A 72,089-nucleotide genomic window follows, 5' to 3' on the forward strand; every position below is an offset into this window, starting at 1 on the left:
TTTTCGAAAATTTCTCGGGGGAAAAAACCCCGGACCCCCTGAAATTATGGATGTTCTACATCCGACTTAAAGGGACACTCTCCTGTTATCCTTACCACTACACGGTGAATAAGAAAAACAATAAGAAATTAAAATAACAACGTCCAAACAGTGGAATCATTAAAAATCGAGACCAAAAGTCTTCCATGTTAACATTTTTATGCGTTTGTTGTGTCTATATATACTACTAGCAAAAATACCCGGCGTTGCCTGGGTTAGCAATAATTATGAGAAACAATCCTTACTTGCATTTGTTTTCTGTTTTAAGTGAAAGAACTTAAAACACACCATTTTGACGTGATTTAAAATCTAGCTTCTTCCTTACTCATAAAACTAAAGTATCAGTAAATAAAAAGAGCAAAATAGTATTCATTTAGAAACGAAAACACGAAATTTAAGCGTATACAAATTTAAAGAATTTCCGAAATATGAAATTAAACTTCACATGTTTAAAAAGATTTATCCATTAATACTTTTTTTTTTTTACATGGAGTCTTACCTTCTCTGTATGTATATTGAAGAACGAACTGTTTAAAAAAATATATATCCGCGTGCCTGTGATCCCCTTAAACTTCCTTTAGATATTTTGGAAAATTTCAGTTATTGTGGAAATCGTTTTGGGATACCTTGGATAATGCTCCCCCTCCTTACTTTGTAAAACGGTATGTTACTAATTTTTCCTAAAGAGATATTGTCGCCATATGCTAAGATACTTTTGGTCACCATAAAATGGCGCTAAACAATTTTATCCGAAATGTTTCCAAAAAAAGTAGTAAAATTTGGTGATGGTTTGAATTTGCGCACAAAGTCACATTAATAGAAGTTTTTGTGCTGTTTATGGATTTGCCTAATTTAGTTGCTGGATTATTTTAGAGTAAAAACAGTTTTTAAAGATTCTTTGACGATATTTTGTTTACATGGTGAAAGCTGACAAACATTATTACGTAGTCTTTGACTTCAAAAATCGCGACAGTTGAAAAGACTGCCAAATGCATCTGCTGTTGAAATCTTTCTGCATAAATTTTGGCGAGGTTTCTGCTGTTAGATTGGATAATGATTAAAAAATTCAATCAGCACAAATAATAAAAAAAATAATTAATTACACTAAAGTTCCGGTTAAATGGAAAATAATCAACCAAATCTAGTTATTATTAGCAAATCTTGGGGAAAAAACGTTACTTTAAGATTTGACTTGAGAAAAGCCTCAAACAGTCAGACGAAACACAAAAACATTCAACAATTCTAACTATGAACTGGGAGTTGAGATGATGCACTAAATAATGAATTGGGTTGTGGAAAGCCTTCGAACATGGAACAAAAAAAGCTCTTGACTCGTTTTTCATACAATTTAGAACTTTCTAACAGATGCCATCTTCAGCAGAAAATTAAGCGCTTTGGATGGACACATAATTTTAATATGTGAACGTATTTATTCAACGTCATATTGGGGCATTTATGCGAAAATTTGGACAAATTAGAATAAAAAAGGAACTATCAATCGGATTTTTTCAAACTGGTCTACAAACCTCCCCAGTACCAAAAAGGCCAAACGGTGAAAGTTTCAGCCAAATCTGCCGGGTAGTTTCTGAGATCTTAGGGAACAAATTTACCAAACTCCATTTTTATATATATAGATATGTGTGTGTGTGTTAGGGCAATGTGCTAATCCGGGCCCCTCCCGAAAAAAATTTCTGGATACGGCCTTGCTTCTGAGCAGTGGCGTCCATGTCCTTTGGTCTTCTAGAGGCCTAAATTATGCCCCTCCTCCTGGGTGGTGGCGTGTGTATAGGCACATGAGTTTGTGTGTTGGCATGTGCTCGTGTGTAGGCGCATGCGTGTGTGTAGATGCGCTACATGCGTGTGTGTAGAATTACGTGTGTTAGTGTGCGTAGACGCGCGTGCGATTTTTGAGTGTAGGCTTGTGTAGGCATGGGCGTGCACAGCGAGGAGAAGGGACGCTTGTTGGCCCGGGCCCAAGCCTGAAAGGGGCCCAAAAATTTTAAAATGAGGAGTGAAATATATGTAGGGACGTAGCGGTGAATACTACGGAGGGGGGTCCGTAAAAGTCATTTTTGACGGGCCCCAAAATTTCTGTGCACAACCCTGTGTGTAAGCCATAGACGACACCGCCCAGGAGGAGCAGATTTCGGGGGACAGTGCCACCCGTGGAGGCCCAAGACCAGAGGAGCAGCACTTGCAGGGGCTGGTGCACGGTGGTGCCGTGATGCTCACAGAGGCCGGGCTCCAAAAATCATAGGAACATCAACTTTAGTCAAGTGAGAGCAATAAGCAATTCGTCGATTGCTTTAAAATAAGTCAATTGAATCGTGCGAAGAATAAGATAAGAAAAAAGAAATCTTTCAAAAGGTAGGAAAATATTGATGAGAATTTTCAGATTAAGTTTCTACCATGAAAAAAAAATAAATAAATAAATAAAAAAAATGTAGCAAAACAAATTTAGAAATGCAAGCAATAAGGAATATTCAGAGATTGCTGTTTTGCTCTCATTTTGGACTCATCAGTCTGAAATGACCCATACTTGCGATGCAGGCAATCACATATAAGTGCATCTTCACACTGATAACTAAAAACAGTTTTGTACACAAGCGAGAGGTTTGTACCAATATGAAGATATGCTCAACGCTTTTTAAAGTTATTTGCTGCAGCTTGATTATAGCTATTCAAAGTCTGATGAACCCAAAAATAAGGGTCTCTTTAAGCTGTAACCGGGCTGTTCGGTATTGCTTATAAGTCTGCCCTAGCTGCAGCCATTGAGCAGCGGTAAATGTTAAGTTGTAACTTCAAAAACAGTAGCTCTCTTGGTGCTGTTCATATTCAGTATTGAGAAGCATAAAAACAGAAAAATCTGTTTTCGATGGGACATTAACACCTTTACTCACCTGTGCCGCAAGGATGAAGAATGACTGCCGCTTTGTCCAAGATACACCAGGAAGGAGGCCACTATCCCTTGAATAGAACATATGAGAGGAGAGTGCCTATAAATATCGTTAATTAGTTGATGATGAGAAAAATCAACGTGTTGTTGTTCCATTGATGAAGTTTAGTTGGATATTCTTACCTAACCTAAAAACAGAGTTTCCCAAACTTTTTATTTTTGACCATGGTCTGCATATGTCGGTATCCCCCTGACGATGTATTATACACTCACGTCACTCAAAGCATAAATGCTTTTTGATTGACTTAACTCTTAAGGGGATTCGGTTTAAGAGGCATTATTATAAAAACAAGCCATAAAGAAGCAACTTTGGCAGTTATATTTATTTATTTATTTTTTGATATGAGAAAGTAGGTAATGAGAAGTGAATATTCTGACATTTTCAGCCTTCCAAAAATGTTTGTTCGTTCAATATAAATTTCCGAAATTTGAGGCTTTGCAACGCTTTTTTGGAAAAAGGACAGCAAAGAGCATTTCAGTGCACTGATGTCCTTTACAGCAATCCACTTCACTGTTATGTTTATATTTATTAATTGTATTGTTTTCGGTGATGATTACTTCATAGTTGTTTTGGTTGGAGATTGTTGCTTTCTTTCGTTACGTGGCCGCAAAGTATAGTTTTCAATCGTGCGGTTTTAACCTTGATTATTTCCGCCAAAAAGCAACACCCCAAAATAAATTTAGCGTATACTGAAAATTTATACCCTGAAGATAATATGTGGCATACAATTTTCATCGGATTTACTTGCTTTTAAGAGAAAAAAGGCCTGATATTTTTCAAATTTTCAAAATTCATTGTTTTTAATTGCATTTTACTCAGAACGGTATCACACGAGAATTTTTTTTTATTATTATTAACCTGCAGATGAGTAAAGTAACGTTAAAAAACATGTAGCTTGGAGGATTCTTTCAGTTTTCAAGAAAAGAATATTTTGGAGCTTTTTTTAATAGAGGAAAAGGTGTAAAAATGGGTATAAGTGTAAATATAGGCTCACTTCCGTAGTGACTATGGGAGGTACTGAAGACTTGGCGAGACGGAGACTGCAGATGGTGGACTTGACAAATTTAAGACAAGTTGGAAACATTCTATCAAGAAGTGTGGATGAAACGTGAGTTATTGTGCAATATGGTGTTTTTTTGGACTGCCAACGTTTAAGAGGAATGTGTTCTTAAGAGGAAATAGCTTTTTTTTAATGTTAAATTAAAAATCTATTTCGGAGTGATATCCTTAAAGTGGAGATCTTAAGCTACTTTTTAAAGCACATGTTTTGTCACTCACGCTTTTACGTCACATGTAATAGTGTCCAACTTTCTTGGGTCTCGTTGGTGTAAATATGGGTCCCCACTTAAAGAGTGCCCATAACTATACCACATATTTTTTTAAACAACAAAAACTATTTCTCAAGTGATGCAACTTTTATCTTTCGTAATGAAAAGTTATATGAAGGAACTGGGTGGTCATTCCAAGCTCGTCAGCTTGCGAGATCGAGATTCTCGCTCACGTGATTGGTTTTGATGTAGAAATACCACAAACTAGTATTCTAATCTACTTGAACTTAGCTTGCGGCTAGGTTCGAGTAGATTAGAATACTACTTTGCGACATTTCTATGTCACAACCGATCACGTGAGCGAGAATCTCGATCTCGCAAGCTGACTTTAAGTAACTTTAATTCAAAAACAAAAGAGGGGTGCCCAAATTTACACATTTTCTTCTGCGTTTTCTCGTATGTAAAATGTGTCCTGTATGTAGATAATACCAGCTGACACTTACAGAATAACATAAACTTGCGACTATTTATTGAGCTGCATTCTGAAGAGCAAATATGGAAGTAGTAGAAACATTTTTTTTCGTGCCTCCGTTTATCCTGATCAAATTTGTAGAATTGAAAAAAAAAAAAAATATGTATTTACTTAAATAATAATTTTAAATTATGACAGCAAGAACAGTGTTCGCTTTTCTATTTGATTAAATGCACATAGTATTTCCTCCAGACAAAAAAAATGGACAGGGTGCTTTCAGAGACCAGGGCTCTGTAATTCAATTAAAGATGCACTTTTTGATAGAAGTTTCGTAATAGAAAAGGTTCTTTTTTTACTTTTTGGTATACTATATGAGGCAGTGAGAAACAAAGGGATGCAAGTGACAAAATTAAAATTTTGAAGATGACCAGTACACATGGTAGGTGAACCTCTCCTATGTCTTGGGGGTAAGAGATGGTACTAGTAGCCCTGCTAGTTGCTGCTATACAGCATGATTTAGAAAAAAAAATCAATGAAAGCCTACCTAGGACGTCATCTTTAAACGTGTTTTACTCAAAACTTGAAAATGTCCACTTACATTTCTTTGCTTCTCACTGCCTTGTACATTTTTTTTTATAATCATTAATTTTTTTTTAAATGAAAAGCTTTTTAACTTTAAGTTTTTAAAAATTATGTTAAAAACACTCAGGTTCATATTCTAATCAGATTCTAGTGGATAAATGAAACGAGAGAGTTACGTTTCGAGAACAGACTATAGAGTCAATCTTTACCTCTCGGAAAACGTTTACTTTTGTGATGAGGTTTTATTAAAACTTCTCAGGGCAAGGAGGGCTCATCGAACGTTAGCTTAAAAGCGGCAGGGGCGCAGCGCCCTCCTAAAAAGGCCTCGAAAAAAACTGTAGTTTAACTGTGTAGATCGTACAATAAATTATACTATAAACATTATGGCGTACTTGGAGCGTCACTCCGACCAAGCCGCCTCGAACTTATATTTTTGGGAGGATGGAAATTCTCACTTTGCCAAATGGAACCCTAAATTTTGTCGAATGGAACTCCAAGTTTTGCCGAATGATGACAATTTTCCGATTAGAACACTAAATTTTGTCGAACAATAATAATTTTTCCGAATTGTCAGAGAAAGTTTGTAGAATAAGGAATTTTTTGGATGGTCACAGTGACCTCCCATCAGGACGTCCCTGACTCAGACTCCACTGCAGCTAACTATAAATGATTAAGTGTTTGTCCGAAACGATCAAGTAATTTTAATGCAACACAATGTTTTTTGCTGCAATGAAAGATGTCTGCTTATTTAAGAATTTCTTTTGTTTACTACCCGCATTTCCCAGAATTTCGGATTGACTTCGGTCCCAGTTAGTGCGGATAAACGTGGTCCTGCTGTATTAAAAATGACCCGCGTCGATAGTAAAGAATTTTTAGGACGCTGGTATTTAAAGGGTAGGAATTACTAACTAGGGTTAGTTATTACCGATATTTGTCTGAAGCAGGATTGATTTCACGTGACTTGGTAAGGAATTTCTAATTAATCGCAACCACAGGTATAGCTTGTATCTACTAATTGTTTCTGAGTATTTGAGCCGTTATTCAGCTGTTGTAGATGGCTTGGCCATTTCTCATCTGTATTCATCCACATTAACTAAATAGTACTTACAAACTAGGCTGCGCTTCAGTGACGACCTCCGTTTTTTTAACCCCCGACACACAAAGGAAGGGGGTTGTAAGTTTGACGTGTCTGTGTATCTGTGTGTCTGTATGCGGCACTCTTGCGCCTAAATGGATGGACCGATTTTGAAAAAAAAAAAAAAAAACGTTCGAAAGGAGAGTTGGTCGAGAGTGTTCTTAGCTAGGTTGCATCTTTGGATGACATTAACTAACGAAGATATTAATTAAAAACTTCTAAAAAGTTTTTCACGATTTTTGCAGTGAACACAGTTAAAATTTTTAAAATTTACTACCAAAATAAAGAGAATTTTTTTCGCTTCTGATAGAATGTGTTTGGAACTTCCATGTTTCAAAGAATTCGAATTATAACGTTTTTTAAAGCATATTTTAATAACGCTTAAGCCTTTATTCACGCGATTTATAAACAAATTCATTGTTGGCCGACAAGGAAATGATAAGCAATGATTTAAAATTTTTATCTTTTGCCTGTTTCTATTTAATAGCAAATAAAATACTTGACATTGAAAAAAATCAGTAATGTCGTTTCTAATAAATTCCTTTCTATCAATATAGAAAAGAAAATATTCATTTTGAAACTGGGAGGGATATCATACTTTTTCATTTGTTAAAAATAATGTTTTTCATACTTTTTTGTTTTTCATGTTTTTCAACAGAAGGACTACAGTCCTTCAGTCTAGAATACAGTCCTTCAGTCTTCTTTTTTAAACTGCTTTGGCGATCGTTTTGGTTCTGAAGGGTTTTGACAAGGTTATAAAATTTTGGAAACATTAATTCAATATGGCAACTATCCCGAGAGGTTACATTTAATAAAAACTCTAGTATTCGTGTCATGTTTGATAAGCTCATTGCATTTTCTGTAGGACGGTTTTCCCGTAGTTGTAAAGTATGCTGGGTGAAACGATATTTCTTTGTTGATGCGAAACAGGGAACCATACGACAATGTAAGAATAAAATAAATCTAATAGAAGTAGAAATCAAAAGTAGTAGTAATTTAGTAAAACATGTTTTTCGACGTATAAGCTATTTGCCCTCATGTCCCCGTTATCAAATATAAAATTTTAAAAATCTGCCGAAATTTTAAGAATTTGCCAAATTTACCAAATTTTGATCGGTAATGGAAGATATCCTTCACTCGTTCGGCAGAAAGTTGTTCTACCACATGGCGACGGCGAGCAAGCGTGGTATCTTCAATTTTTCGCTAAATCTTTAAATTTGGCATTTTTTTTTAATTTTTGGCCGTCTATAAAACCTTATACTTTATTGACGAGGGACGAGGGCAAATAGTTTTTTCACCAACAATGTCTCAAACGCTCTTTCGATTGCTACCCATTAAACATTTTTTCATAGTTTCAGTATTTGTGTGGTTCCCTGGTAAGGATAGAGTAAGTAAGTCGCCAAACGTCGAAAACCTTCAGATCCAAAAGTATCAAACAAGGTAGAGTTTGATTAAATGTACTTGCCTTGTAGCTAATATCAAAGGATCCCAGATCTGCAATCACTTGATTCAGTATCTCAGTGGCATTGACCTGGAAAAGCACGAACAGTTTATCACATGATTCAATGCACAAATCATTCGTTCTAAATAAAGTCCATAGTTTCACCTAGAAATTGGTTTTCTACTAAATTTAGCTGCTACAACCTTATTGTTGATCTGTTTAACCAATTTTAGGGGGCTTTTACAATTGCCATTAGGAAGGGTTGCGCTAGTTTCACAGTGAAAGGTTGAACCACGTTTTAGGAATTTTTCAAAAAATCGTTTAAGAAAAAAAACATCTACGAATGCGACTTCTCTACACGCGAGCTTTCTATTTTAGCCACTATACTACATTTGTTGAAAATATAAGCATCTATTTATCTTACTGATGTCTTTTTTGTAATTTCATACCTGTAGCTTTAAGCTGGGTTCCACCTTATTAATTTATGTTACTTAAACAAAAATATGTTTTTTTTTTCTTTTTCTCTATACTTGATTTTATTTAAACATTTTCCAGATATTTGAGGGTGCTATGCTATCAATCAACAGCATTTATTTACACTAACCAAGTGCAAGACATTTATTGTAAGAAAAACCTCTGAAACGTCACATATTAGTTGCGCGCAACGTTCCGGGATTTTAAAGGTTTTCATCATATCCTGTGAAAATCAAATATTTTTGACAAAAAGTTTCCCGAGATGTTACATGGACTTCTCATTGTTGTAAAACATATTTTTAACTACCACTTTAAAGATTAACAGAGCGTATTATTGAAAACATTAGCTTCAAACTCGTGTTATTGAATTGGGACCTTCCGATTGCTAAGAATAACAGGTAAAGTGGGCTTAACCCTGGGACCTGCGTAAAATCATTTCCAGTTCAATTACGATTCGTCCAGATTGACTAAGCTCCCGATGAGAGCGAAATGTATCTCTGGATTCTGTAGAAACGCACCAATGTTTTCTCTGAAGGTTCAATAAATATGACTAGATTTAAACGGGATATTCCTAAATTCTTCAGGAAGGTTATCGGTTTTTAGCGAAAAACATTCTTGTTTTTTTTATTTTTATTTTTTTATTTTTGAGAGAGAGATGTTACACTGTAAAAAATAATTCGGAATCGCTCCTGGAAAATAATGGATAGCTAATGTGCGCAATTTTTGCCAGTAACATGTTTTGCAAAAAAACAGGAACGTTCTCTGCTAAAACTCAGTAACCAACCCATCAAATTACCCTGGAATCATCCTGAAGAATTCAGAAATCGTCTTAGTAAAATCCTGTAACAAATCGAGAACTCTTAGGTTAAGGCTCCTATATAATCCTTTTCAAGGGGCTCTATCTTATGTAGGTTTAAAACAATGATTTGACAACTTTCTCACTTCTTGACTTACAAGGAAAGTTCCTAAAGCTTTGATGCAATCATGGCCAAAGCAAAAACAGAATTGCAAGTAAGTTCCAAGCATTTCATTTGCCTGCAAAGCTGCGGAACCCAGAGAATTATTTGCACTTATTGAGAGCTTAATCTTAATCCAGGTGAGCTATAATTATTGAAAAGTCGATACACTTAATAAATGCATTCAGTTAATACTTAAACTGGGAGTTAAATTTTTCTTTCATAACAGTGAGAAGTCTATTTGTAATAATTCAGAAAACTTTTTGACAGAGATACTTAATTTTCATTGGAAATATGTAAAAATCTGTGAAACCCTGAAACGTTCCATGGAAATAATGAGTGACGTTTCGGAATTGTTTTACGGTGTTGCTCTATCAAAAATTGGCATATTAGCCGCCCATTATTTTCCAGGAATGTTTCTGAATTGTTTTTACCGTGTTCCCTTCTTAAATTAATTTAATGATGAAGTATAGTATTTTCACAAAAATATTATGTTTTGGCACAGTAATCTAGAACGGAGGTTTCTTTCCCGCGCAAGCTGTGAGTATACAAAATGAATATATTAGAACCGCGTTTATCCGTTCCCTGTTAATTCGAATTTTCGGTTCATCCGGAACAAATTTGCAGAGTTAAAAAATATACATTTACTTAAATAATAATTTTATTGTTATGATAGCAAGATTGGAACTATAAGTCCGCCAAATAATCGGTTTTTGTCTTGATTAAGCGTACAAGTCCTGGATAGAGCGAGCAATAAAGTATTGTACTACAGGGTGTCCTGAAAAAGACTGAATGTTTTCAAAAATTTATAACAAGAAAACGGTAAATGATAAAAAATAAATCTTGCAGAAAATTCATGTAGTGGGCCGCAAATTTTTCCCCCACAGAGTTCCAAATTTTAGTTCAAAATGTTTCAATAGATAGCCCTGCAGATAGTAAACCCGTGAGTCAAAAACGAAGAATTGAAATTCACCGATTTTTCCTTCGATTGCGACATGTGATTGCATCGACACAGCAGGTCAACATTTTGAAAATGTGTTACGTATATTTGTTCATTAAAAACATTTTTCGAAAAATTATGATGTAGTGTTCATCTTCTTTTGATTCACGGTCTTCTGAAGCGCCACCTATTGGAAAAGTGTTGAGCTAAAATTCGCTACTTTGGAGGGAAAACATTTACGGTCCGCCACATGAATTTTCTGCAAGAATTATAGTTTTATCATTAACCGTTTTCCTGTAATAAATTTTTCAAAACATTCAGTCTTTTTCAGGACACCCTGTAATTGAACTAAATTACAATACATGACGTATACTTGGAGCGTCAGTCGACACCACTGTAGCTGAGTAGCTGAACTATAAATGATCAAGTATTTGCGAGAAACGGTGCCATGTACTTTTGTTTCAAAGCATTTTTTTTTCTGTAATAAAAGATAATTTTTCTTACAACCCGTAGTATCCGGAACTTCATTTATCCGGATCGCCTTTGGTTCCAGTTAGTTCGGATAAACGAGGTTGTACGACTGTACGTTGGGAAGAAAAACAAATCTGTCCCTGGATCTCGTTTCCTTGTACTTTTCTGTGTGATTTTTTCAAAACAATAAAATAAAACTTTTTTTTCCTTGCAGCAAACTATTTCTACACCTTTATATATATATATATATATATATATATATATATATATATATATATATATATATATATATATATATATATATATATATATATATATAAAAATGTTCCAAAGAGCAATTATTGGGAGATCAACGATAAATTTCAATATTTATTAACAGATTTTTTTATTTAATCGTTTCTAGAACCAGCAAAAACAGTAGCAGTTTCAAAAAGAAAAAATAATAAAGTGAAATTTTTTTAACTATTATTATTAGTTACATGGTCTTGGGCTTTTTGCTGAGATTTTGGACATTTTATGAGGCCTATGTTGACAACTCAATTCAATTCAACTAAATGGGGCAACAGCCCATTGGGACCAAGGCCAAAAGTGCTCATCTCAGTTTACGAGACCGAGAGTTCTGAGGTGCAAGATCAAATGCTTCGGTTATGTAGTCAACCGAACGCAAAACCCCCAGAGTTTAGTTCCAAAGCACGCTTGGTAATCATTGGTAGGCCCAATCTTGTGTTTTGCAAAAAATCCATATGGCAACCCAGGTCAGCTGTCGCGGGTAAAGTATCATTATATGATAAAACAGATAAGCTTTTTTTTTAGAATTACAGATTTTAGAATATTTAAACCATATCTACAATCGTCTCTATCTTACCTCCGTGATTACGTCATTCAGGAGTAAAAGTTGATTACGTAAGCACGACACAAAATACTCATATTTGCGAAGTAATATTTGTGGCCAAAATTCTTCCTCTATTTTATTGCCGTCAGCATCATAAAATATTCCTGAAAATAAAGATAATTTTATAATTTAAGTATTTAAAAAAAAAAAACAATTTCATCCCGTCTTGTCTTTTTTCTGAATAAAAGTTTACTATTTATTCATTGTAGTAAAAAATATTTTTAAAACCGCTAATTCAATGATGAAAAATAACACTGTAGCCATGCGAATAATATAATTTTACCAAGTGCTCGTTTAATTGAAGTTAAAATGTTGCACATTATTGAATTCTCCTATTTTTGAATGATGTTCTTTTTTGGTTTATAAAATCTTTAAACCTCCCCTTGCTTCTGGGATAATTAACCTTAAATCTAAAGTCAATTAAGATTACTAACTGCTATTTTTTTTAGTAATTCATTGGGGTTTATATAGTACGTAAAGCAGGGCCGGACTGGGTGGTCGACAGGGCGCGGGAACGCAGGAGTTGAAGGGCGCCGACTGAGCCTCCATAATATTTAAGAAATTAAGATTTAGTGCGGACTTTTTAAAAGGATAAAAAATCATTGAGAAGCAAATAAAGCCCTTTTTTGTTGCAGAAAATGTCCAAACGAAAACTCATATTTTTTGCAAGTTCAAAAATAGTAGGAGAGACCTGCCCCCTCCCCCAAAGAGTGTTGGCACATCCCCTTAAATGTTACTGATTACCCCCTAGAAAGGGACCCTCCCTAAAAAAAAAGGGAAAGACCACCAAAATACCCCCTGAAAATTTGAATAAGGCCGGGGGGAGGTTGCGGTGAAATAATTTCTAGTTTCGAAGAATGAGAAGTTTTACTAAATGTTTCTCAGTAGACACTTCTTCCAAAAATTCATTGCTTGTTCGTCTTCCTTCTGAAATGCATCATTCACTAGTTCAATAGCATTAGGTAACACTTCTTGCAGTGATACTTTTTTTTTTCACTGGTATCTGCTGTTGTTTTAAAACATGATGATGTCATTTTGTTACATGAACTTGTCGATTCCTTATGCTGAGGAGATTTTCTCCGTGCGATCGATATTCATGTCCAGGTTTTTTTTTTTTTTTTTTTTCTTTTTCTTTTTCGTTTTGTCCCTGCATATGCTAGTTTGTCATTTTCGACAAAGTGCTTCTGCAATTTAAAATTAAAAAGAGATATACATGACGTTTCAAATTATTATCCGTTTTCGAAGACTGTTTTAAAATATTTTTATTTTGCTAAAGTTGAAAACTCAATACAGAAATACAAAAAAGGAATTCAGTCATGAAGGGAAAACATGATTTTACAAATTGGGTAAATCAAGAAATATTATAATTTATCAAAAATGAAAATTAATAAAGAGTAATTAAGATGAAGAATTTAGTGTAGATATAACATGAGACATGACACTAGTGATTAATTAATTTCAGTCCTCAAAATCAAAAGATTATTTGAATTATGTTTACTCATTTGTTCTGTACTTGATAGTAGCTATACTATTGTTTTTTTTCCTCCATCTCAAACGTCAAATTTGAAATGAATTATGCATTTGTAATGAAATCGGCTTATGTATGCTATAACTCAAATTTCTCTCTCTCTCTCTCAAGGCAAAAACAAAAATGCTTAAATTCTTTTCTTAATGTTGCAATACATACTTTTATAAAGAAAACATAAGTAATATCTAGAGTCCTTAAAGTCTATTTTTTAAATCTATTTTTTTTTCAAATCCTATATTTATTTATTTATTTATTAGTAACATGATCATGTCATAGCAAATATCTTGGGGGGGAAGTTACAAGAAAATACAACCAATCGAACTCTAACGCATCCAGTGCACCTGATTGCCTCTTTGCAGTGCGTAATAAATAATATCATTTTGATAACACTGAAACTATTGGGTAAAGATCAAAATTAAATTATTTGAGAAATCATTTCTTATGTATGGATATTCATTTAAAATTACTATTATTGTTTGCGACCATTATAAGGAATAAATTAATTAGTTTTCTTCTTTAATTAATTAATAAAACTTTTGCAATGAAACTCAAATATTTCAGTTTAAAAGAAGAACAAATAAGTTTCTTGATCATGTCCAATTTTCCCCTTGCCTCCTTTTTTCATTTAAGAATTCCTTAATTTTTTCGAAGTAAAATTAAAATTACAAGTTTTTTGCTCTGCAGTGTAAGAAAACCAGGAGGGTTTTTCGTGATGGTATTTTTTCCTCTACATTCTTAGATCAGGATCTTATTTCTGAAAATTCGTTTCAGAAATTCTCGCTGTCCAAAGTGTTATATTTTTAAAGTATATATAAATAGCAAACGAACATTTTAAACGTTTCGATTCATTCTTATGGCATTATCGTCTTAAAGTTTCGAAAACTTTTTGAGAGTAAAATTTTATTTTTGAAAACTGACGCGACCTAGAAAGAGACGTCATAAATGAACCAATCATATTTTAAAGAGGGGGAGAATGTGAAAAAAGCTAATGGACAGGCTTGATCTTAATCTTTTTTTACTTTTTAAAATAATAGTTTTCAATCGATAACACAAGACACTTAAATTTTATCTTTCAATTTATCTAAGTACGTTGTTTTTTAACTATATGTATTGTCGGATATTTTGCAATATCATTTATTTGTCGTTTCGCAGCTCATAGATCATATTACAGTTAATTATGAATCATAGATCGTAATTCTATAATTTAAGATTATACATGAATGAAAACATTTTCGCAATAAAAAGAAAATGAAAACTGAAACGAGTAACCTACTGTTGAGAAGATCCTTGAATGTATCCAATTTTGCTGCCGCTTCATATTTATTTGTTCACTAATGCTAAAATCTAATCCAAATGACTCTTCGATTCATGTAAGTAACAGCAATTGAACCTCTGTCTCTGTCATCTAACTGGATAAAATTTATGATAGTTGTCCTCTTTTGTCCAATAGAAATCCGTTGCTACGAATCCCCAAGCATCGCAGATCCTTATCCGTAAAAAGCATCTTAAAAGGCATCATTTAAAGCCATAAAGTATGCTCCCTTTTTTCTGCTTACCATAAGATAGTCAAAAGCTCTTGTACAATACAAGAATGCTTCGAAAGACCCTCATAAAATGCTTTAATGGTTAGAATCTTTAGCTTTTATTCTGTGAAAAAAAAAAGGTGATCTTTATTTTTTAGGCTTTTTTATACTGTCCTGATATGTGAAAAACTAACTACAGATAGAAAACGAATAAGGTTACTTCGATATTTCTCACATTACATTTCTAATATAGTCTTTCTCTTATTAATATTTGTAATACCAGTGGCGCACCTAGCATGGGTGACACTCGGAGCGGTAATTAGTAATGTGTCACCCCCCCCCTCTCCCTCTAAAAAGCAAAAAATAAATAAATAAATAAATAAATTCTATGTTAACATGAAAATCATACAATTTTCAGAAACAACTGTATTTGTGAAAAACAAAATTTTATGTGGGATAATATACAAAAGGCAAACAAAAACTATGAGCGCTTTTTATGTAACTTACCCTTGACGCATGTGTGCGTCGAGAGATCAAAAAAGTAAGGGGGTCTGTGAAATTGTTGGTCCCGTAATTACTTTAAACGTATCTCACACACAAAGAAAGATAATGGATTTTCAGTTTTTTTGTTATAAGAGGACACTACTAGGTCTAAGTATTGACAATATGAATCTAATTCTGAGTATAGTAGTATGTATTGATTCGATGGTGTGGGGTGGGAAATATTGGGGTCCGAGCGGTCCCACCCCCTGTAAAATGTTCAAATTAAAAGTCTTAAAAATGCATTTCAGCTTCATTTCTTTTTTCAAAATCTTGCATTCCACTTTGGGTGTCACCCCCTCCCCAGACAGTTAAACCCTAGGCGGATAACTCCCTCTCCGTTCGCGACGTCACTAGTAATAACTTTGCCATTTACTTATTAACAACATTGTTATACATTCCTTCTTCAAACTCAAACTTCGTTTCGCTCATAATGAATTATATTGTTTTATCGATGCAAAATTTATTTATAATAACCTTCACAAGTCAGCAGGATAGCGAGGGGGGGGGGTGTATCGATCTTCTTCTGAGGGAAAACACAGATTAAAAAACTTCCCAAAATGATATAAAGGCAGCATAAAAAGGAATAATATAATGAATTTATGCAGGAATTCAGATATTAATGCTTTTAAGTTAGTATTGTAGCTTACACAACGGAGACAACTCCCGACCGCCAGGGCAACGACGAACTCCCTCCAAATGCTACGCAGCGCACCCTCCCACCCCCTCCCGAGAACGTGACCCCCAAAATGAGATTTAAAAAATCTCTCAAGTTAAACCCTAACAGTTTCAATGCCGAAGGTTATGCCATGACCCCCATCCTTTGTGCACATCTCTGGCTAAAAAGACAGCCAAGGAATTAAACCCCGTTAAAAAAACTGGAATATGTTTTGAACACAAAGCTTGCCAACGGCAAAGATCTTGAACTTTTGTTATGATTTTAATTGACAAAACTTAGTTTAAAATCGAAAAATGTTTTATCTTTAAAACTGTTCGGCATCTTTATTGTTTAGTCCAGTAATTTACCAAATGTACCCCGGGGAGCCCTGCAGTACTCCTAGGACCACTTCGGAAATTAACTTATTTTTTCTCAACCAATTTAGACTTATTATTTGTGAAACTTTTTTCTATTTTTTACAGAGCCTCTGCAGGATAAATAAGTGCTATTCAATGCAGATACACGACTCGTATTTATTTTTAACTGTCAGTTACAAGTCATTCTTTTATTTTGGGAAGGGCGCCATGCGAAAATCTTAGTCCCAAAAAGGGCACCTTGACTCAAAAAATCTAGTAATCACAGTACAGTCCTGTCCTAATAGTTTTTTTGTGAAGCGACAAAAAAATGCGACATCTGTCATCGTGTTCCTCCATCCACTAAAATATTGCTAATATGCGGCTTATTTCGACACATAACACTATTTTTAATGCGCAGATTTCAAAAATTAACATTATTTGTTTTCTTATTACTTGCTTCTATTGCACTCATGATCATTAACAGAACAGGGAGTCATGCTATCTGCTCTTTTACAGCAACTTAATACAGTCCATAAATCAAACCATTCTCGTACTTTTTTATTGGGGAAACACCATGGGTTCGCTTTTGTCCTCAGAACTGAAACTTGGAGCAAAAGATAAGCCACAAACGATGCCCTGGGAGTAGACCGTTTACGAAACGAGAGGGGACTAATTGCCTTTATTGGGGTAATAAAAGGGAACGTTTATATAAATAAGAAGAACATTGCTTTTGCATGTGAAAATATTCACATGCAAAATCACTTCTTGGTTCCACATAATTTATTTCCATTTTGCTAAAACATTGTTTTGGAAAATAAGAAAAGAACAGAAGGGCGCCTTTCGAGAGGGCGCACCGGGAAAAGTCCCGGTCAAGTCTATGGCCAGTCCGGGCCTGACGTAAAGGATGGGATGCCCAGCCAAATAAATCGATGTAAAATCCTCCAGTAGCTTACAAGGTATTCCAAAAATGACTGATACATTTGAAAATTCAATAAAAACTATAAAGGCATCGCTAGACCGTTTGTTGCATTATGCTTGGAACAACAGTAAATATTCGTACAGACAAAGTTTCAAAATTAGTTACAATGTTCCTCAACGGATGGCTCTGCGGGTATTTTAAAAAGTATAAAAGAAAACGCAGCCTGTAAGATCGCTAAAATGACCGGTATATTTGAAAAATCAATAAAAACTAAACGGGCAGCATTTATTTTTTAAATATACCGGTAGTTTTCGCGATCTTACCGACTGCGTTTTCTTTTATACATTTTAAAATACCCGTAGCGCCATCTGTTGAGGAACACTAACTAATTTTGAAAGTTTGACTGTCTGAAAATTTACTGTTGTCCCAAGCATAATGCAACAAACGGTATATTTCTATCGCTGACCGTTTAATTTTTATTGATTTTTCAAATGTATCAGTCATTTTTGGAACACACTGTAAAATATCTATGTATTTTTATGAACGCGCTCGACATTTAGGGAGAATGTTGGAACTAGTTGTCTAAGAGTTGATGCTTTGTGTTGTGGCCAGAAACAGTGATCTGAGCTGCTAACATTTGCAGGAAATATACAAAACAACAATTTCAAGGACAGTTGTTTTATTGAGAACTATAATGACCAATTCTATAAAAAATCTCAGTATGAAATGCAGAGAAGTGTGTATTAACTTACTTGAAAGTGAAGCGGGGAAAATAATAGAGCCAACTAACTTGAAATACAGTATTTAATAGACCAATAGATTTAAAATCCCAGAATAACTTCACAGTCGACGTTATAAAGATTGCATAAAAACACTTTATCAGAATTATTTTTCTTTATGCATCAAGTATTTTTAACTAAATAAATTTTGATTCATCTCAGAAATTTTATCATGAGTATAAGTAAACAGTGCTTAGTTAGCTGTCGGTGTTATAAAATGCAAACTTCATTACTTATTTAAATTATTTCCACGACTTATATAAAAAATCCCCATTGGCATTAAATATAATTTAGGGTGATATTACGTTAGTTCCTCCAATTTTACAAATTTATGAACAAAATGGGAAAATCCTTTAACTTGATTTTTTTAATCCGTCATAAGGAAACACTTAATTACTAAGATTTAAAAAATAACCTTGAGCACAAGAAAAGATTTCTAATGGCTACATGAGCAAAAGAATTCACTTTATCTTTTGAATGCAACAAAAACGCAATCTGAGGTAGCACACGTGTGGTAAAAGTAATGGCTTAACGTTTTAAATGGTTGTCGCTACGTTAGCAACCATTGTGAAACGTTTTTGAAACGAATTGTTTCCACCTGGAATCGTTGAAAGATTTCGACGTTTAGTGTAATAAGAATAACCTGTTGTATCAAAAGCATGACTCATCTCTCTTGCTATGATGGAGCTTGGCCCATATTTCAAGTACCTAAAAGGAAATAAATAACATATAAAATGAATGAAAACATTTTGAAATCAAAAAGAAGCAATACTTTTATAAAAGTAAAAACAATAGGAGAGAGAGAGAAAGAGAAAGAGTGTTTAATCACACTTTCGTTCATCAGTATTTTTATCGCCTTTTTCGCTTTACTGTACGCTTTAATGTATCATGTGAGCATAAATATTTGGGCACTAATCCCAGATTATTACCACCTTGTTTTCCTTGAACTCTATTCTTTTTAACACCATAGTTATTTAATCAGATACCTTAAAAATCACACTGCGTTAAAAAGAAAGAAAGAAAAAAAGAAAAAAAAAACTCTAAACCTCTCACGATGCTCCTTGCACCATTCTTGCTGATTCTTATGTAAAATGACTTTCTAAATCCAAATATCACCACAGCTTTTTCTCGTCATCCACCACGTTTTGAAGATAGCTCAGGTTTTGAGTTGCATAACTGTTGTTTTTATTTTGACCGTCAACATTCTTTTTTTTTTTTATGGGGGTGGGGGAGGGGGCTAGAGAGGTGTAAATTTGAAAAGCATGAACATTGTTAGCAAGGAGGAAGGTTACTCGTGGAGGTGTTTAATTCTAAAATATTTTTAAAATCATCGAAAGCAATCTTTTTTTTTTCTGTATTTTGAGAGTTTTTTCTTTTTTATCGGGTAATGTTTTTATAAGACTCTTGAAAAAACTCTCCATCATACCGACAAATGGGGTGGTTTCCTTCAGTCAAAAGTACTACTTAGACATTGAAATGGTTAGAATAAGCAAAAAAAAAAAAAAAAAAAAACATGGACCCAGAAAATACTTTTATTTTTCCAACAGTTTTCTTAATTATTTTTTTTAAATGTCCGATTTTTCAAACAAGGCGTGGTCTTCATGACGTCACAAATGATGCATTTTGCCGCATCTTTCTACCGCGATTCCACGTTATGATAATAAAGCAGCGAATTAAAATTGCGCTCTACGCTTGCTATCAACGATATCGTTGCCAATACACGTGAGTTAAGATGCGAATTAAATATTTTGCACTGTGAGTAGCAACATTGAATGGCATTTCATCATTTGTGATGTCATCGGCAAGAAATGTAAATAATGAAAGATCACCGATTTAAGTAATTTTTTAAAAATATTAAACTAAAACAAATAATTTAAAAAATGGTCAGATCCTATGTTTTTAAGTATGCTCTTTCAGAAAAAAAGACTTTTAAAATTTTGGAAACGACCCCATTGGAATGTTTTTCTGCACTAGCAAATAAAGAGCAGACAGATCCTTACGGCATCCGAAGGCTGCAGTTTTACTCTTGTTAGGGATTATCTTTCAATAATAGTTGCAAAAAAAAAAAAAAAAATGGTGGAAGGTAGTTCAATTCAGGAGATCAACTTAACAGTGATAGCTAAATTTGAATTTCTGCACATTACCGCAAACATAGTGTGGCCCAACTTCGTCAACCATTCGTCGTTGTTAAATCACGTGACTTGGAGTCTTTGCCTGAGCTTTTGCTAAGCCAATGATTGGACTTGTTCCCACCATTTACTAATTCCTGCTCTTAGGTCCGATCGTTCAATTAGAGTTACATTGCTTTTCAATGTGACGAACTAGTCGTAACTCGTTCTAGAACCGCTTCAGAGAGCGGACCCACCAATCTCCTCCATTTTGTTTTCATGAACGCTTTGGATCCACACTTGTTTCAAGTATTAGGTGTAAAAATAGCTAATGAAAAATAGAGCGAAACGCGCTTTTATCAGATCTAGCAAGGTAACTAATTTCTTATAATGAATAACATCTCCTCGGGAAATATTTCCCGTCAAGAATTGAAATTTAATACTTAACTTGTTTAAAATTAGAATGAATGAAATCTTCTTCTATTCGTAACTGAAACAGTCAAACATCAATCAAACGACGCGTCTGAAGCTTAAATACCAGCTTTCTTCAATGTAGTTTTCGTACACATATGGCCGAACAGCGCGATCTGACTGATGATTGCAGTGGCTCAATTGGCAGAGCACTAAGCTTCGAACCCATGGGACCCCAGATCGAATCCCGGCCAAGAAGTTTTAGGAATATTTACAACAAAATTGTAGATTTAAATGAAGAAAATTGATTATAAACAACGAGAACTCGAAAACAAGACTCGAAATGCGTCGATCATACATACGAGTTTTGTTTCAACGAATGCTCTGTTGATAACCAACTACTGTACTCAGAGATCACCAACGTGCACGCAACGATGCCGCGCAGTGCACGCAACCACGGACAACGAGAAAGAAAGAAAGCGAGAAGAGCGCATGCGTGACTTTTCGTCACATAAACAACTACGCCACTTCCGTCACACAAAAAAGGAGCGAATCAGAACTTCAAAGTCGTCGCACAAAAAGTTTCTCTTCAAAAACAAAATATAAAAGTTGATAAAAAAAAAAGATCCTTTACTTACTTTGGGTATTTCGTTTTGGCTAGGAGCACTGGAGGCAGCAGTAATCCGAGATCAATATCTAGCAAAAGAGAAGATATGGTTTCCGTTAAACAAAAAGCATATTTCCTCTCCAGGTTTATTTTTATTTTTTAGTTTTTTTTTTGTTTGTAGAAGTCTTACCCATTAAACAGGGTGTTTTTTAGTTTCGAAATTCTCAACTCAAGGAGTAATTGCACATAAGTACGTAGTATTCAAAGTTAAGACTTAAAACAAAGACGAACAATGAACAATCGATAGGAAAAAAATTGACAAAGAGGAAAAAATAAATAAAAATTATTTGGAGAAATATTTTTCATTATGACGGTATTTAAGCATTTAAAACGATATAATTAAATAATACAACTCACAAATCTATTATCAGAAAAATACTCTATTATCAGAATTTGATCTTCAATGTTTATCCTGAAACTAAGACTTTGTCACAACAATTACACCTGAATGCGCAAGAAGGCAATAGGTTTTGCTAACAACGCTGAGCATCGTCCACATGAATTTCTTAATTCTCTTAACGCCTCTGGTTTTCGTTTCATGCTTTTAAAATTAAAGGCGATATCCCAACAATTTTATTTCGCAACTTTAATATGCCAAATCTATGCAATGAAATATGACCCCAATTAAAATCACTAAGGAATAATATAATTTAGAGTATTGTTCTTACAGCATCAGCATTAGATCAGTTGGCTCATATTTCTTGCATAACCATGGTCCCTGCATATTTGCTTTTCCAATTTAAGTGATTACAATTTCGAATGAAAATTTCTTATACCAGCACCATCCATCAAATAAATCTGAAGTTCAAATGTACAACTTTACGATGCGTAGTAAAATGGTGCATACGGGAAGGTCGTATTGTTCAGAGGGAATTACATGTTGGTCTCTCTTGATCAGGAAATGAGGCGAAATCAATTTGTTACAAATCTCATAAATACGAAACAAATAACGTTGATTACTATTAATCTTTAAATAAAAAAGTTGCAGTATAATATTTTTTAAGATAGTTTTCTTTTGCGCGAACAAGGTCGGGACGGGCCTCGTGTGCTTTATATTTTAGGCCATTTTAGCTTACATTTCTTTATATACTACTTCATCAACATGTCTGCTTTACATACCGCTACAAAAACGTTTAAGAAATAATTTTATTGAGAGTGATTAAGGATTGCTTATTTCTTTGCAGAATCTTAGTAATAATGTACAGAAGTTCAAAATCGCTTTTAATGCAGTTTTTAGAATTCTGAACTTTTTATTTTAACTATAACACTGAGTTGTCAAAGCACACCACATTTGATAAGCTTTGGTTAGTGGTTACGTTGGTTTTAACTCTAACGCAAAAAAAAAAAAAAAAAAAAAAATGAATTTGAATTTTGACATCTTGAATTCAAATTATGTTTTTCGCAATCACGAGTGTGTGTATGTAGGCGTGTGTGCTTGTGTGTGGGGGGTATGTGTGTTTGTGTGTAGGGGGTATGTGTATGTGTGTGTAGGCATGTGTGTTTGTGTCTGTGTGCTGGCATAAGTGTGTGGGTAGTTGTGTGTATGAATGTGTGTGTGAGGGGGGTATGTGTATGTGTGTGTAGGCGTATGTGTTTGTGTCTGTGTGCAGGCATGAATGTGTGGGTAGTTGTGTGTATGTGTGTGTAGGGGTCTGTATGCATGCGTGTGTGTATGTGTATGTAGGTGTATGTGTGTGTATGTGTGTGCGTGTGTGTGTAGTTGTGTATGTATGCGCTTGTGTGTAATACATGGATGCAACCTGAAGACGGCTTTTGCTAGAGGGGCAGCATCGTGAGGAGCCGGTCGACGGTGATGGTGCGGAGGGTGGCGGTGGGAAAATAAAATGATAGGACAAAAAAAAAAACAGTCAAATAAAAGCAATAAGCAATCGTGATTGCCAAAAAAAAGGCAAAAAAAAAAAAACTAAATCTGTTCCTGTTTTTCATAAAAACGTATTACTTTTCGAAGTGATATCATCACCTGAAGCCTAAAATCACAAACTTAAGTTCAAAAACATCTTCCGATGCCTGAACAAACGATGTTAAATCCAAAGATATCTTTAAATGTTGAAAGCCTGGAATTTCAAATCGAGATCCAGACTTTGAAAATAGTTTGCGAACTAGTTGAAAACGCACTTTTCAAAAACAACTATAATACAAACGGGAATTTACATATCAAATTAAAAAGTAATATTATTTCACAATATTATCTAAACATTTTCTCGAACTATATTAATATTAGATGTTGTGTACAAAAAGTAAAATCAATACGATGTTACACAAACAAATCACGTAATTGAGATTCAGGTTCAGACTTTTTACACTTACTAACTGTATTGGTGATATAATCGTAACTGGCTTCAACTCCCAATGGGTTTCGGCTGAGAGAAATTTCACTAAAAGAAAAATAACATGTTATTCATATAAATTAAACCTAACTTCAATGTACAAGGTTGAAAACTATGTACCGTTATTTGGGGTAAAAGGAAACATATTTTCAGTACTTTAACTTTAGATCCATCCATTTCCTTTGGATGAACTGGGACATAAAATTTTGTGACTGAAAGCTATAAGATCAGTTGAAGTAAAAAAAAAACATAATTTCAGTAATGCAACTTTAGATCCTTCCCTTTCTTTTGGATGAATTGGGACAAAAAGTTTTGTGACTGAAAACTGTACAGAGTCAGTTGGGGTAAAAGAGAACCTAGTTTCAGTATTTTAACTTTAGATCCTTCCATTTCTTTTGGATGAACTGAGACATAAAATTCTATGTCTGAAAACTATAGGATTAGCTGGGACAGAAGGAAACATAATTTCAGTATTTCTATTTCTATTCAAGAGTCACTACTGACTTCAACTGTATTTATGTCGAGGTCTGCATACTAGTGCCTTGCCTCCATTATTTTATATACCGATAGATGGCAGCACCATCACCGGAATAATTTCAGTATTTCAACTTTAAATCCTTCTACTTCTTTTTAACAAACTCAGACATAAAACTTTGTACATTGTGTTCAAAAGCCAAGACTACTCTCTGAGAATAACTTGGTATGAAAAGTCTGACTGATAGTTTGTTAGAGAATGAAACATTTCCTTTTACTCCAGCATGTTTTTTTTACCCCATAGACTATAGGGTAAGTGGAAACACCCCATTTATTTCCCCATGAGGTTGATGTAGGTAAATAATCGCACAAACTATCGGTTTAGAAGCTAATTGGTTCAATCCCAACAATACTAAATCCGTGGCCCATGGGTCGGATGTGACCTGTTGAATTCTCCAAATGTTATGTGACATCATTTAACAAGAAAAATTGTGCAAAAAGTTAAATTATTCCCTGAATTTATTCAAAATACAAAAAAAAAAAAAATCCCCTAACTGACAACAAAATTTAATCTAAAAAATTTGTAAGAGTGAAAAACTTAGTTGTTTCCATTTACCCCAGAGTATAGTACTTACGGGGGAAATGGAATCTCCTAAATTGCCCACCAAAAATAGCTGTGAAGGTTAAATTCACAACTGAATGTTTTTAGCAACGTTTCACTAGACAAGTAAAACTGATTGAAACCAATCACTTCGCATTTGTAGATTTATCGGACAGGAAAATGATAATTACTATACAGTACAGCCCCGAAAATCCGAGGTAATTGGGGCTTACGCTACCTCGAATTACTGGAAGCTCGGATTATCCCAGCAATTCATAGCGATTAAAATTTTACACTACTTGGAAGACCTAAGAACGTACCCCTTTTACGATACTTGCACAATGGAAGGGATGAATTGTATTAAAGACTGAGATTTATCGCTCAGATTTTAACATCATTTCCATTTTAATTACTACCAAACAAGTTTTGAACAATTTTTTTTCATTATTTCGTGTGTACTGCCGTGTGCAGGTAAAGGGCAGCAACTGCAAATTTTTAATTTTTCACATTTTTGCATTTTTGGAATCTATTGTACGTTATCTTTAGTGTACGAGCTCTCTTGTTTGGTTTCCGGTGAAGAAAAGGCACGAAAAAGACGTCTTATTCCAACATTTCCCTATTGTTAGAATTGAATCCAAAACTCATTCTTCAGATACTGCTGGTTACCTGCACACGGCAGTGTAAATGTAAACTTGTGGGCAACCGAAAATAGCCTTTACACTCTCCACAATGGAGTCGTTTCCAAAATTTTAAAAGTATTTTTTTTATGAAAGAACATGCTTAAAAACATAGGATCTGACCATTTTTTGATAAATTTGTTTACGTTTAATATTTTTAAAAAATACCAAACTCGTCCTAACTTTCATTGTTTACGGCTTCTGCCGGTGACATCACAAATGATGAAATGTCATTAAGTGTTGCCATTCACAGAGCAAAATATTTAATTCGCATCTTTACTCACGTGTATTGGCAACGATATGGTTGATAGCAAGCGTAGAGCGCAATTTTAATTCGCTACTTGATTATCATAACGTGGAAACGTAGTAGGAAGATGCGGCAAAGTGCATCATTTGTGACGTCATCAAGACCACGCCTTGTTTGAAAAATTGGACATTTAAAAAAAATAATTAAAAAAAAAGTATTGGGAAAATCAAAATATTTTCTGGGTCCATGTTATTTTTTTTTACTTATTCTATCCATTTAAATGACTAAAAGTAGTACTTTTGACTGAAGGAAACCACTCCATTGCAAGTTTAGTCACAACATTTATATGAATGCGTGTGCATTTGTATGTAAGTTCCTCACATAAAACAAAAACTGTTAGTCACAGAAGGTAATAATTCTGTATATACTGCCGTGAGAAGGTAAAGCGCAGTACCTGCAGAAATTAGTTTTTGAGATATTTGAAGAAATGCGTTTTGGATTCCATACTAATAAGAGGGAAATGTTGGAATTTGACTTTTTTTTGTTCTTTATTTCAAGCGGAAACCAAATAAGCAAGCTTGTACAATAAAACTAAAGTACAATAGGTGACAAAAACGCAGAAAAAAAAAGAAAAAAAAAAGAAAAAGTTGCAGTTACTGCTATATTGCAGACACGTCTTTCGGCGTTACAAAGAACGTCTTTTTCAATGCAAAAGAAATGATCTAAAGACATCCAACAAAAGCGATTGTCGGATGTCTTTTCATCCACAAACTCATTTATTTTGCATTTGTAAAATTAGTTCCTTCTAACGTCGAAACACGTGTCTGCAGTAATCTGCAATTTGTGCTATTTGACGTTGTTATTTTTTATTTTACTTTTTATGCGGAATTTATTTAACGTACTGATCTTAACCTTCGTGCCAGGGGAGCATTTAAATGTTTCAGTACTTTTATGTTTAACTGCACATTTAGCAGACTGCAAGATTACTGTTCAATTGATCCATCAGGCTAAACTATGAAAAGTGCACATTATTTGAAAGGTATAGCATAAGTCACCTCGTTTTTAGTTTGGCAGAGGAAAGGAAAGAAAAAAATACGTTTTTCGCTTACTTGATTTCAGTTTCAATTAGAATCATACACTGAAAGAAAATTCGGAAACGTCAGATTAGTTTCAAGCAACGTTTCTGGATTTCACAGATTTTGATTAATTTCCTGTGAATATTAAATATCTTTGTCAACAAGTTTCCTGACTTGCTACAAGTTGCACGAATGCAGACTGTTGTGAAAAATATTTTAATCTAACAGTTTAAACGTTAATTGAGCTTATATAAATTAAGATCGCTTCGGTCCATTAACGGTGTTTACAGTTTGACTAAAATTTCCAATGGGTGTGAAATGTCATGAATTCCGTAGATTTGTAAAAGTTGCAGGAAAGATGCTTGGTACTTGCTAATGAGTCGGTCACAATTTTGGCTATGATTGCAATGAGACTTAAGAAATTTTCCTGGTTTAGCAGAAAAGTGCTACTAAAGTTTTCCCTGGAGATTCCAGGCTAATATTAGGCAGGTTACTGATTTTTACAAGATACGCTACTGGCAGAAATTGGGCACATTAGCTATTTATTATTTTCCAGGAACGTTTCTGAATTGTTTTCACAGTGTAGCACTAACAGCAATAATATGGGATTTTATGAACCGCAAAATTATGGGTGCAATTTAGTTTTCTGAAATGTTGGAACACGTTGAAGAAGCGAAAACGCAAATATGAGAAATAACGACAGTTATGGTTATATTTAAAGTGGCACGTCTCGTATAACTGCGCTCTTGCTGACAGAAATAATGATTGGGTGATAGAAAGCTCACAGTTATTTTGCAAGCAACATCGCAGACTTAACTTTTCGCTTTGGGGAGAAAATGGATAATTATCAGTTTTGGAATTGATATACTGGTAAAAAAAAGGACGTAGAGATAATCTCTCATGAGCTTACATGTAAGTTTAATTCAAGGGTGAGTTTACGTATTTCTATTTGTGTCATTTAGACTTGACTCTACGTGGCAATAGAAAAGTTTCCTTGATTAAGGCAAAGAATATAACCGCTTTTTTTTTGGAAATGTGTTTGCTGTTTGTGCTCTACCATGTCCTCTTCACTGAGTTTTTTTATTAACAAAGTTTGAGTTAATAAATGTTTTATCCATATACTGTTTCATAAATTTTGAACATACAGGGTGTTCGAAGAGTCCTTGAGATATTTTAAAAACTCATAGAAAAGCAACAGATTGTTGAATGATGCGGTTTGCTCCATAATATTTCACAGGTTCAAGAATGTTTTATGACATCGTAACAAAAGAAAGAAAAAAGTAATTATATGTAATCGCTATAGCGTCAAAGTAAGAAAAACGAAAGTCATGTGAGGTGTTTAATCATTTTATTTAATAGAAAGCAATACCTTTCATTACCAGAGTTTAGTGTGTGCACCGTTTGATGAACTTGAGTATCGTTTAGATGTGGTTCTAACCATGGGTGCCCCTGCGCAAAATTTTAAGGGGGGATGGCTCAGGTATTTTCCTCATGGTTTAGCTGCAGATTTCCCCCATAGAAACCGATTTCAGTACAGATTAGAGTTATTACAATTTAACATTTTCAATAACTTATTCATATGGCTGGAGAAGAAATGATTTTACATATTTGCAAAGAAAAAAGTACTAAAAGCAAGGAAGTTTTAATTTCTGAGGAGAGTGGAGGGGGGAGCCTATACGGGCACTCATGGTTCGAACAGCATACGGTGCACACATCGAGCTCTGGTAATGTGAGGTATAGTTTTCTGTTTAATAAAATGATTAACTACCTCACATTACGTTTGTTTTTTCGTCACAGAAGTTATTTCAAATTGCATTTTTTCGCTCTTTTTACTTTCTTTTATATCTAATAAATAGAAGAAAGTATTGGATTCGTGCAAATTTTCGAATTTCGAATTTTGAAGGATTCGAACGTTTTGAGGTGTGCTGAGTCCATTTCGACTATTTTTGGAAAATGTCTGTCTGTCTGTGTGTGTGTGTGTGTGTGTATGTGTGTATGTGTGTGTATGTGTGTATGTGTGTGTGTATGTGTGTCACGTCTGTGTGTGACCAGTTTTTTGTGGCCGCTCTACAGCAAAAACTACCTCATGAAATTGAACGAAATTTGGTACACATATGTGCCCCTATGTGAACTTGTGCCCATTGGTTTTTGGCGTGAATTCCTATAAGGGGGGTGGAGCAATGGGACGTTTTTTGAGTTACGCGTGCTTGCTATTCCTCAGGAAGTAACTGGCGGAATCAAACAAAATTTGGTCCATATGTTGCCCCTAACAGGAGCAGGTGCTGATTCAATTTTGGTGTCAATAGCTCAAACAGGGGTTGAGTTATAGAACGTTTTTTGTCGTCAATTGTGACTGCTGTATCTCAAGAAATAACGAACGGAATCAAACAAAAATTTTTTGACAAGTAACCCTTAGTGGGTATAAGAGCTGATTTTATTTTGGTGTCAACAGCTAAAAAGGGGGTAGCGCATTGCCCGTTCTTTTTTTCCATTGTGAGTGCCCTATCTCAAGAAGTAATGCTACGTTCTGGTTGAAATTTGGAATATATGTGAATCCATACGTAAACAGGCTTTGGTTCAATTTTGACTCTAATCGCTCCAAGAGGTGTTGATTTTTTTTTTTTTTTTTTTTTTTTTGCGAATAAAAATAGTTTTATCAATGCAACAATAAGAAAGATAAATCGTAATAGATTGTCGTCTGCGTATTTCTCGTGATTTTAATTGTATGGAAATGATCGGAAATATTATCTCAATGATTTAAAATTTTTAACTGTTGCCATCTTATGTTTGTTAACAAATAAATTATTTGTAATTAATTCAAGCAAGGCTTTTAAAATAACTTTCAATTTTCGCTCCTTGCTTTGTTTTTACAATAATTCAGACATTGGGATGGTCGTCAAGTTTTTGCATGTGTAATTTTGTTTTTGTCAGGAATATTGCTTCATCGTCAAGCATGGGGAGGGATCAGAAAAAGGAAAAATATAGAAGAAAGATTCGTGATGGCCACAACATACTACTTTTAAAGATGTCATAAAGAGTTCTGCAGCCTGTTGAGTATTATGTCACAAACCTAATATTCATATGAAAATTTGTTGCTTTTCTATGAATTTTCAAGATGTGTTAAGGACTCGGAAGGCCTGCATAATATTCTTCTTTAAATCAATATTACTGCTCAATAATGGGCCGTTGATTTTTTTTTACAGAGTATCAGACCGTTATAAATTCAGAGCGACCAAATGAGATCTAAATTCAAGTCTGATAATGAAAAAGGATATTTATTTTTATTTCACTGCACGAGAATTCTAACGAATTATAATTTCAGACTACTCACTTTCTTTGACTTTCTCCATTTCCATACCACAGTCTCATTAAGAAATAGCGTGCTTTGAATTTCTTCAAGTGAAGTACGTTCCTGAAGTAGTCGTCTCCGACTTCGAGCTGGAATCCAACAGAATGAATAATGGTGGTGCAAAGAATTGAACAGCATTTTGAATCAAAGTATTGTACAGGGTGCGGCAAAAAATGGCAACTTTATTTTTTTGTATAATTTTATCAAAAAATTTTTTTTAACAAATGTAACAAATAATAACAATAGCATGGACCTATGGTCATAACATATTCAGCCTGTTTCAAAGTGGCCTCCTCCGGCGGCGATACACAGGTCCAGACGTGACCTGAAATTTTCAGCGATGGGCCGCAGGTCCTCCGGTAACAACCGAGCCCATTCCCAGCGCAAGGATTGCTTCAGCGCCTCCAAATTTTTGTGGGGCTTAGCACAGACCTTAGCCTCTAAAATGGACCACACGCTGTAGTCCATTGGATTGAGGTCCGGCGAGTAGGGCGGCCATTCCGCCGACGAGATGAAATCTGGAAAATGGGTCCTGCACCAGTCTTGCGTCATTTTTGCCTTGTGAGCAGGCGCCGAGTCCTGTTGAAACGTCCAATTTGCATTGCCGAAGTGCTGCTGAGCCCAGGGAAGCACAACAGCCTCAAGAATGTCGCGGCGGTAGACTTCTTGGTTAATTTTCACCCCTTGATCCACAGAAACGAGTGGGGTTTTACCGCTGGCGCAGATCCCGCCCCAAACCATCACCGAAGCGGGATTTTGACGATGCTCGACGACTGCTGAGACACTTGGAGCTTCTACGGACCATATTCGGTCGTTTTGGTGGTTGTGCGCTTGCTCGACGGTGAACAGTTTCTCTTCCGTGAAAAGGATACGCTCCCATCGTTAAGCAGCGGCCCGACGCTTGAGTTGGCGGCATCTTTGCAGTCGTACGCGTTTGTTGTCGTCGGTGAGAAGCTGAACTTTCTGGAGCTTGTAGGCCTTGAGGTTGAGCTCCTCTTTCGTCATTTGACGGACTGACAAATCGCTTATGCCGGTCTCACGAGCGATTTTTCTCATGGAAACCCTCGCATTTCGTTGAACTCTCTTCTTGATGATTTTGCTGTTAGCAGACGTGTTGATATAGTCCGCTTTCTGCCACTTCCTGGACGGCGGCCATCGTGGCCAAGCTCCTTGTATCGTTTAATTGCTTTAGACACTACGTCCTTTTCAACACCGAGCAAACGCACAATTTCACATTGACGTTTTCCTTGTCGAAACAGCTCCTAAATTGCAACACGTTTGTTTGACATTCTGCATAGAAAAGCATGTCAATTAATCGATGGAAACATGATAAATGACTGGCACAGAAAAATAATGAGAATTTAATAGTAAAAGAATCATGTGGCTGCATTTAAACATGTCCGCGTAAAGACTGATACAAAAAGGTTGCCATTTTTTGCCACACCCTGTATATCAAAAACATTTTTATGAATCTGTAGCTTAAATAGTTTAACGTAGAATTTTAGAGAATGGTGCATTCTTATGCTAGAGTGGTTGATGCGATGCTCTTCCCATTGGCAAAGAAATGACTCGGCAAACTACCATCTCCAGTGTTTGCCACTGGCAATGTGAAATGTCTTGGATACGAGCTGGGGGGTCACAAGGTGAACTCAGTTGTACAACGAGTCGACCTCACTCAGTCTTATACTAGCATCTCTGGGTTTCCTCACTTATACTATATACTAGCATTTCTGGGTTTAGTTAAGGAGGACGTTTTTAGATGTTCTCTTCTCGTAGTAGATTTTCTGAGAGCTTTTGTGCTGATGGACCTGGTCTGACCAAGAGCTAACATTGACCTTGTAGCATAAAGAGATTAACATGCATATCTATTTAACTGCTGTTTTAAGTTCTGATGCAAATATTGTGTACATTATTGAGTAGCCGTAGCCCTTTTTTACCGTACTACATCTGCGCGACGCAAAGGAGGGTAATGTGTTTATGAGTCTATGTATCTTTATTCCTATGTGGCGTTGTTGAGGATAAATGCCTTGGCCAATTTTGATTATTCTTACGTCAATCGATTTGTCTTAACCTTGGAAATGTCACTAAACACATGACAGTAATCAAAATTCACCATATCAACAACCAGTCGCCATGTTGTCAGTTTGGGATCGTGTCGCACGCTACCTGCGTGTGACATGATCAGCAGGTGACGTAACGCAGTGACACGGCGTAAAATGCAGGTAGCGTTTTCGCTGCCTAGATTTTCACTTCTAACATGTTGTATTTGCTTTTGCCGTGATTCAGGGTACTGTACTTTCGTGACTGTACAGTACGTGACTTTCGTACTGTCGTGATTCAGGGGACTGTAGGTTTCGTGACGTGTACTTTCTTGACGGCTTTTTTAATTTTGCGAGAAAGATTTGACTAATGACGTTTCTGAGCTCACGTCATCATGACATATATATATATATATATATATATATATATATATATATATATATATATATATATATATATATATATATATATATATATATATATATATATATATATATATATATATATATACTGACTGTTTATATAGCTGTGGTTGACTTAAGTTCGCGCATTTTTGCTAAAGATCAAGCATATGTATAGCTTTAAGCCGAGTTAAGTCCCAAGAGGGACTAATAATCAGCAGTTTAAACCATCACAAGTTACTTAATAATCATCACGATATAAACTCTTTCAATAAAATGGCAAAACTACGAAATTTACCGTCTTATAATCACAATAACTAAGCCAATGAAATTAACTAAAAAGTGCAAAATAAAAATAATTATTAAATAAAAACAAAAAATCAGACTGCATTAAAAAAAAAAAAAAAACTAAAAAGAAAAAAAAATGTAAGTCTAGTAGTTTAGAATGTTTTCAAGTACTACTGAATAACTGCACCATGGAAATAGTTTTATATAACCCATACACACAAGACAAATCATAAATTCAAAAGCAGAATAGAAGGATCAACAGTCAGGGCACATTCAAGTTTTACGGGGTGCCTTGATTGGTCTAAAAATATTGGGCCATTTAATGTTGATCTCTCTATTTTGCTTTTGAATTTATGATTTGTCTTTTGTGTGTATCGATTATAAAACTATTTCAATAATGTAGTTGATTAGTAGTACTTAATAACAGTATAAACTACTGGGCTTATTTAATTTTCTTTCTAGTTTTTTTTTTTTCGGTTTCTCCTCAGTCGGGTTTTTTGTTTTTATTTAATGTTTACTTTTTATCTGATTACGTAGCAGTTATCGGATTATATTTTAAGCTGATGGCCCGCCATCGACAATGGGTCTATGGCAGGACTAGGACAAGCATATTATTTATAAGTATAGCTTTTTTCCGATTATATCTTTATCACTGGGATCCTAGTTTAAGCTCGTGGTCCCTGCCATTCAATAAGACCTATTCTAGGCAAGTACATTATTGAACAGTATAGCCTTCTTCCCCGATTATGTCTTAATTATTCAGATTCCTTTTTAAACTGATAGATCCCCGCCGTTGACCTGGGATCTATGGCGGTGCTAGGACAAGTGTGTTATTGATATTTTAGGGCAAGTATATTATTGTAGCCTTTTTCCGGTGATGTCTTAGTAATTCGGATCATAATTTAAGCTGATGGTCTTCGCCATTCACCTGGGTTCTATTGCAAGTCAGGGCAAGTGATTTATCGGTATAGCCTTCTTCCTGTCATGTCTTAGTTATTCGGATCGTATTTTAAGCTGATAATCCTCGCATTGATAACTAGGGGCACTCAAGCTATTCCGTTTCAGCAAATATAATCCTACAAGAAGATTGTTGGACTGTCCGCGAAGGAGCTAAACAGTTATCAGTAACCAAAAGAGAAAAAAACATGCATTTTCGGTCAAAATAAATATTACTATTGTTTCTGTCAGTAATAAATGCAAATATTTCCTATGCGTAGGTTCTACCTAGGTGAAGAATTTTCAAAAAAAAAAAAAATAAGTGAGATTTATCTTAAACTCATTTGTAATACTTACGGCATTATAAACTTCGTCTAGTCTATCATCATTGATAGCATTTTGGTACCCTGTGTTCAATTTCATAGCGTTCAGCTAGGAAGAAAACGAAGTAAACATAATTTTTTTCAAAGATACATTTTTTTTGAGTTATTTTCAGAGTACGTGAAAAATACCTAGACTAAATTAATTCAAAGTGTAAACAAAAGATCAATTATCAACCGTCTCTAAACATAATTATAGTGGTCCTTTAAGTTGCTTTAAATCCCCAATTAAAACGTGAAGATGTAACAATTTTTTAACTTACAATTTAATAAAATGCACATAAGTTTCTGTATAGTTATTAAATTACTACCCCCATTGTTTTTTTTGGCGCAAGAGCCTTTAGGTTATACTGCACTATATTTGTAAATAGAATCATTGATTTATAAACTGATGAACATTTTAAGTACACAACTCCATATTCGATGAAAAATAAAATACGAAATTCAGCAAAAATATTTTTACAAAAGAATATTTCTTCGCTATCCGCCTTGATTCAGAAAAAAAGTCTATTGTAGAAAATGCAGTTCTTGACCATTTAAGATAATTTTAAAAGTAATTTTTGGCGGGGAAATCTATTCTGTTCATCCGAAATAATTCAGGAAAAAATTATCAAAAGACAAAAAAAGATAAAATTTATTTGAATTTTGACATTTAGAATTCAAATTATGTTTTTTTGCAATCACAAGTGCGTATAAGTGTGTGTATGTAGGCGTGTGTGTTTGTGTCTGTGTGCAGGCATGAGTGTGTGGGCATGTGTGTGTCTGTGTGCAGGCATGAGTGTGTGTAAAGTCAGACCAAACAACGTAAGTAGAAGCACAAATTTGTAAATTACAGCAGACACGTGTTTCGGCGTTACAGGGAACGCCTTTTTCAATGCAAAAATAATGAGCTTATGGATGAAAAGACATCCGACAAAAGCCAAGAGCCGATAAGCATGCAGCTTAAAAGATAAAAACAGCGGATTAGCCAAACACCAATGACAAAGTTATAAACCGATCAGGAACCAATAGGAATGCAAGCAAAGGTCAGGAGCTTTCGCTTAGGTACGAACCCAGAAAGAAAGAATTCAATTGGACAAGGATTAAGTCGAAGCTTAAACAAAAAGAAAAGAAATTGTCAGTAACCGTGAACCGCAAGAAAGGAAAAGCAGAATGGAAAACCATGAAACAAGATAAACAGAAACAAAAAATATTCGAAAAAAGGAAAAATAAAGATAAATAGAAGAAAATTGGGGGGGGGGGGTGTCAATCAAGACAAAAAGGCAAAAATAAACAAAGGAGGATAGATAAAAATGAGTGGGGGGGGAATGGGGAAAGGACAATATTAAAGATATGGGAGCCAAATGTTAGAAAAATATCTTATGAGTGTGTGTGCCTGTGTGCATGCATGAGTGTGTGTGTCGGATATGGACGCAACTTGGAGACTGTTTTCTCAGGAGGAGCAGCATCGGGAGGAACCGGTCGACGGTGGTGCTGCAGAGGGAGGCAGGTGGAAAATAAAATTATAGGAACATCAAAACCGTCAAGTGAGAACAATAAGCAATGTGATTGCTCAAAAAAAAAATAAAAAAAATCATAAGATTGAATATAATCCGGAAAATTCTGTTCTATGTAAAAATATTTCATTAATGCTAACTAGATTATTTTTAATCCTAACTTTTATTTATGACAGAATATTCCACGTTGGTTTGAGATGATTCATTAATACACTAAAAAATTTAAAAAAAAAAAACAGCACTGCCAGAAAATCTCTGAGATCTCATAAAATGTTCTAGTAACTGATGCAGCTTCTTCTTTACTAACGTTACTTAAGCAAAAACTATATTGGTTACTAGAAAATTTTATCGAAACGCAGATTTTCAAGCAGTAGGGGATTTAGGGTGATATAACGGGGCAAAGTGAAATGGTGAAATGTTTGCTGTTTCAGCGCTACCTATTCGGTGGTATTTTAACCATGTAGTCTATTCCAGTTAGAAAAAAGTTATCTCTAAAGATTAAAGCATATGATAATACCAGCAATTTTCAAAAATTGGTACTCATTTTGTAAGATTTTGTGGTAAGACAAAAACTATTTTTGTTGTTATATAATGATAAAGTCTTCGTTTTTAACATTTTAAATATTTATTAAGACTTACTAATTTTTGATGCAGCATTTTTTTTTGTATAATATTAATCTTATTTTTATTTTAAATATTTTTTACAGTTAGTCAAGTGCATGCTCGGCAGTGGATGGGTAAAGTGAAATAGTTTATTTCGTTTCTTTATTTCATCATTCATTAAATCAGATACGTATTCATTTATTAATTAGCTTTTTTGTATCACTTTATTTGAAAATTCATCTATTTATCTATTCATGCACTTATTTTCTTATTCATTCGCTATTTTATTCGCTCACTAGTGGTACCTGCACGGCTTTGTCCGTAGTAGAACATTAAAAGGTCTTTTGGTTCGCCTGTACATTTACAAATAATGTATGGTGAATTTCTCGCCAATTGGGCTTGCCCATGATACGGTTCCACGTTATGATAACTTGGTAATTTACTCGTCCATCTTATAATAATTTTGACCGGGAAAATGTTCTTAAAATTGGAATAGAAAAAGAACAAAATCAAATTTTCGAAAAATCGCTTAGAGATGCACACCCCTATGCTACAAACTAACTTTGCCAAATTTCATGAAAATTGGTCGAACGGTCTAGGAGCTATGCGCGTCACAGATATCCCCCGGACAGACTTTCAGCTTTATTATTAGTAAAGATTGATTTTTTGTCATGCATTAATTCTATTTGATTCACTTATTCGTTTATTGCTTCATTATCTGTTCATTTCTTCAGTTATTCTTTTATTTACTAATCTATTTGACCAAAAATATATTTAATTATAAAGTAAGTATTGTTTTAAAAAAAAATTTTGTTTTTCTTTTTCCCCCACGGGAAAAAAAGTGAAAAGTTTCCACTTTTTTCGAAGGTACACTGCCAAAATTAAAATTTCGTTTCAATGCAAGGTGTATTATAATTTACATTGTTTTTTCTTTCACGTACTATAATTTTCAGAACAAATTTCCGATTCGTCCATTTTGAAAAACGTAGGTTATCGTAACTATTTCTCTTTCCCTCACGTTTCCTTTCTGCATTTATTTTTACTACGCATGAACTCAGTGCATGGCCCCACTTAATTCTTATAGGTCGTGATAATCGTTGAAAACCATTGCAACAAAGAGGGCGCTATAGGGAACCACTGTTTCCATTACGTTACCATTGATTGGTGGATGCAGGGGTTCCGTTCGGCGCCTCGTATGGTCAAAATGGGCGACGTCCAACCCAAAGTTTAAAAAAAAAATGAAACGTTGATATTGATTGGTGGATGCATGAGCGGATCATAGTTGCATCGGTGTAATACAGAAAAGTCATAAGTTGTCAAGATCTGTTAAGTGTGAGCGCCATCTAGTGGGACCATGCTCAGTGTCATTTTGCAGACATTAAAAAAAAATTAAATTTTCTAAAATTGCTCATTGCAATTGCAGAGTTCTGTTAATATCTTTAAATTACCAGTCAAAGGTAAGTCTTTTCTTTCGATCATACTCGTTCCGTTCCTGACATAACCAGGATGTTTTTTTTTATGGTAAAAGTTGCAGTTACACAGTAATGAATAAATAAGTAAAAAATACACACCTTGTTAAAGAAAATTCTGCTCATTCTATCGTCCGTGTTTCCAAAGAAGCGGAGGGCGCGAGCGAAGCTTCTCTTCAATTCCAGAAACGTTCGATTCACCTACGGTAAAGGATAATAAGTTTTATAAACACTTTGAAAAATAATTGAGTATTTTATTGAAAGATAGTTTATTTTTAAATTTTAAGAAATATTGCTCCCTATTGAAGGAAAAGTGCTTTTTACTAATTTCTATCATTTTTATCGGCATATTATTTCTTCGGGACAGATTTTTATGAGATAAACCAATTGTCACAAAATGAATCGAGTAATAAATTTATCTCCTCAGATGCAAATTAGTGAGACATTTCGCTGTGATTGGAAACAAAATGGCGATTTAATTCCGAGCAAGACAAGAATTGCAGGCAAGGGAGATGCTTGGTTCTTACTTGCAATTCTGCCTTAGCGCTTTTGCCAATGTTGCATTGATGCTTCTGATGCTTTCTTAATAGCTCTTGAAGGTTTTGCTAACCAATTGCATTAAATCTACCGAATTTCCATTGAAGGCTCTAGACTGGTTTTAACCGGTGAGATCTCCATCTTCTTCAGAAAAATTCAAGGCTAATTTCAGGAAGGACACTGATTTTTAGTGGAAAACGTTCCTGGTTTTTGCAAGAAATGTTACTGGTAGAAATTGGGCATATCAGCTGCCCATTTATTTCCAGGAACGCTTCTGAATCGTTTTTAGTGTAAGGTAAGGTAGTGAATCATGTAGTTGGACGATTGAACCGCACATTGGCAGGACTAATTTTTTAATAAAATGTTGAACAAGTCTCTTATCATAGAATAGAAACATTCTGGAATAAGTACTTTCAATCGCACTCAAAAATATACATAGGCGCATCCAGAGGGCTCCTCGCCAAAAAAGAACCTATGATCCCCAAATTAATTCCAGAAACTAGACCGGCTTTTATTGGGAGGGTTTCTGAATCCTTTAGAAAGATTCTAAGTTAATTTTAGGATGGTTACTGACTTTTCGCAAGGAATTTTCCTGTTTTTGGACAGATATATTACTGGCAGTAATTAGGCACGCTAGTTCCCTATTGTTTTCCAGGAAAGTTTCGAAATTATTTTTACAGTATATGAAGGCAAATACTTCTAGATGCTTTGCTTAGTGAGAAAGGAAACTATGCGAAATGTAACGAAAGTCATTTAGAGTAATAATCTTACCGACTGAACGATTCCATTTTCGATGTAATCATCTTCCATGAGAAATTGAATTGCAGGCAGTCCGAAATCCCTGCGAATGACATCGGCGCATTCCCTCCATCTTGTCAAGTATGCATAAGTCAGTCCCAAATACTCGGCAACGTAGTGTACATGTAGATCTCGAAATTTAGAGCCAAGAAATGGCAGCAGTTGCACAAGCATTCTCCCTGCTACGTATGTATAGGACGTTCTAATGTAAAGAGAATACATCAGCACATGAGGCAGTGAAAAGCTTAAGGGATGAGGTGCACTTTTTAAAGTTTTGGGGAAAACGCGTGCAAAGTTCAAACCGTAGGCAAGCTCTCATTGAAAATTTTTCTATAAATCATGATGTAAATCAGCATCTAACTAGGGATACTAGTATCATCTATTGCCACTACTCGGATGAGAGATTTTCCTACCATTCGTACTATGTCACCAAATTTTAATTTTTGGCATTTACACCCCTTTGCTTCTAGGTCTTTGACAAAAGAATAAGTGAACGCTTTTGAAGGTTGTATCGTCTGAAACACAGAGTTTGAATTAAACTAGAGCACGCGGTAGGGTTCTTTTCGGATGTAAGGGTATTTGGCGAGTGCAACAGTCTAACTTTCACACAAGAGCATAAAATTAGTGACAAACGTACTATACTTTCACAATGATGTGGAGAGAAAAATGCCAATTGTTGACCTCCCCCTCCCCCCATTATTTGACCACCACTTTCTCTTCATTTTGACAACCAGTTTCTGCCTTGAAATAAAAGAACACGCACTTTGTGTGTATGCAACCTCAATGGTCTGAAGAAAACGATGAGGACTTGAAGTATGTGAAGTATGTCCAGAAACGATACTGCGGACTGCAGTTCAACGTATAAGTTCATTCATGTTATTCTTCTATCCATGAAACCATTTGTTTATCAACCTTTCAAAAAGTTGTCTGTCAACTATTTGACTGGTGTTTTTAGCTGTATCCACGCCAGGCAACTTAGCTGAATCAACAATATCTTCTAATAACCCGAATTTATTTGAGGGGCTGTTCCACAACGCTGTTCAAACTGAACCAAGTCGACTCTCAACTTATTAACTCGTGTGTAGAGCAAACGCTTGGCAATGTCCCGATGATTGTAATCAACTAAAAGGTTGATTACACTCATCGGGACATTACCAAGTCGACTTTTTAGTTGATTACACTCATCGAGATGAGAATGGTATAGCGCCATATACGCCTGGTGTGCCGATCACAGTAGGCACAGCTGACTGTCGAATGAAATATAAAATGCGGTTCTTTCACTTTTGTACTTGGTTACACTTCCTAAAAGGCGCCGTTTGAAAGGTGATTCAACTAAGTTGCCTCATGTGAAGGAAGCCTAAATGTACTTTTTTAATATATTTTAGATACAATTTATTTTACAAAATATTTAAGTGCTATTTCATAACATGGAAGTGATACGACGTACAAAGCTTTAAAAAGATTCTACACTCACTGGCCAATAAATTAGAAACCCAAGATCAATATTTTATTGGACGATCTTTTGCACGAATAACTGCTCTGATTCGTTAAGGCATCGAGTCTACAAGCTTCTGGAGTGCATTTACATCCAGATAATACCATGCATTTGTTATGAAGCTTTATAGATCTTGTAAATTAGATGGAATAGGAGGGTGCTGTCGGATGTGTCTTTCCATCCTATCCCACACATCTTCTATGGGGTTAAGATCTGGACTATGGATGGCCAGGGAAGGTGTTGGACGTCAGACTGATGCTCAGCGAACCAATTTTCAACACGTCTGCACAATGTGTAGTTGCATTATCGTCTATGAAGTATCCGTCGCTATCAGGATAAAAATGCTACATCGCAAGGTGGACTTGATCTGCCAGTACACCTAGGTATCGCAGGGCTAATTGTTTACCCTAAAGAAACACTAAGGCACCACTTCTATGCCCGCAGAACATGCTCCATATCATAATACTCCCTCTAGACCCTTGCACAGTGCGAGTAAGACAAAAAGTTTTTCTCAAAGGTTTCTAATTCATTGACCAGTGAGTGTACTTTTTCATTACTTCATATACATTGATTCTTTATTAAATAAGTAACACTATTAAATCAAATTCATGCACAAAGTTTTGTCAATATATTTATAAAATTATAATACTAATGAGATTTATAATACTTACGACTGGGGTGATTTATTCAATATTGTAATCAGACTGTCGAGATGGTATTTGCATGAAGAAACGATTTCCACTTCTTGGACTGCATCACCAATTAGCGGACGAAGAATTTCCATTATTTGAAGTTTCTGAAAGTGAAGGGTTTAAGATTTTTTAAGTCAGTTTGTTATTAATTTGAATTATAGTCAGTTTCCTTTTAAATACTCGTAACACAGAACTGATTACTCTCCAATGTTTGCATGTTTCTTACAATTTTCTTTCTCGTAATATAAAAACATTCTTCTGACTAATGGTAGGTAAAAGTGGAGCAAAAGGAAGTAGCGGAACTATATATGGCAGAGGAAGTGATTCTGCTTTCTAGTTTTAATGCTGTAAGGACTATGCGGACTCCTGGACTCTTAACAGCCACAGACGCACTTTCACAATTTTTTAACGTTACGTTTTAAAAATATATAGAGAAAACTATTTGCCGCTTTTAGTTCAACATACATGCAATCAATTTTCAAGTTCATGATGAATTTAACTCAAATTTCTTACGTAATTAAAAGACAAAATTTGTGTTTGAAAGATAAAAATTAGTGCAGCACCCTGAAAGGTACTTCTGAAAACTTGAATCTGGGATTTTATATTGTTTCAAAATGTAAGAATGCTATTTACAATAAAATAAACATTATTCGACTTACGTGTTCTTCTGTTATGGAAGAGAGATCATTAGACTTGTATTTCTGAAATGAATTCAGTCAGTTTCAATGAAGAAATGCTATTGCAATACGTTCAGACAAAAATTACATGGCATCAAACAAACTATCGCGACTAAGGATTTCCAAGAACAAAAAAAAAAAAGAAAAATTCGTGAATGAAAGCTTAGGGCTTTGCAATGGTGAAACAGAGGTAGAAGTAAATTGCGGTTCAGGAATGAACAAATAATCCTGTTTCAAAAAAAAAAAAAAAAAGTTGCATGTGGTGAACTTGACGTGATAATGCTAAATTTGCAAAAATAAAATTCAAGAAAACCAACTTCGGTTTAGAGAGTTTCGGATAATCGAGGCTATACTTAATAAGAATTTTCTTAGCTTAGGTAGCCACTGCCACTCTTACAAAATTTTGGAAGAAGAAGAAACTACTGAATCATGATTTACATTTAGAGTAACATCTGACGGTATAAAGATAATGAATAATACTATAACTAAAGGTATTATTACTTAAGTAGATATTAGCGGTAGATAAATGCTATATCAACTACTCCGATTAACTATACTTTCGATTATTTTAGCGCAATTAATAAAGTTTGGCTTTCGATTGATCGTGCAATTGCATTCCAAAGTAAAATAAGTTTAGCTTTTGATTGATTGTACAATCGCATACCAAAAGTAAAAAACAGTTTAGCTTTCGATTGATTGTACAATCGCTTGGCAAAAGTTAAGCGCGTAATGCAGCTACTGAGGTGATGGCTTAGGTCTTACTTCTTCTTTTGTGATTCGCTGTTTGTGCATTCTTCTAAAATTAGCATTAAGGTGCATTACTGCTGTTTTTCTCTTTGTGTATCTGACTTAACATTAGCAATATTTTTAATAATAAAAATTTTGGATTGGTTGTTTTGTCCACCAAGTTTACCACCTATGGTCGCAAACTCCAGATGACAATGTCTTAGTGAATTTAATTTTTCAATGAAGTTTAAAAGATTACGTACAAGTACAGTCTATGAAATAGTGAACTTAATCACCTTCAGTGTTAACATAGAAATAATTGTCCTCGTTACCTGAAAAGACAAAGCAATGTCTTTCTCAATGTGTAAGATCCAAGAAGCCATTTCTTTTCTTCTGGTATCTTCTAAAGACAGAAGTGTCAGTGTCTTGAGAATCAGATCTTCATAGACGTCAAGCTTATGAGCATGAACGGAATCTATGTAGATTTCAATAGGTAAAAGAGGAGCTAGGCAATTCACTTCCTGAAAATAGAAAGATAATACCTTAACAAACGAAACCAGATAGTCTTTCTTACAAACCCGATTGAGGCAAAGCACTGGTGTCCCTGCTGAAGGAATAAAAAATATTTTTAAAAAGGCAAGATTTCCAAAATAATAATAATAATAATTTTATTAATGGTGGATAGCCTTTTGATGTACCCGGGAATGGATTCCAAGTGATAGTACGAAGGGACATCAATAAACAACATTCAGTCCTTATTTGTTTCAGGAAAGAATTTCTGAAACTTCAATAAACATCCGTAGTGTTTGCTTTCTCTACAAGACGAAAATTTTTCGTAACATGGAAGGTAAGTCTATAATTCAGAACAGTGGTTGGAAGTAACGCTCTACAAGTAGCGACGCTACTGTAGTAGCTACATTTTTTTAGTAGTTTGTAGTGTAGCGCACTATCTTTTTTAAAAAAGCAGTGTAGTGAGTAGTTTGATACAAAAAAATGGTAGTTTGTAGCGATTTCTGGAAACTACCTTTAAATAAACTTAAAAAATAAATAATTAAAAAATAAAATAAAATAAATATATAAATAAATAATAATAATTTTAAAAAAAGGATTAAAAACAATACTAAGCACTTTTTACAATGTACACATAACAACTCAAAAGGACAAAAATATTTTCTGTGTAAATATTATAGTAATACTAAATTACTATAATTTTTATGTTATAATTACATTATAATTATATTATAATTTCTATAATATTTTTATACCCTAGTGTGTATGTTCTTTTTTTACTTATTTTTTGAAAAGTAGCGAAGTAGCGACTACATTTCAGAAGTAGTTTGTAGTTGCTACATTTAAAAAAAAGTAACAATTTAAAACCTTTATCCTGCCATTAGGCTTAAATTGACATGGGGTTAAGTAAATTTTTTTTTCTTTAAACTCACACGCAGGTTCAGAAATGAAAAAATGAGCATGGGGTCAGTCAGCATTTTGCCTTCTCCCGAAAACAGCGCCGATGAACGTAAACAATTATCGGATTCCTGCTGTTAAATGTTTATTTCATAAGTTTTACAGAATTTCACATACATTCATCGCTAATCGGTCGACCAAAACTTCTCTTATTTCCATTTTTGTAAAAATGCGAGGGTGATGCATTTTTTTTTTTTACCAGCACTGTAGTTCGCTACGAAAACAATGTAGTTTTTCCAACCACTTATCCAAAAAACTGCTCGCCTTAACAAACTACACTGCAAGGAAGTGACAATTCACCGCAGTACATCAGAAACTCGCCACACCCCAAGCAATTAATACGAACCGTAACATGTTTCTTAAGGGCATCCCATTGAGTTATTGCAACGACTGGTGGTTAAAGTGTGTTTGCTTTCTTTTGACAAAATGAGTTAACATTCATTTTTTGCATATATAGACATCAAAAATGAGACGGCAATAAATGTGACATTATTTTTCCACTTTTACATTTGCCAAGCTTATGTATCAATTAAAAAAAAATATTTTTATTCAGTGAGTCTTTCATATACAACTAGCAATTGTAAATTTCAAGAAATACTGGGAAAGTGCTGGAATTGCCAGATTTGGAGCTAGAAGGAAGTATTGGCAGCTTTTTTATTACTGTTTTATTTCCCTTCTGTCCAAACGAGGCCAACTTATTTTCATACAACTGCAGATATCGTTATAAATTGCTAAGTATATATGATGTGATGTGAATGGCTTTCAAAACATTACTTACTATTCTTTCAATTGGAGACATTTCGGAGTCTTTGAATGTGGTTTCAATGACGGTATGGATTTTGTATTCTTCCAGGCGAGAAAGAAGTTGCATCCAAGATGGCATCTGTTCCGAATTTTGTTCTACATTTTCTAAAGACAGTTCGATCTCGGAAAAAAAGTCCTCCAGAGCACTGCGCTCTGAACGATCTCGCTCATCTGTAAAAAAAAGAAGAAAAAAACAACAATAAATACATTACATTCTACAAATCTTCATATCGAAGCTTTAAACGACACATGGAAATCTACCTTTTTTCTTATTACACAGTCAGACTTTTCACTGACCACCTGAAATGTTTTGCAGATTGTTTTAAAATAAACTGACGTTTTTCAGAAATTTATAACTAAAAATAATTAAGGTTGAAAAAAAAAAAAAAAGTTCTTGCAGAATATTTGCGTTACAGGGCATACATTTTTCTTCTCCGTGTTCCTGATCTTAGTTCAAAAATGTTCCAATAAATAGCACTGCAGGTTTGAAACCCATTAATCAAAGTAGAATAACTGAAAATCTCATCAGAATTTTTTCGTAATTTTTAATGAATAAAATAACATTATGACACTTTCAAAATGTCTACCGTGGGTGCAATCATATGCCGGCGAAATTATAGGCGCTTTCTAGAACGTTTTCAACAGAATGACTGCATATTTCTTACTGAATATTTCTGTTAGTCCCTCAAGTGTTCGGGAATTTCCCCGATTTACTGCATCCACTAAAAATATTTAGTCTGAAACTAAAAATTATGGGAAGAAACAATTACGACCTTTCACTTGAAGCGATCAAGTAAGTTGCTTCAAAATAATATAAATTTTTGAAATAGGACAAAAACGTGTATGTCCATCTACGTTCGGTTACAGAAAAATAGGATGAAATTTTCCAAAGCTTAGCGTGAAGTCATTTGTTGAAAAATAACATTCTGTAGAAACTGTACGATAAAACTTCTGCTTAAAGTTAGGTTTCTTGTTTATTTCCAAGATTATTTCTTAGCTTCTGTTTCACAAATAAGTACAATGCAAATATTTTCGGAAAAATGAATGTTACAGGCTTTGCTTCCATTAGAATGTAAAATTGTCAAGTTGTGTCGAAAGTTGCAATTTAATCAGCATCCCAATGTGTAAGAGTTTTGTAAATTTAAAACCTGCATAGAAAAAGAGAACATCGTAGTGAAAAATAGTGCAAAAAATCAGCTACGTGACGATTTTATATGGAGAAGTTTTTACGCACTAGACAAAAACTATTGCTCCTGAGGTAGTATACAACAAGCATGACGTAACACTTCTTCACTGTAAAAACAATCCAGAAACGTTTCTGGAAAATAATGAGCAGCTGATGTGCCCAATTTCTGTAAGTAACATATCTTGGAGAAAAAAAAACACAGACATGTTTTCAGCTAAAATTCAGTAACCTTTCTGAAATTTTCCTGGAATCTTTCTGAAGAATTCAATAATCTCCCCGGTAAAAGCCCAGTCGTATGTCTGGAACCTTCAGAAAAAAATTATGCAGGTTTAATATATTAGCTTGGCATCTTCTTGCTGTCCCAGGAAAGCTCCTAAACTATGTTTGCACGCACGGCCAAAGACAAGACAGAATTGCAAACAAATACCACGAAACTAACTTGCCGGCTATTCTTACATAGCTAATATAGTCATGGGCGGATTTATGGGGAGGCAAAGGGGGGCAATGCCCCCCCCCCCCAGTTTTGGGAGGACTTCATGTAGTAACAACACATTTCCAAAAATTAAAAAAATACATATATTATTATTTTTTCTTTTTTGAATATTTCAGAAGGGCATGGGTGGATTTATAGGGAAGGGGGGCATAGGGGCAATGCCCCCCAGTTTTGGGAGAACTTTATATAGTAACAACACATCTTCCAAAATCTTAAAACAAAAAAAATCATGACTTTTTCTGTTCTGAATAGTTCAATGAAAATGAAGAGAAAAGCGAATGTCCTTTTCTGATAGGAGAAAAGAAAGGGGGGGGGGATGAACATTAAATACAAATAGTACAGCTGTCACTGGGGTACTGAAAATGTGTCTGAATTCACTTTTTTGAAACGAAAACCATTTGGGCAAGTATATGAATGAAAATATAGGCTAAACGAGCTATGCATTAAGCTGCAACACATAATAATTGACGATTATTTTAACAAATTAGAACCTAAAGCAAAGGGGAAAAAACTCCCCCCCCCATTCGCGCAAACAGAACGATCTATGATTTGTATCCACATTTAAAGTATATTTGTGCATAATATTTATGTTCTTAGTAGATTAATTGGCCTTTTGAGAAATTCTAAAAAACATAGTTTTTTTCCTTCTCTCTCTTTTTTAAGAGAGAGAGAGAAAATAAATACTGTCGCAAACTGAATAAATTTCAGTTATCATTGTGTTTTGATTAAATGAATCTTTTTACTTAGAGGGAGAGTACAATTTTACTTACTTTATAAATACTGTTTAAAAAGTAAGGTAAGTCATAATCATCTAAGTCTAAGTGAGTCAGTCTTTGTCATTATTGAAATCTAAATAATTGAGTCATCAAAAGTTTTGGAAAAATTTGCTAAAATTTTATAAAAGTCTATAAAAACCTAACAAAGATTGGTAAAATCGTAAAAATCCTTTAACCATAAAAACTGACGAATTTTCGTAAAAATTACAAAAAGTCAAGCAAAAATCTGCAGGTAAGATTGAATTACAAACGGGGACAAAAATGCCTATAAGATAAACAAGCTATTGCTTAGGGCCCCTGCTTTGAAGGGGGTCCCTAACTCCCAAAAAAATTCATGATTCATTCCTTAAAAAATGGAAATTGCTTGAAAAAACAAATTTCATTTTTAAGTGCTTGAAAACCTTGAATATTTGGAAACGTGTGGCTACAAACCTTAAATTTTAAAATTTCTAACAAATGGTAGAGGGGGAGGAATGCCAGAATATGTCAGATTCAGCTCCTTGCCTCATCCTGTATTAAAAATGTAAAAATCATGGTTCCCACGTTGGTAACGTATCATTTGAAATAAATTTTTATGACTCACATATTTCATATTTTGCTATTTATTCAATCCCGAATGCAGTATTTAGGAAATTCTTTTGTATTGATTGCTTTTATCTTACTTCTTCTGCATATTGTCTATCTGTTTAGCACGGAAAAAAATACACACTACATCTATTTCTATTCGTTTTCTGCCCCACTTGCAACTGAAGAAAAGTTGTTGTTATGAGAAATCTGTTGTTTCTTTTTTTTTTAAATTTAAAATAGCTATATTTCTCACAAAGTTAGAACAGGACTGTAAAAATTTGCAATCAAGTACTTAAATATCAGAGACTGGAAAGTACAAATGAAGTGCGTTAAATAATTTTATTTATTCTAGAGTCCTTGAAAATAATTAGATAAGTCTTTGAAAATCCTTAGCAAAGTGGGCTCCAATTACTTCTACTGCATATTGTTAATCTGTTTAACCAGAAAAAAAATGATACACTACCTCTATTCCTTTTCGTTTTCTGCACTACTTATAATTAAAAAAAGGTTGTTGTAATGAGAAATCTATAGTTTATTTACTTTTTTTTCAAACTTAAAATGGTTGTTTCTTACAAAGTTTGAACAATACTGTACAACTGTATAATCTAGTTATCAATTTCTATGTATATCCAATTAAACATTATAAGGCTTCAAAATGCAGAATTTTCTATCCATTTTACAAAATTTTCTCCGGGGGAGAAACCCCCGGCCCCCTAAAATTGTTGATATTCCATTTCCCAGGTGAAAGGGAGCCCTGCATCACTCTCTTGATACCAGCTCCCTTTTTTAAGGTCAATTCAAAAAGGACAGCATGAAAACACACATTAATGAAAACTACACACAAAAAAGTAAAGCATGGACTTATGCATCACAGGAAACAGACAAAAACATGAGAGTGGAAAGCAATAAAAATGTTGCTAAAAAAAAATCCTGCCCCCCCCCCAGGAACTCAGTCCTAAATCCGCCTATGAATATAGTCCAAGAATTCACACGCTCTCATTTGGAGCTTAGTCAATCTGGACAGGCAGCAGTCGGTTTCACATTGAGTTTTGTCAATCTGGACAGGCCGCAACCGAGCTGAAGCCTATACTCTAATTAAATACGCTCAGTTTATCTTAATACTTATAGCTGAAAATAATTTTCACATCAGTGTGAAGTCTGCATTCACTCAACTTGTAGCAATTCAGAAAAATTTTTGACAAAGATACCTGATTTTCTCAGAAAGTGGGCAAAAACATGTGAAATCCTGAGACGCACTCATAATAATCGGAAATAATCAATTACGATTCGGAATTTTTTCTACAGTGTTATTGCGCGAGATTTGGGTTAGTGTTTTATCTTGCCCCTGTGAAACTGCAATACATTTAGCACGTAATCATATTTCAAAAGTTAACGCAACAGCTTACATACTTCCCTTTTTAATGTTGCATCTGTAAATTACGGCTGCTCAAAATGCTACAGCAAAAAGAATGATGTTTTTGTCAAAGCAACATTAACCTTACCTTTATCCCAATGACAAAAAGTTACCTTGGTTCATGCAGGACTGGTAAAATATCTTCATTTTTTGAAATATTTGACTTGTGCTTGTGATTGAAGTCGATTCCATCAATTCTAAGATGAGAGGAAAGAAGTAAATTAACGTAGTGAAACAACAACAGTAAATTTGACACTGCAACTTTTCAGTAACAATATATTGCATTTGTTATCGCATTACTAAGTTTGGTAGATACAAGCAGGCGCATATAAAACTTTCGAAGTCATCTTTGTTAAGTTTATTTAGCCCGGACTTTAAAATTATTACCAAAATACCATTATAGCTTACATATCATAATTTGTAATATATTCTGGGTACATATGCTGGCGCAACGGTTCGAGCTATGAAATCTTTCAGTACAAGAAGAGAGTTGTAACGAAAAGCACCGGAACGCCATTGCAGTACGCTTTTATTGGGAAATTATGCCTTTCACATAAAATATGTATTAACTTTCATTTTAATAATAAATCCTCATGATTTTTTTTTCTTTTCTTTGTGCATCACTTGCTCAAGGGTTTTCACTGAGTTTTTCAGTAAAGACGATGAACCACGAAACAAACTATTCTTCTTTATCCTCTACGGCGAATAGGGAAGTCGACCCTATTCACGTCTTGTTCTTAAAGTCTAGTGTTCGTAAAGTACCGAAGCAGAAAAATTCGATATGACAGTTGAGCTGAAGAATTAGCTCAGAGCTCGTTGTCGTCGACGCAGTTTCAGTTTCCAGTGCGTGCACCAGTACTTGCTTCTGGGGCAGTAATTTTCAAAAACATAACATTCGAAGGGTTGTACTATCCTGGAAAGGCACTATCTGCAAATTTTTCTTTTTTCTTTTTTTTTGCATTTTTTTACGATTGTACGTTAGCTTTATCATACAAGCTTGCTTATTTGGTCTCCGTTGCAAATGAAGCACGAAAAAAAAAATCAAATTCCAACATTTCCGTGCTGTCAGTACGGAATCCAAAACAGGTTTCTTCAAATATCTCAAAAACTCATTTCTGCAGGTACTGCTCTTAGCCTTTCCACGGTAACATCGGATGGATCGTAATATTCTTTACATGCATATCAATAAAAATAGTTGGTTTCTCATGCTTAAAAGCAAAAGTTCTGGGTCAAGGTAACCTCCCTGTTTTCAGGACTCGACTAGTTTTTCTGTTAGAGTCTTATAATTCTATGTCTGCATCTGTGCTCCAATGTTTCTACAGATGACTAGTACACTAATGGTTTAGTATATCCCCAGAAGGAATAATTAAAGTATTTCATAAAATGGCGTACTCATACCTGGGACATATAGCATATGGAATATTACGCAGTGCAATAGGAATAGCTGTTGTGTGACAAGTTCAGTTGAAACCTGTTGCAAGTTGCTAACAACGCTTGCTCACCATTTCTCTCCCCCTACAGTCAAATAGGCTGATCAAAAAGTTACATACAGAGAGCTTTTAAATTTCTGACAGCGTTTAGGACAAACGAGAGGTCACGTAAATGTGCTCCTATACCAAAATATTCAATTTTCTCACGCTAATGGTTACAGACACAATTGACACTGCACAAATGTTAAGAAATCAGAGATTAAATGACAGCTACTTTCCCTGTAATCTGAAGATCTATTTTGTGATTTATACCTAGCGCAGATCTGTAGCAGGTTTGGATCATCATAAGGTTAAAAAAAAAAAAAACTGTGATTTTTTCGTTTCTTCCACATTACTCTTAACCTAAATTTAATCACACTCAATAACTATTCCACGTGGACTTTACAGAAATTCAACACAGATCTTACTGCTTAAATGCATCTAGACTATGTGGAAATTTTATACTTTGTTCATTGCTTACCTTCAGCCGTAACTTCCACGCAAAAACAATTCACAAACGTTCCTGGAAGATAATGGGCAGCCAATGTGACCAATTGCTGCTAGTGACATATCTTGGAAAAAACAGCAACGTTTTCTGCTGTAGGTCAGTAACCATCCTAAAATTCTCCCGGAATCTTCCCGGCAAAAGCTAGTCATGTTTCTGAATCGGAATCTTCAGGCGAAAATTAAGAAGGCGTGAAATAATAGCTTGACACCTTCCTCGGTTAGCAAGGAAGTTCTAAAACATTATTGCAACCGTGGCCAAAGCTAACGCAGAATTGCAAGTAAGTATTGCTTGACCTCGAAAAGAAGACGGATAACCTTGACTACAATAACATATTTCCATACAGCTATCGGTACAATGCCTGAAAAAAAGATTAATTTTAAATTCTTTTTTTTTTGCACTGAGTATTCTCATGCAAGATACGTGTTTTCTTCCAAGTGAAATTGTTTCCGGGTGATTCTCAGCCGCATTTTGCTTGAAGGTAATCGTACTTTAAAAGTCTTGATTACTAACTGATACAACGGTTGAATTCTTGAAATATAGTTCAGTGACAGAAACTTCAGGTCTATATTGCTGTAACTGAGTGATTTTATGAAACGCCGCAATATCCACAAAAATGAGCTTTTTTCTTTTTCTCTTCCTCATCTTAATGTTCTTCAATTATTGCGATAAAATTGGGATATTTCAGGTTTTACAATTTGTTTCATAGGAATTCTCGAGTACCGATTGTGAACATGTTCAGTATATTGAGAGATAATTATTGAAGGGGATAAAAATTGCTTTCGTAATACTGTGGTGCTCATATTATAAGGGTGTTCAGAGTACAGAGGTCAGCTTATGTTAAGTCTACGGAGCTTTGCCGGGACCATCAAAATGTGTTCAGAATATCGGGGTGTTGACATTGGAGAGTGTTCAGATAGAGAGGGTCCACTGTATATAATTCTTTGTATTAACTTTTTATTTATCGTCTGCGCTGTATATTGCTTTTTTTTTGCAATGGCAACGGCAAGAAAAAAAAAAAAAGAAACAGAGAACACACAAGAATTATATATTATGATGGAATGTGAATGTGGGTTTTTACTTACTCATTGTTGGGTGGAGAACATAATTTTTGCTGTTTACGTAACTACATACTTAAAAGATCTCTTATATATAAAACAAAGCGAAGAATTTGATTTATTTTAAAGTGCAAAAACACATTCATTTATTAAATTTCCAAACAAATGAAAAGAAAAAACACTGGCTGAAACAAGTCTATTAATTCCTGTCGATGAGTATTTCCAGAAACGCCAGGGTAAATTTTAGGCTAATAAAAAAATTATTCATATTTACGAAATAATCGCAAGAGTAGTGAATTAATATCCCAATTCCTCGACTATATCTTAGAAACTTACTTCGTATGTATACAAGAATCTCATAACGCGACTCCTTTGCTGGATTGTAGAAAGGGAATGTGTATGGTATAGATTTAAACTGGCCGTAGCTCCCACAAGCATATTCATAAAAATCTTCGCATGGATCTGCATTTAAGTTCACCAAGTTTATCATTCGGAAAGCTAGAAGAACAAGAAGTTTATTATTTAAAAATTTATGTTTTATGATTTAGCGGTAAAATTTAATTAGACAGCGCTATTTTGCGTTTACGCAATTGAAGAAAACAATAAGTAAATAATAAATAATAATAATTTAAAGAATTAATATGTGCACATTAGGATGCATTTGAGCGAAATTAAATACTTCAGTATTATGAGTTTTGTTGTCTCGTGCCAGCTAGGCTGGCAATTTGGAGTGCGCTGCTTCACTCCAGTTGTACCGCAATTTCGTGTGAAGTCCAACTTACGCAGTACACACATTCCGTAAGGATCCGTTCATAGGGTAGGCAACCATTTACAACACAACAACGCATTCACACGAAGAAAGGACAGGCGAGAGAAAGTACATCCATGTCCGAGCTGGGATTCGAACACAGAACCTCCTCATCTGCAGACAAACTTCTCTGACCACTAGACAAGGCGGTCGACAGAATTATAATTGTTCAAATACAGTCGAGCCCGCTTATTGGAATATCGGATAAAAGAATATCTCGCTTAATATAATAAAATTTCAGTGTACTATACCGTTGATGAGTGTTATTTTTATCCCGGATAATGTAATATCCTGCTTATTAGAATAATTTTTTGTGGCAAATTGCCTATTCCATTAAACGGGCTCCACTGTATTTAACTTCCAGTTATGTGCATGGACGTAGCCAGAGAAAGGAAGGGAGGGAAACCACTTCGGAGTATTTCCGATCTCCACACTCTCACCTTAGGTCACGAAAGATTAATTAAATGTTTGGTTTAGAACTTCAGCTTTAAAGCGTTTCTGTAGGAAAGCCACTTACTTGCTCCTGTTCCTCTCACTTGACTAAAATTTGCCAGAAATGCTGTCTTTCGGATTTTTATTTCAAAGCAATTTTTGGGGTTCTTTCTTGCACCGCAACTATTGCTCATCACAGGGGCGTAGCTAAGAGGGGGTTTTTGGGGACAAAACCCCCCCCGAAAAGTTAGTCTCAAAAAAAAAGAGAAAAAGAAGAGAGAAGAGAAAGAAAAAAAAAGAAGAAAAGGAAAAAATTCCAAGCGATTACACACACACACACACACACACACACACACACATATATATATATATATATATATATATATATATATATATATATATATATATATATATATATATATATATATATATACATACATATATATATATGTAAGAACCGCCGCTCGGTTCTTATTACGAATCTTGTTGCAGTGTTGTGCCGTGATAATCCACCACGTAGGAAGAGGACAAAGCTAAATTCACAAATCACATCTTTATTCTTACATGGAATATAACAGCAGGAACTTCTCTTAACTAACCCCCTGTTTAGTTGTGCCACGATTTTTATAGAGGGAATATCATTAAGAGATTACAGATAATTATCCCTCGATCATGTGATCTCACGTGATCTGTATAGGAGGAGCAGATTGCAATAACGAAATATTATTGGGCTTTGCACCGCAGACAGAGGCTGGCTTAAGTCTGGAGGGAAAAAAAGTGTCTGGTAGGTACTTTAAGAGGAATCTCATCTGAGCCTGGAACATAGCCATATATGGTGTGAGAAGCATTTAAGTGTGTAATAAATAATGTCAGTGACTCATACGCGCTGACATATAAGTGAACAGAACTTAATATGGAAAAGGCCTTGCAAAGGATTTTTCATATTACATATATATATATATATATATATATATATATATATATATATATATATATATATATATATATATATATATATAAAAGAAGTAACCCCCCCCGAAAGTCGGGTCTAGCTACGCCACTGGCTCATCACTCACCTATTGCTTCTTGATATTGTGATTGATCATGCTAGTTCAAAGACCATGCCATTGCCCCGAGATTCCCAGATCCAACATTTTGCGATTTTCCCCTCTGAAGGTTTCTTGAAGACCAAGGGTTTGAGCCTTCATTTCTTCAAGACATACTCCTGTAAGTTCTCGGGAAATGGAGGCAATACCCTGAAGCAGAGTATAATCGAAGTATTCGAATCTAACAAGGTTTGGTTTATCGGTCTATCCCATAAAGGTGTCAGAAAACCAGAATACCGCATACAGAACTGTCGTATCAGCGGAGGGTCACAAGTAAAATATAAATAGAAACATGGACAACTAAAGTTTCACTATATGCTTTATAAATTAAAATAAAATAATTTAACGTTCACGTGTGGGGTATCTCTTTTTTCAGGGCCGCTGAGGGCCAAGGTCCTTTGTCACTGACACGGTCCTTGTCAGTTTGGTCACCGGGTCCCCTCTCCTCATAAAACTAAAGAAATTTCTCTACTCCGATTCCGAGCTGCACCGTAATAACAATCTAGAAACGTTCCTGGAAATTAGCTAATCAGTTACAGTCCCATCATTTTTCCTGTGGGTGCTCTCAGTAATCCATTATGCATAATATGTGTATACGATCATATACATAATTTGTCCAGAAATGTTTGAAGGTACAATCGAAGGGTGATCGAGTCCCAGGTTTTCCAGGGATAAGTAAAAAACTGGTGAAATTAAAGTTTCATTTTTTCCTTATGTTTCGAAAATCAACATCAACTACCACCGTAATGATTAATAACTGTTCTTTGCATACAGTTATAAGGATCTCTTAGTAAAAATTGCAATCGGTAGCTAAATCATTTCATTGCTTTAGCAAAATTTAAAATTGCGGTGATAGAATCTGAATAAAAAAGGAAAAATTTTGAAGCTTGAGATTATACGCTATATGTCTAAAAAATTTTTGAGAGTATATGGCGTATATGGAGTATACCCTATGGTAACACCACTGTAGCTAATATGCTTGATTTCTGCTTATTCCATACTTTGCACAAAAAAAAAGAAAAGAAAAGAAAAAGAAAAGGTTTCCTGCTAAATGTCAGTACCCGTCCTAAAAATGTCTTGGAAATTTTCTAAAGAATTCAGAAATCTTCCCGGTAAAAGCCAGTCAACTCTTGAGCAAATGAAGAACCTTCAGAGAAGACTTCGATAAGTAAAATGATAATAGCTTGACACCTTCCTGATTCCCAAGGAAAACTTCTAAATCATTAATGCAACCATGACCAAAGTTAAGCCAGAAAAGAGGGAAGAGACAACTTGTCTGCAATTGTTGTAAAACAACACTGGAAAACCTATCAGAAACGTTCCTCGGTAATAATAGAAGGCCGATGTGCTACCCAATATTTCTGCCAGCAACATATCTTTAAAAAAAAAAAAAAAAAAAAAAAAAAACAGGAACGTTTTCCGCTAAATGTCAGTAATCTTTCTGAAATTATTCTTGAAACTTTGTGAAGAATTGGGAAATCTCCCCTGTTAAGCCAATCAGGTCAGGGAAACTTTCAAGAACAACTAGGTAGGTTTAGTGTCAATGATTAAACCCTTCCTGATTTACCAAGACAGCTCGAGAAGCATTTGACCTACCATGGCTGAAGCTAAAAGAGAATTGCAGGTAAGAAACTAGCGTATTCCTTGCCTGCAATTTCCACCTTGCAGAGCTGAATGGATCCAGTAAGTTATTCGCTCCCACTGGGGGGCTTTTGAATTTGAACGGGCCGTAACCGAAGTCATGCCAAAGCACTTAATAAACATGTTCATTCAATCTTTAAACTAGTAGCTAAAAATATTTTTCACAACAGCGAAAAGTCTGCATTGGCGCAACTTGTAGCAATACAGGCAACGTTTTCGCAAAGATACTTAACTTTTCCAACCGGTGAAATCCCGAAACTTCGCCCAAAACTAATCTGTAACGTTTCAGAATTTTCTCACAGTTGAGGGGGGAGGGGCGTTATTTTCTAACTAGGCAGACATGGCTTTTTGTGGGCCTCGCTTTTCCTTCCGTTTAATATGAAACACCCTGTTTATAAAAAAGTAAATGGAAACAGAATTGTATTACCTGTGGCGACGCAGTGTTCGGATTCGCAGTACTGCTCTTCACAGGACACATTGGACAAAGCTTCTGTAAGAATTTTTATCATTTAGTGTTTGGAAGAGAAGAACGTTATTGGTTAAAGAAGAGAAACTCTGCTTCGATAATATCATAATACTATGCTTGCAAAAGAGATGCAATGAACTGGTTTAAAGTTGGTGGAAGAGGTTTTTAGTTTCACCCGTTTACATTGCCACCAGAAGTTGAGTAATACCAACTCTAGGTCTGGATGATATGCAGAAATATATTGATGTATATTTGCTAGTGCTGTAATGATATTCAGATTTTTTTTTCTTTTTTTTTTCTTGTTCTTTTCACTTGCACATGCTTGTAACTTCATCGCGATCCAATCCCAACGATTGTTGGATCAATTACAAAAGACGCTAGCTCTGATTAGGTGAATAACTCCGTAATTCTAAGAAAACCGGTATTACACGTTATCTTGGGGCTTTCGTTCAAGGAAGCCGTTTGCGTTGTCTTTCGATATGATATCGAAACGAAAATGTGTTTGCTTGAAAGGCCATTTGTGCTTTCTAAGGAAAACATTTTGCGTTTTCGAAATCATATCGGAATTAGAGGAAATATATCTATTTCATTCAAAATCAGATTTTTTTTATTTGATATGACTTTTCAAACGTAAACTTTAGCATTAGGGTAGTATAAATTAGGAGTTCCGGTTTTCGGTGAATTATCGACTTTCGTAGAAAACCAAAAACATACTTCATTTCTGAACTTCTTTAAAGGTTTTTGCAAATTATTTAAAGGAAGAAAACTTTGACATGCAGACGATTTAGCTATGGGTGCCCTCCCCCCCCAGATGTTATTCCCACTAATGAGACTGAAGTCCTTTTAAAACACCCTTGTAAAACTCTCAATGATTTGGTCTGTGAAAGGGCTCTACTCCCATTATGGGCAAGGTAGTCAGTATTATTGTATGGTTATTCACGAGAAAAACTTTATTGCGCATTATTTTGCGCGATATTTTTCACTGAACGCATGAAAAAAATTAAACAGTGAGTATGACTTACCCGCATTGTTGGAGTTGAGCATCATATTTCCATGAGACAGTCTCTGATCTAAAAGAATAATACCGGATTTATGATGTATGCTCTCAAAGTTAATTCATGTAACGAAACGGCTAACTCTTGGTTTTGCCAGCAATTAAAAAATCTTGTTTAAACTCCAAGTTAACTATTTAAGTTCTTTTATGTACCGCTTAAGTGACGCGATTTTTTAACAGTGAACAAAACGATAGTTAAATCTAGAAAACACTTATGAAAATGTATTTACACAGTTGGTGCATACAGCTATTTACATATAGCAGTTTCTATGCCAATTTAAAATCTTATCTTAAAGACCAGCTAAACGGAACGATGTTCTATTTTGTTCAAGATTGAAATAATAATCAAGCAACTGTAAACACAGTTCAATAGTTACTCTATAATCTATATTTTGTCAAAAAAAAAAAAAAAAAAAAAAAAAATCATAGACCGGAAGTAAAGAAAAAGTTTTTCAGAAGGTTTGCTAGTATACCGGCTTTGAGGATTTTCTCTTGAACAAACAAACAAAAAAAAAAGTTAACCGATATTATTTGTATTCATCGTCTGTTTGGCACCAATTCGATCTCGTTCAAGCCAAGCACGTGACTAAGGTCGCCAAATGGCACAAGTTTTTGTTTACATCTAGCCTATCTTTTCCCTGAATTGTGTGTAGTACAGACTAAGGTCGATATTTGTACTACTGGTCATTAAAATGTTTACGAAGCATGAAGTGCGCATGACATGACATGGATTCGTAAGGATGAGGAATAGCTAAATTTCTCATTGCTTTCAGACACATGGGCGTTTTAAAGAATGCATAATTTAATAGATGAATGAAATAAGACCTTCTACGAGTACATTTATGTTTGGGTTGAAAACAAAGAAATATTTAGATGGGCAAAACAATAACTGATGTTGTCGAAAAACTATTTTTTCTCGCCTCTATTTCAACTAATGGAATCATTTAACTCTCAGCCCATCGAAAGTGAACGCATTAGAAACCAACTATTTATAAATGAATTTAGAATAAAAATAACAACAGCAGTTATGGAACCAATAAAATTGACAGTAACATTAAATTTTTTTCAATTGGAATTTTTTAGTTAATAAATCGTCAATTTCTGATTTTTGAAAGCCCTGTCAGCTCAGATGTTCCTATTATTATTTTTTTAAAAATCAAATAGTTATTCCTTTATTTAACTGGTGTTTAACGTATCAAACAACTTCCATTTCCAATAAAATTTGGCTACACAGTAAAAACAATTCAGAAACGTTCTTGGAACATAATGTGCAGCTGATTTACCCAATTTCTGCAAGTAACATGTCTTGGGGAAAAAAAAACGTTTTCTGCTAAATATCAGTAACCTTTTGAAAATTATCCTTTAATTTTTCTGAAGAATTCGGAAATCTTCCCGGTTAAAGCGAGAATTATCTCTGGAACCTTTAGGGACAATTGGGTAGGTTTAATGTAATTGTTTGAAACATTTCTTATTTACCAAGTAAATTCCTGAAGCATTAACGCAACCATGGACAAAGCTGAGACAAAATTGCAAGTACGGTCAAAGCATCTCCCTTGTCTGCAATTCTTGCCTTGCAAAGCTGCAGTTATCCAGAGCCTTATATTATTCGCTCTCATTAGAAGATTAATCAACCTCTACGGGCAATAATCTAACAAAAGCCGATATACTTATTAAACACGCCAGTCAATCTTTAAAGTGATGGCTGAAAATATTTTTTACAACAATGAAAAGTCTGCACTTTTGCAACTTATGGAAATTCAGGAAACATTTTTGCAAATAAGATACTTGATCTTCGGGGAAGTAGAGGAAAAACTGAAATCCCAAACGTTTCACGGAAATAATCAGTGACGTTTTCGATTTTTTTTAGTGTAAGTAATAAAGAAACGCAAAATAATAATAATATTAATTTTAAAACAATAATAATAATAATAATAGTAATAAAATTAATAAATGAAAAATAGATATGCATGTAACATTGATTTTTTCCTTTATTTGTTTTATACAAAGGTTAACTGTTTTTACTGCTAATATAATTATGCCAAAAACTATAGTCAAAATTTATAATAAAAATATACATTACATTCAAAAATGAAATGCAGAACGAAGATAACTCCACTCGAAAAGATGACGATGAGGGACAACAGCAGCAAGTAAAAAGTTTTATTGCCACCGGATGCTAATTGATTTGAGATTCGCCTGCAATATGAGGGGGGAGGGGAGTTAAAATTTTATCTCTGCTAATGGTTTTCTGTGTACAAACATGTAATCACTGCCATGTGCAGGTAAACGGCAGTATCTGCAGAAGTGAATTTTCGAGATATTTGAAGAAATTTGTGGTGGATTCAATACTAGCAATAGGAAAATGATGGAATTAGATATTTTTTTCGCCCCTTTTTTTTTCCGCGCAAACCAAATAAGCGAGCTTGTACATTAAAGATAACGTACAGTAGATGGCAAAAATGAAAAAAAAAAAAAAAAAAAAATGCAGTTACTGCTCTTTACCTGCACACGGCAGAAAAGTGGACAGAAATTAATTTTAGTCAAGTGTTGAGTTGAGTTACTTGCGTAGAAGCTTTGCAAAATTACATTAACTCGGATTTGTGCCAATAAGACATTTCTGTTTCACTTACAGTCCAGCGAGGATTGTATGGAATCGGCAAACATCCAGTTAAGACGAGTCTGTCTAAATGAAGGAGGAAAATAAAAATTCGATGCACGTGTTCCGCTGATTCGAATGACACTCTGCTGAATTTAGAGGCTAACATACATCTGCAAAAAATGACATCCCTCAAAAGTAATAGATGCGTTCATTTCCGCCTGTACACCGGATGTTTGCTTTTCTACACAAACCATGGTCAGACAGTAACTCCATAAATACAGGTAAACATTGGCAAGATCGTAGCTCAACTAACCGCACTATATTACTCAAGGAAAAGAAATTCTGCTTGGTGAATCAGAGAAATTAGTATTTCTTACTTTTCAACTGACAGGGGAAAAAAAACTGCAAAAGATGAAATAGATTTTTGTGCATAATGTAATGATTATAATACGATGTAAAGTAAAAACTCATTACGTGTTATTATTTTTAAAACGTTGTAACAAAAAATTTTAGTATTTCCTATTTTAAATAGATTTGTGTGCACAATGTAACGACTCTAACGCAATGGACCGTAAATATTTATCCAGTGTTATTATTTATAAAAAACTGTAACAAAATAAATAAATAAATAATAGCTACTATAACGTAAAGATTTATCCAGTGTTATTATTTATAAAAAAACTCTAACAAAATAAATAAGTAAATAAATAACAGCTACTAACCGTATCAAAAAGCAGGATGGAAAAAAATCTGAAGGTCGGCAAAAATCTATGTTACTTACCTTTCAGGAGATCTTTCAATTTCGAACACGTCCATAGTTTAAACACGAACTAAAGGCTTAATATTTATTGATTCCATTAACTGACAGCGCTTTTTTTTATTTAAAGAAACGAACATGACACCTGTCACAACGATTTCCAGCTGTGAAACAAAAAAGAGCAAACATTTATGGTATTTGTTTTCAGCGTTTAAAGATATTTATTTCATTTATGAGACAATTCAAGGTCATTCAATAAGCTATGTCGGATCTTTAGTAAAACTCAATTTTTTATTTATTATCGCAGCTTTTTAGCGTACTGTGGGACAGAGGTTTTCAACCTGGGTTCTGCTGAATCTTATGGTTCCCAGGAACTGTGATAATGGTTCCACAAGTTGAGAATTGACAATTTTACAAATTATAGGGCCAAAATTTTCATTGACACTATTTTGCAAACCAAAGCAGAAAAATTTTTTCATTTTTTAAAAACAAAATCTAATTCTTGAAGGTAATTTGCTTGTAAATTAAATATAAATCAATATTTTACTTATAAAATTAAACTAGAAAGTCGCCCGTCAAGGTATGACGTGTGAAAATTGCTTCTACATTTGACCGAAACCATAGCCCGGTTTGGTGATATTTTGATAGTTGAAATTGCGATCTTAACTCCATTGGATGAACCCTAAACTCCAGTAGGTAGCGTTCATTGTTGACCGTTTTTCTTTTTCTTCATTCCCCTGAAATGACACGGTCTTTCCAGTAAAACAGTTAAGTGACCGGATCGAATTCAGTCTTGTCACAATAAAGTCTTTCCCTGCAACGTCAAGCATTACCAAAACATATTATCAAACTATCATGCCGTGGCGCGAGTTTCATTGCTGAAACACGCGGGTTACTCGATCGTCGACTATTATTTATAAGAGGATTATTCCACACCAAAACACTATTTGTTAACAAAATCGATCTATTATTCATAGACTGTATTTAAAAAAAAAAAAACAAAAACAAAAAAAAAAAAAAATATTAGCGACCTTATTATTCATTATCTTAATAAAGTTATTTGTCTTAGTTGTTACATATATAGATGAATGTAACATTTCTTTTTTCATTTGGGTGGACATGACATATTTCTTGCTCTTTGATAAAGAGTTTGGTGTGGCCAGCATATAACATGCGAACCACGTATGACCCGCGCCTAATAACGCTTAGCTTACATGCAATAAAAGAATAGCCCGATCATGGCATCCAGATACTGCAGTTTCGTTCTTGTTATGGGCTCGTTAGTACAGTGGAATGATCAATAGCCGAGCAGTAGGCAGATGTTATCTCATTGAAGCTGAAACATTAAAGCTGCCTACCAGCTGGTAACTAAAACAAATTTAGCACAACAGCTTGAGCCAGGAGCAAATGGGGGGGGGGGGGGATTTGTCAATTGAAGGCAACGCTTACTGCTGATAGTGTTTAACCGACATCCTCACTATTCGTGAGGTTAATTAAAACAAATTTAGCACAACAGTTAGAGTCAGCAGCAATGGTGCGGTTTGACTTGTCAATTGAAGGCAACGATTACTGCTGATAGTGTTCAACCGACGTCCTCACTATTCGTGAGGTTAACTAAAACAAATTTAGCACAACAGCTGGAGTCAGCAGCAATGGTGCGGTTTGACTTGTCGATTGAAGGCAACGCTTACTGCTGATAGTGTTCAACCGATGTCCTCAATATTCGTGAGGTTAGCTAAAACAAATTTAGCACAACAGCTAGAGTCAGCAGCAATGGTGCGGTTTGAGTTGTCAATTGAGGGCAACGCTGACTGCTGATAGTGTTCAACCTGCATCCTCACTATTCGTGAAGTTACAAGAAAGAAGCAATGCACTGATAACACAAGAGATGCATCTTACGACTGTATTTTACTAATATTTGGTTTTAATAATTAAAAAATACGGTTGCCAAAATATTTACAGGAACTTCATTTAGAAATTTATAAATTAAATATTTCGCAATCAAAGATTGAAGGCAGGTGTTTACTCCGTGTACCTAAAGGTTGTAATTTTGCACAAATGAAAGTTTATTTTTCATATATTTTATTTAAATTAAATTAACCATACAAATAGATCCCTAATGAATCGCTATCCAGTAGCACCTCGTTTATCCGGCACCCATTTTTCCGGATCTCCGGTTTATCAGTATCAAGTTAAAAATGTATATTCACTAAAATGATTATTTTAAAATGATAGAAAGAACGGAACTAAGAATGTGCTAATTATTCGCTCTTCAATTTGATCAAATGTATAACTTCTACATAGATCGAGCAATAAATTGTAGTAATCCAACAAACAACATGGCATATTTAGAGTGTAGGTCAGATACCTCTGCAGCTGAACTATGAATGAAAATGTGTTTGCGGGTAGCAGTCCCATGCAACAAGGGCACCCATATAGGGGGGCAAGGTGGGCTCGAGCCCCCCCCCCCTTTTGAAATTAGAACTTCCTTGCGTTTGGTACTTTTTTCTTTGCAAAAATGTAAAAACATTTATTCTCCAGCTATTAATGAATAAGTTATTAAAAATGAAATATTTTAATGACTCTAATCTGTCCTAAAATCGGGTTGCATGGAGAAATACCCTCCTAACCCATGGGGAAAATATCTGAGCCCCCCTTACAATTTTGCATATGGGTGCCCTTGCCATGCAATGATTTTACAAAGCATCGTTTTTTCTCTTTTGCTGTAATAAAAGATAAGTCTGCTTGGTTTTGCTTATTAGCCGGATTATCCAGATTTTCATTTTTCCGTATGGCCTTTGGTCCCGGTTTGTCCGGATACTAGAGGTTTTACTATATTGAAACAATTGCCATATTTATAATAACGGTGTGCTGGAAATTTTAAAAAAATGTTGCGTCTCATCCTTTCAAAAAGTTATTAATGGATAGAAACTCTACCAAAGAGTTAGACCACAAAAAAGCTATAAAAAATTCCATTACAAGTTAAAATAAACCGTTAAATGAATTTTAAAAAATCTTCGAATTAGACTAAAGTTCTGTTAAAAATTAAAATTAAAATCAGCGAAATGAATAAAAAATGATCTTATAATATAATTACACTAAAAATTACATTACAAAACGCTTTCTGAGAAAAAACACGGGACGCGGTGTACATCTACTTGTTAAGCATTAAAAAGGGTTATCCATATTCGTGATCCCGAAAATTTTGCTGTCTGAACCAGATTGAGTTCCAGGGCTTCAGAATTGCAAAGGGATCTTCATATTCGGCGTCTCTTTTCAATACAAAGTGAAAGAGGAGGGATTTATTATCCATATGTTGTTAATGCATTCAGTTGGCTCCTACTGCAATGCAATTTCAAGAAAAGAGTAAAAGAAGCTTTATTTCTAATGGAAAACTATTGCTTTTCTGGACTCGACTAGCAACTTTGGACCCCGTTGCAGCCAAACTAGGACCTATGCAGTCAAGCCGCGCTTTACCTGGGTTCATATCTAATGAGAACTGACCTAAATCGTGAGTTTCATCCAGATCTGTGACCCTCAAGGTCGTGCCATTTGGTAGTCAGTATTTCAGCTCAAAATCATTAGCAACGTATATGTATGCAGTCAATTCCCGATGATTAGGGCGAATTAGCGAATAATCCACTAAATAGGTAAAACAGGATGCTGTAACATTAAGAGTGTATGTGTACATAATGTTCGTAAAAGCTCCATAAAAAAGAATCGCTCATTGTTGGAAACGAGAGGTAGGAAGAAATAGAAATGACTAAAAATAGATTTTTCATTTGTTAAATTAAAATGTATGCATTAATCTACATTCATGTGATCATTGCTGAAAAAATAATTAAAAAAAAACCTCTTTAGAAAATGAAAGATCGCGGATAATCCGCACCGTGTATAAGCCGCCTGTGAACTATCTGGAGTTAACCGCACTTCCTACGCGCACAAAGGGTCTCAGAGAGCCAAGGCAGCCCTTTCTGGGCCTTGCTGCATCCCCCTCCCCCCTCCAAAAAAAAGGAAAGAAAGGGGGGGGGGGAGGAAAAAATCAAAACTGCTTACCAGAAAACAATTAACTGGACTTTAAGTGCCACAACAGTAAATACCAAAAGAGTAAATATTACTTAATCTTAACATTTTCTCTCATTCGGAGGACCCCCCCCCTTTTTCTTTCATTCTTTCTTTTTTCCCTTCTTTTTTCTTTCTTTTCTTTCTTTTTTATGCGTCAGTGCCGTCCCCCCCAGACCCTGGCCCCTAGTTTCCTTCTTGGCTGACATGCCCTCTCGTCGGGTCTGCGCGCAGAAAGCATCACTTTTTGTTCAAACATGAAACCTTTTGATACGAACTTAGAAACATTCCTTTATTCAGAAAATGAGGAATTAAAAAAAAATTCTGACATAATTTATAAATGCAAGCGATCAGAATTTCTGAAGAAAAAAAATGCAGAGCATAATTTGGCAACGTTGAAGTAGTAATTACCCGGGGAAATTTCAATAATCAGTATTCCTGGCAACGGCTGACAAACGGGCAGCAACTATGACAAAAGCGAGCGCATGAGTTCGTTAGGAATTTCAAAAGGCAGCCACCCCCTCTTTTCTCCCTTAATCAAGGTTCTTCACCTTTTAAAAGTGGAATGAATTAGCTTCTCGGCAAAAGAGCGGTAATGTGAACTAGAATGTGTCATGAATAAAGATGTTTATTGCTCCCGGGGCCCTTTTCTTCTCTTCTTCTGTGTTCTTTTAAGCCTTATTTGCATAAAATAGCAAGGGAATTTCGAATGTTCGCGAGACTCTTGAAGTTTAATATTACCTCTCTTAATATAAACTAATTTTCCTCCATGAACGTGAAAAGTATTGAAATACCTTTTGAAAAAAAGAACAAATTAAAATTCATTTCAGAAATTTATCAAGTGGCTTCATAAAGTAAAACTCTCTGAAGGTTTTTTTTGTAACGAATATTTCTGAATTCGCTCGATCGTTGCCAGATTCCTTGCTAAATTTAAAATAAGCTATAATTAGAATTTATTCTGAACTAGTGGTACCCGCACGGCTTTGCCCGTGGTTGAAAATTAAAAAGTCATTCGGTTCGCCTATATATTTACAAATAATGGATGACGAATTTCTCTCCAATTGGCTATGTTCATTCGCTCTCCCATTCCATATCACGATAACTTCGTAATTTACTCGCCCATCTTATGATAATTTTGCTCCAGAAAATGTTCTTAAAATTGAAATAGAAAAAAAATAATTTCGAATTTTCAAAAAATCGCTTCGAGGTGCACACCCCCATGCTACAAACTAACTTTGTGCCTAATTTCATGAAAATCGGCCGAACGGTCTAGGCGCTAAGCGCGTCACAGACATTGTACAGACATCCAAACATCCACACTGTAAAAACAATTCAGAAACATTCCTGGAAAATAATAGGCAGCTGATGTGCCCAATTTCAGCCAGTAACATAGCTTACAAAAACCAGGAACGTTTTCCGATAAAAGTCAGTAACCTTTCAGAAATATTGAGAAATCTCCCCTATTAACGCCAGTCGTGAACCTTCTAGAATAATTAAATAGGTTCAATTCGTTTGATTGGAACCTTCCTGATTTACCAAGAAAGCTCTAGAAATATTAGAGCAACTACGGCCAAGCTACGCGAAAATTGCAAGCAAGAACCAAGCATATTCCTTGCCTGCAATTCCTGCCTCGCAAAGCTGTAGCTATCCAGTGACTTATTTGCTCCCATTGGAAGCTTAGTCAATCCGGACGGGCCATGAACAAGCTAAAGCCGATACACTTAATAAACACGCTCCGTCAATATTTAAACTGGTAGCAAAAATATTTTTCACACCAATGCAAGGTCTGCATTCGTGCATCTTTTAGTAATTCAGGAAACTTTTTTGCGAAGATGCTTGATTTTTTGGGGAAATAGGTGAAAACCTCTGAAATCACGAAACGTACCACGGAAATAACCAGTAACGTTTCGGAATTTTTTTACAGTGCACACAGAGAGACTTTCCGCTTTATTATTAGTAAAGAAAATGTTCAGTACATGATTAATTTTAGGAGCCTCCATCACCTATGAAACTCTAGGTATGAAAATATGGAAAAAAAACTGAATATAGGTGTTGTTTTCTAAGAACAGCGTTATATATATTTATTATAAGCAAAAAAAAAAAAAAAACCTCATTATGTTCACAACAACTACAATTACCTGACGGAAGCTTAATGTGATATATGCTCCATTTCAGTGCATAATCTAGTCTGCATCTAAGTTCTAAATATACGTTCATTATGATTCCCCAGACAGTGTAAGGACATAATTGAAGATTTAATGTTAAGTAATTACTATGAATGGAAAAGTATAATATGAGTTTCAACGCAAAGCTTGAACACAATTTCCCTAAAGGCAAACGTGATTCTATCATGCTAAGTCAAGATGCGTTTTGGTTGTGCATTGAAAAGTCCTGTAGCAGTTCTGTTAGCAAAATTAGTTCTGTAACTCTATGGGACACATAAGTTTGTGAAACATACCGTAGAATTCCGAAAAAAAAAAAAAAAAATCTGAGGAACGTAATTGAATTTTGTCGTCAAATTCTGATCGAGCCGTCATCGGAGGCGAAAAATATTACAGCAAAATCTCATTACAGCGAATACTAGGCTTGCCAGACGTCTCGGTTTGACCGGGACAGTCCCAGTTTTCAGATAAGATCCCGGTGTCCCGTTCAGTTTACTCCACGTCCCGGAAAAAATAAATTTGATTACAGATGGCCAAAAAGGTCTAAAAATAATTAATTGGGAAAGATTATTTAGGATAATTACTTTGTCATTTGAAACAGTGACCGAAAAAATTTAATATTGGATTAGCTTATGAGGATTTTCCCGAGATTAAAACCAAAATATTGTTCTAATTTTTATTGCTCATTTGAAGTGTTTCTTCTTACTAAAGTAGTTTAAAAATATTATCATAGAAGAAATAAAATGTATAAATTTTTCTGCTCGTGTCATTTATTACTACCCCTGGTTAAAATTCATAATTAGTAACCATTTACCCATACCACAGCAATGAGAATGAACTATTCTCTAAAAACCAGCTGCGGATATGACCCTTTTGAATACTAGCGACACTGGGGGAGGGGGTGCATTCTGGCGTCACGGTTGAACATTTCAGAAATCTTTCAAGCCTAGCGAATACCAATGCGAAAAAAAAAGCGATAAGATTACTCGTTGGGTTTCTTGTTTCTACAAATGGAAATGGAATGGAATGGAAATGCCCAAGAAATTTGCAGCCATCATTTTGTGACTGGTAATTTTCTAGAATAGGTATTACGTGGTACGTGGCACATCCATTAAAAAAATGATAGGACTGATGTTCACCAGTACATTTATGATAAATATTATTTACAGCGTATAATGTTTTGTATTTTTATTTTTTATCAATATTAAATGATGGAAATTAGTAATCTGGACGTTTTGTATTTAAATGAAGTTTTGCTGTTTAAATTCGTGAATAGGTGATTTTTCCTGAAAAAACGTAATTTTACACAAAACCCTTTACATTAAAAACCTTAGGAGGGAATGACTTTTAAGAGACTTAAGAGTGGGGACTTTACATTAAAAACCATTTTTTCACGTTGAGTCTGCTTAAGTTAAATCCTGAAAAGAAATGTCAATAAAATCAAATCGCAGATGATTTGTAACAATGACAAGACGAAAATTTCGCTGTCTAAATAAACATATTTAAAATAGCCTTTGTCATGGTAATCTGAAAAAACAGAGCAGCATCAATTTTGGTCAAGTGAAAATAATAAGCAATGAATATTTTCAAAATGCAGCAAAAGATTTTGCCTATATTTTTTCTTCGTTGCAACGACACAATTTTGTAGTTATTTTAAAAAACATCCGCTATGACAGGCCCGTCCTTTCGATTTTTTTCAGGGGGAGGGGGCAAGGGGTACCAAAAAGTGGGAAAAAAAAGCTCCCACATACATGTAAATACATTAGTTTCACGGAGCAGGGAAGGGCAAGTGTCTCCCGTTACTGATCGACCTGGGTCCTTCAATTCCTAAACCCAAAAACTGCACTAAGGCTTCAAGGGGCTCTAAACTGTACGACATCCCTATCCACTGCATTTTTTATTGACGCATTTTGTCCTGAAACAGAGCTATAGCCACAGAAAATACTTCTAGATGAAGTATCATATTTAGTTATTCAAATGACTGGTAGTTTCAGAGCTTTGTTGACATTATCTCCGTGCTTTCAACAAAAAGAGTTGACATTCTAATTTACAGGGATAAATGTCGAAAATAAAAAAAGCAATGAAGGATTTTTTTTTTTGCTTTTACATTTTTCAAACTCATATGTCAATTAAAAAAAAAACTCATCAAAATTTCTATGCTATGGGATTTTGAATTTCGGTTTTATAGATTTTTTTTCAATCCGTATATGTGTAAGTAAAGTATAAAATGCTAACCAAGCTCTTACTGAGTTCAGGGCATGCCTGTGCTTGGGGTTTCAAGAAAGGATAAACAGCAAAATATTTTTCTTTCTTCGCTAGATATGTGCCCAATTATCCCTTCCGTTCTTGTGACGACACAATTTTCTCATTTTGCTGACTTCAAATAAAAAACGAATATCTTCCCGTTAACGTTTTTAAATAACAAACGGAAAATAAACATTGCTCTATAGTTTGTCACGTTTTCCATTTTACGAAACAACTTTACGTGAGAAATAAATAAACACCTTTGTTTGTGCGGAAAAGTAAATTGTCATCAACAACGTTTGGACGCACAAAACTAGCTGATTTCTGCATGGTAAATTAGTAATCTGTTAATTTTGCGCGTCAAAACGATGTTAATTATTATAAACTCCATGCGAATTTATTGAATGCAAAATTTATTTACTGAACGGGCCTACAAATTTGTTACCGTTTAGTTTCAACTTTATTTTATTTTAACCTTAGTTTTATGGGTGTAGAAGATGAATTTAGATGACATACTGGAGAAAAAAAATAGGGGAACATAGTTTTCGTTGGAAGGTGAGAAATAAATCTTCCCACTGTGTTTCGCTGAAACGTAAATGGCGCTGAACTGTCAGTGGACTAATGAAAACTAGTGAGAGGCTTCCATACAAATTCTAAGTTTTTTTTTTATCGCCATGAGTGCTGTGAAAATGCCAGGGTAAATCAGCTCTGTCAAAAGGTTATGTTAAGGAATGCTTAGTTTCGTGCCAAAAGTTAGCTAGACGGTGCTTAGCCGTGTGCGTCAAGAAAGAATGTCATACATGCCTTAAAAGCTTATAAGCAATTTATTGAGCAGTCACGATTGCTTATTGTTCTCATTTGACAGTCCTTGACGTTACGGTTCCTTTTTCAGCTTGGACCAGGGCCTCAGCACCACCGTCCACCGGCGGCGGTGCGGCTGGTCCTGAGCACTGTCCACCGGAATCCACTTTTACTGGGCGGTGGCGTCCATGTCCTACACACGCATGCTCATACACACTCCCCTACGCGCGCATGCCTTTAAACACATACACACGCCTACGTGCACACACGTAAGCCTACACACACAACTATACACACGTAACAACCCAGGAGGAGGGAATGCTTGGGTGGGAGCCATTTCTGGAAACAATAACTATAATCAGTAGGGTCTTGTCGCAACTCGTGATTGCGAAAAACATAATTTGAATTGAAAGTTTCGGAATTCAAATTAGAGTTAATTGGAGAAATGGGTCACATTTTAATTTATTATAATTTTTTGGTTTTTTTTTTTTAGTTCCAAAGTTGCTTCAGCTGAATCATTTGTTTTTGTTGATTTGGTAGAGCTGATGTGTAGTGAAGTTATTTGATTTTGTTATGAATCAACTACTTAAATAAAAGAAATTACATTCCCCTTAAAAGCTATTAACACGCTGTAAGAAAATTCCGAAAGGTCACGGATTGGTTTCGGGTAAGTTAATTAAAATATGTAACAAATAATAAGAACAATATATTGAGACAAAATACTTTATTTGAACTTAAAGAGGTTTGTTTATATCAGTTAATAGGTGAGCAGTTGGGCATGCGATACGCGCACCCTTGCAGAAAGTAATCTCATGGGTCACACTCTCACACTCGCAAAAAATGTAGAGAAAAATCCGGACGGTGTAAAATTAACTTCGTTTCTAAAATCAGCATTTCCTATCTTACTCTATAATAGGTCAAAAATCTAATTCACCAGAATTTTCGTTAAGTATTGTTACTCAGTTCGTCCCCATTATTCATATGTTCCGACTAGTGATTGTAATACCCCGGTATTCGGTATTTTTTAAAACTTGATACCGGAATACCGGTATTAGAAATTTCTCAAAAGAGGACCAAAAACATACTGTTTCTTCGCCATATTTCACAAATTTATGAAAAAAATTAATTATGAAATTTTATTCCTAACAAATATAAAACGGAGAAACGACTTTTACATTAAACAAATCAATCAATAGTAAGAAACACAATGCATTTGTTGAATTTTCAGTAAGCCTGAAACTCATTTTAATGCCCTAATTTCTTGCAGTTGAAATTACTTTTTATTGAAAACACACTGATGGTATACTCTTCGAACTGCCTCGAAGTCCTTCATCTTCAAATGATTCAGTCTCTTGCGTGCTGGTTTTGGATACATCATTTTGTGTGTGTGTGTGTGTTCATTTTTATTGTGTGTACACTGTAAAAACGATCCAGAAACGTTCCTGGAAAATAATGAGCAGCTGATGTGCCCAATTTCTTCCAGTAACATATCTTACAAAAACCAGGAACGTTTTCCGCTTAAATTCAGTAACCTTACTGAAATTATCCTGGAAGCTTCCTAAAATAGCCAGAACTCTTCCCGTTTAAATCCAGTCGTATCTCTGGACTCTTAGAATACACTTAGGTGGGTATACTATAATAGTTTGGCACCTTACTGCGTTTCGAGGAAAGCTTCAAAAGCAGTATTGCAAACATGGCCAAAGCTAAGACAGAATTGCAGGTAAGTATCAAGAATTTTACTCACCTGCAATTCTTGCAAAGCTACGTAGTCCATAGACTGATTTGCGCCCTT

General features: G+C 34.8%; 1 protein-coding gene and 1 long non-coding RNA gene across 2 annotated transcripts in view; both read right to left on the reverse strand.

Annotated features, from left to right (window-relative positions):
- Window positions 1-3,007, reverse strand: part of LOC129229671 (uncharacterized) — a 6,380-nt gene extending 3,373 nt beyond the window's left edge. The window contains exon 1 of the long non-coding RNA XR_008581111.1: window positions 2,940-3,007. This is a non-coding gene — a long non-coding RNA (uncharacterized LOC129229671). The remainder of the gene's footprint in view (window positions 1-2,939) is intronic.
- A 3,352-nt stretch (window positions 3,008-6,359) lies between these two features.
- LOC129230327 (neprilysin-11-like) lies at window positions 6,360-38,931 on the reverse strand. Its single transcript, XM_054864725.1, has 10 exons — window positions 38,810-38,931; window positions 37,604-37,702; window positions 33,911-33,985; window positions 29,871-29,977; window positions 23,445-23,512; window positions 21,088-21,145; window positions 18,574-18,638; window positions 11,601-11,731; window positions 7,919-7,984; window positions 6,360-6,392 (listed from the first exon to the last, which is right to left on the reverse strand). Exons 1-10 carry the CDS (start codon window positions 38,846-38,848, stop codon window positions 6,360-6,362), a joined length of 741 nt encoding a protein of 246 aa, XP_054720700.1. The 5' UTR covers window positions 38,849-38,931.
- Between the last annotated feature and the right edge of the window lie 33,158 nt (window positions 38,932-72,089).

The sequence above is a fragment of the Uloborus diversus genome, chromosome 9 (assembly GCF_026930045.1).
Source record: "Uloborus diversus isolate 005 chromosome 9, Udiv.v.3.1, whole genome shotgun sequence".
In the NCBI taxonomy this organism is placed as follows: Eukaryota; Metazoa; Arthropoda; class Arachnida; order Araneae; family Uloboridae; genus Uloborus; species Uloborus diversus.

Excerpts from the sequence above, each read along its gene's own strand:
- LOC129230327 (XM_054864725.1), bottom strand. The coding sequence starts at position 38,848 with ATGGAAGATGATTACATCGAAAATGGAATCGTTCAGTCG. Across the intron at positions 18,639-21,087 it reads GCCAAAACGAAATACCCAAA|GTACTTGAAATATGGGCCAA; the intron begins GTAAGTAAAGGA and ends ATTTCCTTTTAG. Across the intron at positions 6,393-7,918 it reads CCTTTGATATTAGCTACAAG|ATGAGAAATGGCCAAGCCAT; the intron begins GCAAGTACATTT and ends GGATGAATACAG.